Source organism: Schistocerca cancellata, chromosome 6, assembly GCF_023864275.1.
Source record: "Schistocerca cancellata isolate TAMUIC-IGC-003103 chromosome 6, iqSchCanc2.1, whole genome shotgun sequence".
Classification (NCBI taxonomy): domain Eukaryota; kingdom Metazoa; phylum Arthropoda; class Insecta; order Orthoptera; family Acrididae; genus Schistocerca; species Schistocerca cancellata.
The window spans coordinates 481473611-481545699 of NC_064631.1; the positions used below are offsets into that span (position 1 = coordinate 481473611).

A 72089-nucleotide genomic window follows, 5' to 3' on the forward strand; every position below is an offset into this window, starting at 1 on the left:
TGATTTGAAAAGTTTGTACACTTCTCTCAGGTTTCCTAAACGTAACCCACTTTGGACATACATCTGCTTGTCGTTACCATCGTTTCCCATAGAAATATAATCCTATTTGTCAGGCATTCACCTGCTAGTATTATCATTACAATAAAATTCTTTCACTAACAGAATAGGTTTACCTGTCAAGTACTGTCCAGGCTTAGGATCAGGAGTAGAGAGTTCTGGTATGTCCTTTTCTTCCACAACTTTTTTTTCTTTTCTTACCATTTAATTGCATACTCCAGACTATTTCTATATGAGTGCACAGCTGACTTCGGTTATTGAAGTCAACACTACAAATTGTTCACTTTTATTTGAAATGTGAATCTTTTCTTTACACTAGTAGTTCATTTCTGATTTTCGCCCATTTCTATTCGAAAGAAGGTTTCAGTTAATTTCAATGTAATTGCAAAAGCTTTATCTTTGAAATATTTCTTTGAGCTGATACAGTTCTTCATTACTGAGGATTTCCTTACTGATGCTAAAGAGGTATTGAATAAATGCAAACCTTCTTCAACATCCACACACACAGGGTCATCTGATATGCTACAACTCAATCGTTCTTTTCCATAAGTTTCTTTGGTTTCAGTTATCAGTAGTTCAGATTTTATTTCATTGATAATTTCTCTCTACATGAAACGCATATTTTCAATCTTTCTTCAGTACCCAGTTTCAGATCAATCATCCAAGAAGTTACATTCCCAAGATACTTACTCAACCAGCGTGAGCTACTTTTAATGAGGCTGCAACAAAATTTTGACCACTTTTTACCCACAGTGTGTGTTCTTAAGAAATAAAATAAAAGATAAATCACTAGCAGCAAAAAGATTAAATCTGTAAGAGGTATAAAAATGTAAATTTCATTAGTATAAATTACATTAATACATTAATTGTGAGTGTAAAAGAAGCAATACTTTTTATTAAATACAGTTACACAAACCTAGTAATTCATGCTATTGAAGTTTAGTCATCAGAGTACACTGAATCTAACTGCATACTGTTTAAAGTGCCACTGCTATTATTTTAGAAACGTTGCTACATTAAGCTTGACTCATGTGTCATGTGTTGCATTGCAGCAACTCCCTCCCCATTCCTTCTCCAGTCCTTCGGTAATTTTGTCTCAGGAATTGATTCGTTATTCACCTACAAAATTGAAAAGTTTTGTTTAATTACTATTTATTGGTAGTATCTATTTTCTGTTATGTTAGTTGTAATTCATTAATAGTAAGACAAACAGCTTTAGACACCAATCTGACATCCACTGAAGACACCTCATAAATAAGGTGAAATAGGTCTGGGTACACAAGTAAAATAAAAAATACTTAATGTGCAGCTATCAGAAGGCATTTTTATTTTAAACTACTGTTATTTATATATTGTTGCTACAAAAATGGCACCACATGCAACTTGTTAATATCATTTTAACTTTAGTTTTATGAACCAGTCTGCAAAAGTTGTATTATAGTTGGCAAAGCAAATTCCAGTAAAATTAAATTTATTTCAGTATGTTCCCACTGGAATACTATCATGAGATCTAGCACACACATTATTATAGTTGTTGTAGAAGTAATGTATTATTTTTCAAAACAAAAAGTTCTAATTCTGAAATTTTAAGAATTAAAAAATTGGTTTTGGAAAAGTCAACATTGTTATGAATCTAGTAAATTAGCAAACATTATTAAATCTTAGAAGAAAATGAAAAAGTAGTTAAAATTTCAGATCCATAACTCAAATAATTTTGGGGGTGTAACTTTTTTAATATTTCAAAGAACACAAAATTCTACAGTTTTTGGTCGCTTCAAAAATTAGAATTCTAAAATGAAAAGACCAAAAATATTTAATTTTGAATTTTTCATTTTTCTTATAGGTAGAATAAAACGACAAGCAATGAAAAACATCTAAATCAGAGATCTTCAAATTTAATTTTTTATTGTACGATTTCACCTGGAATGATCCTGATGCTTTTATCATCAAACATGATAATTTGTGTGTAATTAAAAATATGTTTATAGGCCTAATGAAGCCATAGGAACTGTGTAATTTTCGGATTGTCAGTATCAGAAGAGGTAAGTTTAATTGTATAAGTGTAAGAAATACTTCATATAATACTAATTTTCTTAAAATAGGGTTGTATTCCACGAGAAATATAATATTTAACCAGAAAAAAAACGTTTCTTGAAATGCCTGCCGGTAGAAACAAAAAAATGTTCAAATGTGTGTGAAATCTTATGGGCCTTAACTGATAAGGTCCCTAAGCTTACACACTACTTAACCTAAATTACCCTAAGGACAAAGGCACACACCCATGCCTGAGGGAGGACTCGAACCTCCGCCAGAATCAGCCGCACAGTCCATGACTGCAGCGCCCCAGACCGCTCGGCTAATCCCGCGCGGCCCAGTAGAAACAGTTCTTGGGTTGACAAGACTTGTAAGACTTGGTATGTGTGCTGCTCAGTGCACAGGCCTTCTGTCTAGATGGCATTGGTATAGCATGCCTTAAAAAGAAGCAGCATTGATGAAGTAGGTCCAGCTCTTGACGTTTACACTGTAGCTCCCTCTGGTGTGCTTGAGATCTTTCACCTCTTGGAAGCCAGTAATCCCACCACTAATCAAGTATATAGAGTTCAAGCTGAAATTAATTACTGGGCGAACTGCTTGCTGGATTTGAAACAAGTTAAGCAGGTCAAGGAACAGAGTTTTGGTATTAAGCAATTACTAATATAATCCATCAAATTACAAATCCGGCTTAACATGTTGGGTTGAGCCGAAAATGAGATGATAGATCAAGAGGTTAGAGCCAATGTGAGAGAGGTGAAAGAATCAGGTTGTCCTACAATCGCCGGCCGACGTGGCCGTGCGGTTAAAGGCGCTGCAGTCTGGAACCGCAAGACCGCTACGGTCGCAGGTTCGAATCCTGCCTCGGGCATGGATGTTTGTGATGTCCTTAGGTTAGTTAGGTTTAACTAGTTCTAAGTTATAGGGGACTAATGACCTCAGCAGTTGAGTCCCATAGTGCTCAGAGCCATTTTGTCCTACAATCATTCGCTAGATATCCAAACCCCATTATGCACTTGCGTAAAGGAATTGCCATCCTATTGGTGAATTATCTGACAGATGGTGGACATTTCATGGCTAACTATGGGCTTAGAGTTTCACGCTGATGCATTTGGAATTTCGCATCATGTGTTCCTTCAGCTACTTTTCCTTTTAAATCAGGAGCCATTATGTAATGGTGTGACTGAGATATTGCACAAGGAGGGAACGTTGTGGAACCTAAGAAAAAAATCATCGAAAATTGACACAAAGGATTAGCTGTGACCTTAAGAACAAGTATTTTTTGCCCGTTCAGTCCTGCAACAAGCCCCTTGAGCAACGTAATGAGGAAATTCGCATTGCTATGTGCGTCTTAAATTTCCAAATAGCTGAGGGTGAAGCAGCGGGAAATATTTTAGAAGCAATGAAGTCATATAATCGCTCATATGTGACGTTTTCCCATAAACTAATCACATTTCTGGAATTAGATAGATTGGTCTCTAATATTTAAGGTATACAGTATGTAAATAAGAAGCGCAACTTGGAAAAATGTGTTTTTGCTGCAGGAGATGGTAAAGAGCAAGATAATAAGGAAATGGGTTCTGTGCCATCCAGTGAGAGGAGTTGTTTCCAGTGTGGGAAGCCAGGACGTTTTGTGAATATCCAGTAAGGTGCGAGGGGCATCCAAACAGCTGACACCAAAGAAACGTAAAAGTCACAAGGCTCCGTTATCACAAAAGAAATGTAAACGCATTAGGACACTAATTAATAAGTCCTTTTCTTTCCTTTGTGCAGCGTTAAATGGCAAACCTTTATGTTCCCTGATTCATTCTGGAAATAGTCTCTCATTTGTTGATCACGATTGGTATTTGAGGTACTGTGCTGTATGTAAGCTGTCTTCATTACGAGCTACAGCCCACAGATTCATACTGCCAGTGGGCAGGTGCTGCCTCCAGTGGGCTGTTCGTGAAGGGCTGTTGGAGTTCAAGGTTTCTCACACACAACAGAGGCGATTGTATTTAAGGATATATATGTTAATCTGGTTTTAGGATGTGACTGTCTCCAACGAATGAAACTGGTTCTGAATTATACTACTAGGTGTTTTTCCTTTAGATTTTGTCTTGATAGGGAGTTTCATTTGTGTTCATTTCAGTGAGTGTAAAGGCTCAACAGTTCTTTGTAGCTAGATATGGGATTTAAAGTAAGTCACTTGGGTATAACTGAAGGTAAGGAATTACTAGAGGTGCTCGGTCAATCTCACTTGTCTTAACCGACATATTGGGGGTTATGAATAGATTAAATATAAAACAGGGTCGACCACGATATTTCTGTCTGAAAATCACTGTAGAGGCTGCCATATCCTAAGACAAAATCCTTGCGGCAACTTGTGGATAACATGCTCCATGATAGTGTTACAGGACCATCTACTTCCCCATGTGCCTAGCGATGTCTTTAGTCACTAAATGGTAGGGGCGCGTTATCATCTGCTAGTGGTCTATAGAGCTCTTAATCAGAAGGTGATTTTAGAGTCAATGCCACTAGCAGACCTAAGCATTTTTTTTTACTTGGTTTGCTGATGCAAGCTGGTTCACTGTCTTAGATCTAAATAGGGCATTTCATCAAATCCTGCTCACCAAATATTCCAAACATATAATCGCATTTTGCGCCGGCTGAAATCTCTACGAGCTTATAGAGTTGTTTTCGGGTTATACACAGGGGCAGCTGTTTTGTCACGACTTTTAGCCACAATACTGGTCCTTGTAAAGTTTAAATATGTACACAGATACTTAGACGATGCGACTCTCTACAGCGGGACCTTCCAAGACCACAAACAACAACTGGATCAGTCCTGATTTGCCTCCATGCCACTGATTTAACTGTTAGGCCATCCAAGATTAATCTTGCTCGCAAAGAAATTTTCTTTTTGGAGATAGTTGGCATCTGCCGACGCTACTAGAATCGATCACAAAGAAAGCACGACTTTCATAGATTCCTCCCTCCCAAGAACAGAGTCGCTTGTTTTGTGGATATGGCGAACTTTTTCAGGAAGATCGTCCCTAATTTTGCCCAGCTGGCTACCCCATTGAATAATTTGCGTAAAGAGGGTGAAATTTTTCTCTTTTCAGTGGGGAGTAATTTAGCAGTGATCTTTCGGCACCATTAAGATGGCCCTCAGTAATCCACCTGTCTTGGCCATCCCAGATTTCGAGCACCCTTTCGGTGTACAAACAGCCGTTTTGAATGCAGGGATTACTGCTGCTGCTGCTCTTGCAAGAGCAAGATTGTGATCATCAGCCGATGGCTTACGCCTCTAGGACCCTTTCCCTCTGCTGAGGTGAAGTACGCAGTCTATGAACGGGTGGCCCTGGTGGTGGCAAAGTTTAAGTTCTGTTTAGAATGGCGCCAATTCACACTTGAGGCCAACAATTAGGCCTTAAGCTGGGTCCTCGCTCATCCTTGAAAAACGGGAAGAATTGCACAGTGGACATTACACATCCTTTCATTTCGTTTCTCATCGAAGCAAATTAAGGATACAGAAAAAAATAGCTGATGCGCTTTGCTGAATGTTTGACCAGGGTGATAATTCTGGGGGAATGATGGGATTGAAGATACAAGTTTGGTTTCGGTCACATTAACAGAGGACGCCAAACTTTCTGATAATATGAAAAAGAAACAGAGCCAGCCTGTGTGACCAGGAGTAACAAGAAGTTTGAGATTTGTTTACTGCGGAATTTGTTACTGTGATCTTCCGATGTTTTCATCAGTCGTTGACTGAGGATATCTCGGCGTCCATAAAATAACCATGACGGTCAAAGAGCACGTGACATTGTCGACCTTATGTAGGGATATCCACAGATTATTGTGAGAGTACGAGAACTGCAAGACTGATGAGTCAGATCTTAACTGTTGGAAAGAGTCTCTTCAGTCTATGCTTTACAGTTGTCCGATGGGGAAGTTATTTAATGGATACATTGTGTCGTTGCCACGGACCCGAAATGGGAGTCGCTATATTTTCGTTGCTGTGAAGGCCTTTTCCAGGTGTTTGTGGCTCATTCTGAATTGCAGAGTTATTGCCGCTTTAACCACCTGTCATTTGTCTAAAATCTTTTACACCTTTGACCATCCCAGGATTTTGGTTAGTGAAAATGTTCTGTGATTTTTATTCAAAGACTTCATGAGGTTCCGTTCTGAATCCGCGTGTAGACATTTTGTGACGAGTCTATACCATTCCCAACCCTCATTTGTGGAGAGGATCTGCGATGATATTATTCCATGCATGCCCTCAGAGCAAAAGGGATAAATCCACCCCCTGGTTGAGACTGTCGTTTGGCTCAGTCCATCGTGAAGTCATCAGGGCCATGCCCGCAACCTTGGTTTTCAGCTAACTGCTCAATTCTTCCTTTATCAATTTGTGGTCTGTGAGTGATGTCCCTCCAGACGAAATCACTTCTGAAACTATCCAACAAACTAGAGATGAACCAAGACAAATAATGATCTTGCACACTAGATATGGGCACAGCGTTATAAAAGGGTCAGCGTGCATTTAAGGTAAAGGTTGATGACCAAGTCTTCATCCATAACTTCGATATATGAGGGCAAGGTGATGGTACCATTTCTGGAACGTTGTCACCTCGTTTTACGGGAGATTTCGAGGTGAGAAAAGTACCGAACGCTGTCAGTGTCTTTGTCTGCAGTTTTGTTATGGCCAAGTCGTCAAGAACGTACGTCACCCAGGTGAAAGGCGGCATCCAAATATAGCTGTTTGCAAATACTTCCCCAAGGAGATGAAATTTCTCGAGCCTACAGAGGGGTAGGATGAGACGTGCAGGCTCCTATCGATTTTGGTTGCCGTTAGTAGTCGACTGAGTGCCACACTGGGGGTCATAGTGTGTGTGTGCAGAGAGCTCTGGGAAGTGTGGTCGGGCCGTATTCGTCCACCGGGTGGCTCTTCTAGGCACCATGAAGTGAGTCGCCATATGAGTGCAAGTACAGCGAGGAAATGAGTGTTGTTCACGTCGGGCTGAGGGAGTGGATTTTGGGCGGTTAGCCGGCGTGGATCATGTACGAAGTCACTCATGTGGTTTTTGGGAATTACTGTGTGCCTCTGGTAGGTGTAACGTTTTGAGTTCCATGCACTTTGCTGTTAATTGGCTGTACCGGAAATGAGCATGTATTAACCCACCTGTTCATTTTGCCAAGAATACAATTTTTTTGTTGCTTATGTACCGTGGTGTGCAACCATGTGACTCAGTTTTTAGGCTAACTTTAAATCCTGTAGAAGGATTTTTCTACGGCGGGAGGACTGGCCAGGGTGCACTCAGCCTCGTGACGTCAGTTGAGAAGCTGCGTGATTAAGAGAACGCGGCTCCAAGGTCGAAACGTCGACATCGATCGGAAGTATCGTGTGCTGACCCCAACTCCATACAGCGTCCGATGATGTATGACTGAACATGACGTGGCGGTTGATCAGGGCCTGATCGCGGGTTTTTTCCTCCCTGTTGCTGTCGGATTTCTATCCGACAAAGCTTTAAATCGCATTCCTCTAGGAAAACCGTGGGTAACTTCGAGAACGTGAAATGGATATTATTGTTTTATGTGGTACTTTATAGCTAAAATTCAGTGCAAACAAATGCATTGAAGCGCCGAAACTGCTTGCAACGAAATAAATAAAATCATAAGGACGGATGTGGGCGTTCTATTTTCTCACAATGCAATGTAAGTCTTTTGGTGATCTAACCACGCTCGTCATACTAAATGGATAGCTGGAATTGAGCCTGCTCAGAGACAATGTAGAGCGATACACTACACCAAGGAAAGATCAAAGTAGGCTATAGGTAGGAAATAAGATATTGCTATACGTATATAATTTTATGCAGTTTGTTTGTTACCTGTTCCCTGAGATTTTTGCGGGTGATTTTTCTGTACTGTGAGTGGATGAAAAGCAAATACTTCAAAGAACCTGTGACAAGCAGTGCTCTGACATCATAGACTTAAGCCACGTAGTTGACGTCTTCAGGATCAAACATAAGTGGGTCAGGGGTGCACTACACATCACACTGTGCTGTCCAGGTAGCGGCACGTGCGTGGGGTTTACACAAGGTTTTTTGGGTTCAATAAGTATCGGCGTGTGTCAACTTCTACTTCGTCTTTTGAGACCTTGCTGTATGCTTTGAGCATTCAGTGAGGGTATTCCCATTCCTATCCTAATGTCTGTGCCTTTTGGCGCTCTGAACAAAGTTTTAGTATGTGGTAATGGTCTCCGTTTCCCATGATCTGGAGGCGGTTCTGGATGTCTATTTAATTGCTGTTTGTTGTTCTGTAACCCATCTAAGCGCTGTTACGATCCACGATAGTTGAAGACTACTGTTATCATCAGCGAGTTAAAAACGGCATTTTCTCCTGGCGGCGTCCCTTTTCTTCGTATCGAGGTGCTTGCTGTACCCCTTTGTCGCGCTAGCACTTGGGAAAACCTACGAATATACCATGCATGTGGCATCCATTGTCTGATCCCTATCAAACGTGTGTCTTGCGGTCTACTGTCACGCTACGTCATCCCAGTCACGTGACAAGTGGAACTGTTCTAATTATCGCGGCGGAAAGAGCGCTCTATGGCCTACACTGTAGCTGCCTCTAATTCTACTTCTCATGAGTATATATTGTCGAAGTGCTTCACTATCGGTTCTACACGACGGGTATCTATCCTTCAGAAATACATGACTAGTTTTGCAGTACAGTACCGTATAATTCGTTAAGTCTCGTGGAAATTTGGTGTAAATATTATATCTAACTACATATTCAGAAGGTACACAACCTGAGGAAAACAGTGAAGTATCCAGAAGGGGAGATGTAAAGAAAATGAAATTTCGCGGATTGAGAGTGTACGTGATGCCATTTCAGTGTTTATAAAAACCAGTCAAATTTACAAAGGACTTGGCGGTATGAGTCCATTAAGCATACACTGATTCGGTTGGGAAGGGTGTCTAAACCCGTTGCATGCTCTCTTGGGACTAGCTGGCCTATAACTGTTGTAGCTGGTTCTTGATATCTTTGATGCACTAGGACAACCGAGCTGGTCCCACACGTGTTATGAACGGGAGATCTAGAGAACTTGCTGGCCAAAGAAGTGACTCGACATCACGCCCGTAGTTCATAGAGAGAAATGCCACGTGTAAACGAGCACTGCCCTGTCGAAAAATGGTACCAGTGAACTGTCACATAAGAGGTAACACACGAGGACATAGTATGTCAGTGACGTTCCGCTGCGGTGACAGAATTCTCTGTCACTACCAGCCGTGATCTTAAGTGACACCCGATGGATTTTCACGCTGTGACGCCCGGAGTAAGACCGCTTTGAGTCTCCCAAACACTGTATGTATGGGAACCCTTCCCCATTTCGCCGCCATACTTGCCAACGATGGCTACTCGGAGCAGTGCGTTGCTGATCACAGAGAGACGCCATTCATTAGCAGTCCATGCTTCCTAGCCACAGCACCATCGCAATGCAGCCGTCGCTGTTGTGGTGTTAACGACAGCCTATTTATGGGATGGTAATTACCCAGTCCGGCTGCTACGAGTTCCCGACCAACAGCGTCGGATGACCCAAAAATGTGACAGACAGTCCATTAGTTGTTCTCGGATGGCAAGCGCAGATGTGAAGAGCTTATCAATGTGCTTTATGCACAGTACGATGACCGTGTTGGTGGTTAGACATGGTCGACCGGATCTTGACGATGAGTAGGCCCTCACTCTCCCACGCAGTTCCACATAGGGCTACTGTCACATCCGAAATCCCCGTAAATTTGGATACTGGGCAGTTCGACAAGCCAACCAAATAGACCCGCAATGAAGCTCCTTTCAAAGTCTGTGAGGTGCTGAAAACGCTGTCTCACGCGAATACGTGGGAACTCTCTGTGCTGCACAGTCATTATTCAACATCTGAAGCTAGTTACGTCCCTTATATACCCTACCACTCCTGGAGACAATGCTAATGGATTCTGCTGGCCGTTCTACCCATCAGAGAGAATTGCAAATCTAAACACTCGCATATCTGTCGATGTTGCGAACGTGTACAAAGTTACACTGACATTCGACAACGTCTTCTCCGTTCTTCAGCCGTTTTTTCAGGCAGTGGATGTTACAACGCTGCAACTATTAATGCACTGAGGAGAGACCATTGATCTCACATCAAGTAATGGCTACTCAATATGTCTTTTATAGGCACTGTAGTGTCACTTGTCTATAGGAAAAGGAGTCAATTCGTGAATATAAAGAACCAGTCATACTTAGAACAATTGAAGTGAGAGTCTAGTGTGTACTAATGTCCCGTCTCTCATATCAGAAATAAATAAAGCATGCCTATGTAAAATACTGTGGGCCCTACTTATTTCCACAGTATTCTGTTTTATTTTTTCTTCATGCTCGTGTTACCTTTTCTGTAATTTTGTTCTTTTAGCACTGGGTGAATTCAGTAGTTTCGAAGCTCCGGCTATCGTCTGTCTTAGAGCAACTATAGCGGCAATTGAACTACCGTCCTTTTGAATGGGTATACAATGTCTTCACATTTGAACTGGTCATGTCTCTTGAAGGTTAAGGTCTACACACAGGATCGTTAGCTTGTTCTTACTTATAACGATAAATTCTGTCTCTCCGTCACTAAAACATAGACCTGGTATCATAAGAAATTTATAAATATATCGCAATGTCTTGGTCAGCTTTGTCCGTGTACAGCTACGTGATCCCTGTAGGGAAGTCTAGTAATGTTTATACCTTGCAGTTTGTATTCCACTTCCACAAAAGAGAATAATACCAAGTGCTGCATTTTCTATTAGCACAAAGTAGGAAGAACAAAACAGAAACATTGTGACACGTTCCCAGAAACACACTTCGTTTGGACAAGCTAAACCAAGATTTATATTTTTAGCAACACTTTGCAAGTGCTATGCCCTTCGCCAACAGCTAATAATTGCATGTACAATGAGTGACAGAAGTCATGGGATAGTGAGACCCACATATACAGATGGCGGTAGTATTGCGTACACAAGGTATAAAAGGGTAGTGCTTTGGCAGAGCTGTAATTTGGACTCAGGTGATTCATGTGAAAAGGTTTGAAACTCATTATGGCCGTACTACGGGAATTAACAGATTTCGAACGCCGAATTGTAGTTGGAGCTACACGCATGGGATATTTCATTTCGGAATTCGTTAGAAAATTCAATATTCCGCGATCCACAGTATCAAGGGTGTGCTGAGAATACGAAGTTTCAGGCATTGCCTCTCACCACGGACAACGCAGAGCCCGACGCCCTTCACTTAACGACCTAAATCAGAGGCCTTTGCGTAGAGTTGTCAGTGCTAACAGACAAGCAACATTTCGCAGAAATCAATGTGGGACGTACGAGGAAAATTGACGATAGGACAGTACAACGAAATTTGGTGTTAATGGGCTATGGCAGCAGACGCAACAGCCCTTGATAACAGCACGACATCGCCTGCACTGTCTCTCTTGGGCTCGTGATCACATCGGTTGGATCCTAGACGACTGGGTAACCGTGATGTGGTCAGATGAGTCCCAGTTTCAGTTGGTCGGCTTCGAGTGTGGCGCAGACCCCACGAAGCCATGGACTTAAGTTGTCAACAAGGCACTGTGCGAGCTGGTATGGGCTACATAATGGTGTAGGCTGTGTTTACATGGAATGGGCTGTGTCCTCTACATTTTCGGCTATTTGGAGTTGCAGCCATCGAATGACAATGCGCCATGTCACCAGACCACAATTCTTCGGTATTGGTTTGAAGAACCTTCTGGACTATTCGCCCGTCAAGTATCTCATAGAACATTTACGGGACATAATCGAGAGATCAGTTCGTGCACAAAATCCGCCACCGGCAACACTTTCGCAATTGTTGTTGTTGTTGTTGTGGTCTTCAATCCAGAGACTGGTTTGATGCAGCTCTCCATGCTACTCTGTCCTGTGCTAGGTTCTTCATCTCCCAGTACCTACTGCAACCTACATCCTTCTGAATCTGTTTAGTGTATTCATCTCTTGGTCTCCCTCTACGATTTTTACCCTCCACGCTGGCTTCCAGTACTAAATTGGTGATCCCTTGATGCCTCAGAATATGTCCTACCAACCGGTCCCTTCTTCTAGTCAAGTTGTGCCACAAATTTCTCTTCTCTCCAATTCTATCAGTACCTTCTCATTAGTTATGTGATCTACCCATCTAATCTTCAGCATTCTTCTGTAGCATATTTCGAAGCTTCTATTCTCTTCTTGTCTAAACTATTTATCGTCCATGTTTCACTTCCATACATGGCTACTCCATACAAATACTTTCAGAAACGACTTCCTGACACTTGAATCTATACTCGATGTTAACAAATTTCTCTTCTTCAGAAACTCTTTCCTTGCCATTGCCAGTCTACATTGCGTATCCTCTCTACTTCGACCATCATCAGTTATTTTATTCTCCAAATAGCAAAAGTCATTTACTACTCTAAGCGTCTCATTTCCTAATCTAATTCCCGCAGCATCACCCGATTTAATTCGAGTACATTCCGTTATCCTCGTTTTGCTTTTGTTGATGTTCATCTTATATCCTCCTTTCAAGACACTGTCCATTCCGTTTAGCTGCTTTTTCAGGTCCTTTTGCTGTCTCTGACAGAATTACAATGTCATCGGTGGACCTCAAAGTTTTTATTTCTACTCCATGGATTTTAAATGCAACTGCGATTTTTTATTTTGTTTCCTCTACTGCTTGCTCAATATACAGATTGAATAACATCGGGGATAGGCTACAACCATGTCTCACTCCCTTCCCAACCAATGCTTCCCTTTCATGCCCCTCGACTCTTGTAACTGCTTTCTGGTTCCTATACAAATTGTAAATAGTCTTTCGCTCCCTGTATTTTACCCCAGCCACCTTCAGAGTTTGAAAGAGAGTATTCCAGTCAACATTGTCAAAAAAAAGGTTTCTCTAAGTCTACAAATGCTAGAGAAATTTGTTTGCCTTTTCTTAATCTATTTTCTAAGATAAGTCGTAGGGTCAATATTGCCTCACGTGTTCGCAATTATGGACTGCTATATAGGCAGCATGGGTCAGTCTTTCTGCGGGGGCTCCCAACGACTTCTGAGTCTATGCTACATCGAAATGAGCACTACGTCGGGCAAAAGTAGAGCCGATTCGATATGAGGAGGTATCATTATAACTGCCATGCGGTTGTTGATGGAAATGTGGAAACGGTGGAGTGTAAATAGAAAAAATTCAACAAATTGTTTGCAGCACTTTCTGCTCATTTATTTACTAGAAAACATATATTACCTCCAGCACCCTGCCTTTAAATACAAACACAAACTCAATCTCTCCACAGATACCTTATCTGCCCCAATCACTCGTTACAGACAGACATTAGAGAAGGGCAGGGATTTACTGCGAAGAGGTGTTTGTACTAAGTAATACATACAAATGCGAGCTATAGCGAAGTATTGCCGTAGACATTAAGCACAAACTGGACGGGACGACACTGTGTTGCCTGGCAGATAGGCGTATCGAGACTGGCCGTGGCGGGAGAGGCTGCGACGGCGCGTGTCACAGCGCTAGGCGGTGGGCGGAGCGGCGGGTCGGCCTACTTGCGACCGGGGGGCAGGTAGACGCCTCCGGGGGCCTGGGGGCCGGCGCCGCCCCCGGGCCGCTGGCCGCCCCCGAGGGAGGCGCCGCCGGGGCTGCCGCCGTCGTACTGCACGTCAGCCACGAAGCCGGTGGCGTCGCTGGCCGAGTAGCGCACGATCTGGTTGCGGCCGTCGGGCAGCAGCACCTGGAACTGGCCCGTCACCGTCTGCCCGTCGCTGCTCTCCTGCTGGCTGTAGTCGTTGCCGCTCTCCGGGTCGCGAACCTCGTACTGGAAGTTGTACGGCTGCGGCTGCAACACACCAAGCACAGCGGTTGCTGACCAATATGAGCAACTTAAGAGGTAGATATCCTCGGAGTAGTGAAGAAACTTCAATCACTAGTAAAAGTGTTTCTTCCACTACATATTGTAGACCAATTAGGTTCCGTTCAGAGTATGCTAATGCTGCTCAACAACCATACAGGGTGGTCCTTTGATAGTGGCCGGGTCAAATATCTCTCGAAATAAGCATCAAACGAAAAAACTACAAGGAACGAAACTCGTCTAGCTTGAAGGGGGAAACCAGATGGCGCTATGGTTGGCACGCTAGATGGCGCTGCCATAGGTCAAACGGATATCAACTGCGTTTTTTTTTAATAGGAACCCCCATTTTCATTAAATATTTGTGTAGTACGTAAAGAAACATGAATGTTTTAGTTGGACCACTGTAAAGTTTGGAAGGTAGGAGACGAGGTACTGGCAGAAGTAGAGCTGTGGGGACGAGGCGTGAGTCGTACTTGGGTAGCTTAGTTGGTAGAGCTCTTGCCCGCGAAAGACAAAGGTCCCAAGTTCAAGTCTCCGTCCGGCACACAGTTTTGATCTGCCAGGAACTTTCATATCAGCGCACACTCCGCTGCAGAGTGAAAATCTCATTCTGGACCTATATTGTGTTAGAACATACGAATTACCTCGAAGAGAACGGTCTATTCGCACATAGTCATCGCGGATTTACGAAACACAGCTACCTCTTTACTCACACGAAGGGTTAAGTGCTATAGACAAAGAATTTCAAATTGATTCCTTATTTCTGGATATCCAGAAGGCCTTTGACACCGTACGTCACAAGTGGCTTATAATCAGATTGCTTGCTTATGGGCAATACTGTCTCAGTTATGCGAATGGATTCGTGATTTCCTGTAAGAGAGGTCACAGTCCGTAGTAACTGACGGAAAGTGATCGAGTAAAACAGAAGTGATTTCTGGTGTTCCCCAATATAGTGTGATAGTCCCTCTGCTGTTTCTCATCTATATAAACGATTTAGGCAACAGTCTGAGCAGCCGTCTTAGGTTGTTTGCAGAAGATACTGTTGTTCATCGTCTAGCAAAGTACCAGAAAATCAAAACCAATTGCAAAACGACTTAGATAAGATATCTAGATGGTGCGAAAATACGCAATTAACCCTAAATAATGAAAAGTGTGAAGTCATCCACATGAGTGCTAAAACGAATCCGTTAAACTTCAGTTAAACGATAAAACAATCAAATCCCAAGGCTGTAAATTCAACTAAATACCTAGGAATTACAATTACGAACAACTTTAAATGGAAAGAACACACAGAAAATGTTTGTGTGTGTGGGGGGGGGGGGGGAGGAGGAAGGCGAACCGAAGACTGAGTTTTACTGGCAGAACACTTATAAAATGGAACAGATCTACTAAAGAAGCTGCCTACATACGCTTTTCCGTCCTCTTGGATTACTGATGCGCGCTGTGGGATCCTTACCAGATGGGATTAACGGAGTAAATCAAGAAAGTTCAAAGAAGGGCAGCACGTTTTGTATTATCGAGAAATAGGGGACAACGTGTCAGGTACATGATACAGGATTTGGGGTGGACATAATTATATCAAAGGCGTTCCTCTTTACGAAATTTCAGTCACCAACTTTCTCCTCCGAATGCGAAAATATTTTGTTGACTCCTCAGCTTACACAACGCTAGATCCCAGGGACAGGCGAGGACTTAATCGAAAAGTTCGCTTTTCAGATACGTATATTTGGATTAACGAGGGCAGTGAATTATACAAAAATCAGTGGTAGCTCATAACCATGCATTTCCGTTTGTGAGTCCATGTTTACTGCAACGTTTTAGCTGCTAAAATCGAGTATCTTCACCAGTGTCAGTATTCGCTGCTATTTATAATGTACCCCGTACATTCACCAAGGCCACTATCCTAGGTCGGTGTTCAGCGTGATTGACTGCTATACAGAGGATCTGGGTTCCAGTCCCGGTACTACACTTAGTTTCGTGAGAAGTAGCTGCTCCATGGTCCAGAAAGTCGAGAACGGCCAGGAGTCAGTGCACTGATCCAGTGCCCTTCCATAGCGCAGAGGAAGACACGGCGATCGATCGGCCCCAAATGGCCCGTCTGGGCCAGAACACGGAACTTTTGTATATTCAGCAACGCCATGTATAGTGCCTGGCAAGAGGTACCTCGTACCAATATCAACGAATTACTATCGTACTCGACGTACTGAGCGAGTCACAAAAATCACTTGTTTTATTATTATTCCAGTCGTGGGTCACTATGTTTTTTTATCAGGTTATTAATTTCGGTCGGTAATAACCATCTTCAGACCAAAATTAATAACCTGATTACAAACAAACATTGTGATCCAAGACAAGAAATATAATGGAACAAATATTTTACTGGATCGCTGAAAACTTTTTCGGGACTATGTCACAACTTGTGAAAATAACTCTGTATATGCCTATGTGAGTGCAGCATTTTCCTTCTCTTATTCTCATGGTCCCCACACGAGATATACGATGACAGGAGCAGAGTTGTAGTCCAGTATTGCTGGAATTCCGGTCGTCTATACATACCTATCAGAACAATCTCGCTTTTCGTCCTAAGATACCAGTGCTATATCCTGAGTTTTTGTGTTACTCTTTCGTATAACCTAGACAAACCCGTTATGGTGCTAGCTGCGCGACTCTGAATTCGTTCAATTTCCACTCTCATGCCTATGTGGTCCGTACCTTCTCCAAATACTGGGATGCTTGCCTGGAATTGGTGGCACTACCTTTTATATGGGGTATCTTTTGCAGATGTTGTGTGCTTTCCCTAAAACCCTTCCAAGAAGTCTGAGTGTTTCATTCTGATCTTCTGGTAGCGATTTACTTCTTCCACCCAAATGATATCCCTTCCCAGCGTTACCCCTAAATACTTACAGTATGTGGCGAACTTCAGGTCTTCATAACCATACTTGTAATCGAGTAGCACCGGGTTCTTTCTCTTTATTATAGACTTTAACTTGTGTATATCCAAATTTAAGGAGATTTCTCTTTCGTTACGTAGAAAAGAAACGTTGCACAAATTGTTCGTGTTTCCCTTTGGTCGTTCAACAACGATGTATTCGTGAAGAACAGGGTGGGTCTGACAGTAAATGCTTATTAGTGTAAAACTTTAAGTGACAGCACGTTTCCAGTTACGGTGCTAGCCATTAATACTCCAGTATCATGAAGGCAGAATGGAACAATGTCAAAGTGGCATGAATTGTACTTTATGCTTCAACATTCCTATGCAAAAGATTAGCACTTCAGCAGTCAGTGGTACGTATGAGTGGCACAATCTATGTTCTTTATTTAAGGAAAGACTAGGAAGCGGGTTTCTCATTCAGAAATCGCATTTGAATCTTGTCTTCACAATAACGAAACGTTGTCACCCACACATGCTGAAATTATACAGCGGCGAGATCGTGATGAAGAGACTGCGGTTTATAGCGATACTGCTGCTGGCCTTAGGCGGTACCCCGTCACTCGAATATGGAATCAATGGTTTCTGGAGGATGATTTTTTGAACGAGATACAACATTTCAACTGCCCTGAACGAATAGGGGAATAGCACCCAAGAGGACTAACATATTGTCCGGGCAGATATGCAGGACCGTTCAACCACGTCACATATCTTCAGCCAGGGAATGAGCTTGATTGCAGGAAGACAGATATCCGCATGGACAGTACGAAGATATTTACAGCGCTACTGATTGTCAGTACAGACCATTGAAGCAGCTTCCCTTGGAGCAACAGCAGACACAGATGCGCCGATAACAGTGAACCCAACAACACAGCACACAGGAGCGGCACAACGTCGTCTTTTCAGACGAGACCCAGTTCCATGTACGCCATCACGACGGACGTATTCGTGTTTGCGGGCTCCATTGATAGTGAAGCTTTCCACTTTAAATTCGTCGCCGTCTTACGGGACCAGCCTCTACTGTGATGGCGTGGTGTATTATTCGGTACACGACAGGTTCACTGATGAACTCTGGAATTTAGATGACGCAGAGTGGAATGACGTGCCCGTTTCTGTCATCGAAGCTCAGTTCGACTCGATGCCCATTCCGGTTGTAGCTGTTGTTACTACCAGATTCGTCTCTTGCATACTGTCAGGTCACCTACTAGTTAAATTCTATATTCTTCCTTCTCTGTTGTACAGATGCAGTAAGCAAATTTTCGTTACTTGTTATCGTTCCTAATGTTGCGATTTAATTAGCCGGCAGCATAAAAACATTTGACGGTCCACCAATCTGAGTATCTGAAATTCTTTTTTTAATTTATTGGCTTTCGGGACGTACCCATACAGCCATCTTGATAGCGTTATGTCAGTTACGACGATACGAACCTAAGGACAACACAACACTCAGTCCGGGAGGAGAGCAAATCTCCGACTCCGCTGGGAATCCGCCGCGCTGACCACACGGCTATCGAGACAGTGAGCAAAGAGGAGGAGTTTCCGGTGTTCCATGGGAAGTAGGCCGCCACAGAGCTGGGTCGACGGCGCATTGCTCACGGGGGGACGCGACCCGCGGCGGTGAATGTGACTGTGGACGCCTGGTGACTCAGGGTGAAAGCGATCCGACCTTTGCCACGCGTCGCATCCTCCCGCTGGCGGAACATCCCGCGCGAGTGATCGGCTGTTCAGCGCAACCCCGCCTGTCGAATCCTGAGGAACAATGTTATCTGATGAGGCCCGCTTCTCAGAGGGTCCGCGCTGGCCCAACGCGGCGGCCGCCATGACATTTCTGGTGTTTGATCAGCCGGCCAGGTGAAAGGTGCTGAATGGCCTCTGCAGACCTCGTTGCGTACGCCTTTTGCTAGCTATTCGTTGCGCCTGACAACAGTGTAAGAGTAATCTGCCCTTCAGAGTCTCACGGAACTTGGTCAGCCGCTACTGTCTAGACAAGAGGCAGAGAGTGGGTAGGAAAGTTGACGAAATCGTACTTCCTACCGTACTTCAATCAAGCTTGACACTCCGCCACTCTGGAGGCGATCGTATCATAGTAATAAGTTTGTCTTATCGTAGTGAAGTTAGTTGTGAAGTTAGTCTTGAAGACAGTGAACGAATTCTACAGGACAAATATAATCCAACAGCTGCCTAGAAACCTGACGAATTACATTAAGTTCCTTGAATAATCTTGTATGGGAATGTCGAAATGAAATCTAATGTTTATTGTAAAATCATTGCGTCCAGGACAGAGAATCAGTCTCGAAATTCGACGGGAAGCTGAATAGTAAGTTGTTTATGAGACCTTGAAATGAAACAATTAAGACACGGAAAATCAACCACCTTCAATGAACTGTCATGGCTACATAAATACCGACAGAACTTACCCTACCTTCTCCTCATTCTGGCTCTCCAAGGGAATGTATTTTGCTGGAATTATCCAAAAATGCATCAAATTCACGTACCTTGAATGCAGTTAAAGCAATTGAGACTCTTTCTTATATCAGTGAAGTAGATTATCTTTATTATAGTGTTTGCTGTAAACACGAGTTCCACGTTATCCGTATCTGGAATAGAGCGACAAATTAAAGATAAACTTTACTCAGATGGGCTCTGAAGCACACTGCACATCTCAAAATGGAGCTTAGAGTCGTCGCATATATGCTTGACACCAGTTAAAGATATTCTATCTGACTTAAATCAGTGCCGTACTGTAAGCGCTTTCATTCATAGCAAAATGGTTTCAGTATTTTTGCCAAAAGACTGATTTGCAATCTTTAGCATATTTTTAGGCTTAAGTGTTCGACGAAGACGAGAAACAACGCTTTAAAAACAAAAATTTTTGGTGTAGAAAAGTATGCCTCATTACTAGCAGGGAAATTTGTCTATCAGATAATGAAAATGTCAAGTCACACGTCAGGACTAGTAGCTGCACGCCACTGTCAGATTTGAATAAGAAAACATCATTTGCAGAATTCTGTTCGACATCGTCACCTGGAGGTCGGAGGGTGACTGCCTCGCAGAGAGGGCGGGTTGACCCCGGTTCTATCAAGCGGTTAAGTTTGGTTGGAGGCCTTGGATGCAGCCCACTGCATATTGTGAGGACAACCGGGGAATAGCTTGAAGAAAAAGTAGCGGCTCCGAATTGGGAAAGTCAAAATTAAGGTCAAGGAGAGAGACGCAGTGACCACATACTCGTCCACATACGAAGCCTGAGGATGTGTTTATTACCTATGTGCAGCATAGCGGTTTTATTCTCATGTTTTGGATACAGTTTAGATCGTCTTTTGGTGCTACATGAAGCACAAATATTGCTGCGTTGAAGTTTAGGATAAACGTCATTTTTCCATCATACTAAACAGTAATACAGTTTGCTATTCTGCGAAGACAGTGTGTTTGTCAACACTGACGTAGCAGCTGAGCGACACAATTTTGGCTCGAACCTGCACAACTGCGAAGAACAGGGGATATTGGAGGTAGTTGCAAGCGAAAAGTGAACCGGTGTAATTTCTCAAACAAAACTGAAGCAAGGTCGATATTCTGAGAGCAAGTCTGTAGCGTAAAGATGAACCTGATGATAGAAGGGTACTACTCGGCAAAGTGAACTGAAGACCCGGTCAGGATGACAGTAGCATAAAACAGTGAGAGGAGGTGGAAACGGTATATACCCCAGTATTCTTGCAAGTGGAGCGCTGATAACTTGCTCCATGTCTGTGCGGCCAATACCCTGCATACAGCAACGATTAAGCAGTGACCGGTATTTTTGTATAACAGTAGTCATCGCACTCTGTCACTCTGACATTTATTCCCGGTATATTGTGTATAAACCCATGCCTAGTCTCAAGAAACGACGACGGCTTTAGTTCTGATGCTTCATTTTATTGTAGAAATCTATTGCAGTGCGCATTTTTTATATTTTGTCGCCTCGTTCACACAGTATTCTGGCACTTTTTAAAAACAAATATCGAAGCAGGACATTTCACCGAGACAAAAATGTACAATGGTTTTTGCAAAATTGGTATTGCTTTTCGTCGTTTATAATGTAGCAGAATTAACTGTCAAATAACCGATTTAACCATATCGTCACTGGGATTCTTGTGTAGACTTTGCTTCTTCTTCTTTCGTGATAGTAGCTTGAGCTCCATTCCACTTTGAATCTTGTACTTCTTTCGGTGATTTGCATACTGTCGACTTACTCACCTGAAACATGTTGCTCACACATCACCTTTTCCGTGAGCACTGCCTCCTCCCCCCCACCTTTCCTTCTCATCGTCAATTAATTCAATGACAGTAACAGTGAGCAATCGCGGCCACGCACGAAGGCATTTTCCCCGATCACTTTCCGTGCCCTCTACTTTATACTGGAGGGTGGCTCCACCTCGTTCCGTGGTCAAGTTAGTTCTCGCTGCCACCGGTATTTGAACCTATCACCTACCTTACTGGAAAAAAGCATCGGGAATAAACGAAGAGACGCGGTGTAGGCTCCCCTGGCTTGCTCTACTACATCCAGTCTCGAAAATTTATATTGAAAACTTTACCTCTTTGTAGCTTTGTCACTAAAGCAGCGAGAGTAAATCTGTCCTATGGTTCTGTTTTTCCAAACTACGAGTACATCACTGTTGAACGCTGTATATTTTCCGAAATTCTGGCTTTTAACTCGTATCCAGACATTTTTTTTATATGTTACAATAATGGCAAAAAGGATGACTGAGTAGCTTGTGACCACTCCTTTAAGAAATAGCAAACGAAGGAAAGGATTTCATCAGGTAGCCATCATTAGCTTCCCGACTTCTGATTTGTGTGCCTCTGTGAAAAATTGCTCAAACGTCAAGAAGCCTTCCAACAAGCTCGGGGTTCAATCTCTGACAGTGCTCATACTTTTCGCATCACTTGCATCTCTGGCAATGATTTGCGTACATGGGAAATGCCTATCTGCATCGTAGTCTATCTTGCAATCTTTCTCTAACTCGTTAGGTAAATCAGGTCGTTGATCGGAGGGAGGTAGGAACAGCACCATTCCTAGTAAAGTGCTGTGGAGTTCAGTCTAACTTCTGGGTTGAGGACAGCTTTACTGTGCTTCTAATTCACAATCTACAACAGTCTTCATGAGTCACAACCACGAGTAATATGCTATCGTTGACTGTTTTTCCGCTTATTATATGTCAACACAACGAAATAAGTGCCTGTACCAATTTGTGAGGATGTGGGTAGGAATGTTCACATAGGTTCTGTTGTAGGTAATTCGGGTGACACACGATGTTGGGCAAATGAAATCACTCTACAAAGGCGATGGCTTACAAAACTGTCGTGGTACCCACCCTAAAATATTGCTTAAGGTAGTGGGCCCTACACCAAATAGCACTGACGCGGAATATTGTACGTATACAAAGAAGAACAATAATAATGGTCAGTTTTGTTTTGTCGAGTAACATATAAATGTCATTTGCTAAAGGGTTCTTACACAAACCTTCTCATTTTCCTCGACATTTCAAATGCACCTCTTTGCGCGTCCCGTATCTGAGGTCAATAACCGAAGACTATGCGGTGGCGGTTAACTCGCCCGTAGACAGTTCGAATACTGAATGTGGTGGTGGTTCTGAAAGGAATGCCCACCATCAATATTTGGTCAACAAAAGGAGCAGAGGTCACAGTGTAAACTTCTTGACCTACAGATATCATCCCAATTTCCTGGCTGAAATTGGAAACCTCTCCACAGTGTCTCATGAAATGAGGCTACACGACAAGTGCTGATACCTCTGCCGGACTTGGATGCTAAGCCTGGTGCCCACACTGCTGCCATTTCAGAGGAGGCTGCTGTGTGTCGGCACCTCTCCCTTCTCTCGTCGTCATACAACCCAAACGCGACCTCACACTATAAGCACGCCCATTAGTTACATATACTCAATAGATGCACTTGAGAGACAATTCTCGTGAAGAGGAACCATTGGAGGAAGGTAAACCTTCCCAATAAGGGGGTTGAACAACCTCTCGTAACTTCCCAGCTGACAATGCCATAGCGCTCTTCGTTCCTTTCCTTTCTCTTCCTGAGCTAGGTCGTCTGACAGTCTTCGGTTAGTGGACAAGTAGCGTTTCTGCCGAGGTACGTGTTAGCGAGTACTCACAGCGCCATTGTCACCGCCGCTGGGTCCGCCGAAGCCGCCGGCTGGGGGCGCGGCGCCGCCGTAGCCGTTGCCGCCTCCGGTGGTGCTGCCTCGGCTGAAGCCCGTGTTGCCAGAGGGCAGCAGCGCCGCGCGGACCGAAGTAGCCGCCAACAGACAGCACACAGCCAGCGCCACCTGCCGCCCAAACAAACAGCTGCTGACTCAGACGCCGTTGAGCCTCTTGTTTACAGTACGGTAGGCGACGACTTGCAGTGAATCAGAATTTTACTGCCTAATTTCCTGATGTGGAAGAACACACACATAGACAGACACTCGCTCATAAACATACCGGGTGTTTCAAAGTCTTTTTGTATCAAATGGTATTAGGAACAAATTCCTCCGTTACAGACAAAATATTCGCTTGTGTTACCCGGCGACGCTAGGGGTCTTGTCGTTGAATTCAAAAATGGTTCAAATGGCTCTGAGCACTGTGGGACTTAACATCTGAGGTCATCAGTCCCCTAGAACTTAGAACTACTTAAACCTAACTAACCTGAGAACATCACACACATCCATGCCCGAGGTAGGATTCGAACCTGCGACCGTAGCAGTCACGCGGTTCCGGACTGAAGCGTCTAGAGCCGCTCGGCCACAGCGGCCATCTGTCGTTGAATTCAACGGCCCTTTGTTGATGATATTTCACTGAACTAGCAGGGTATACTAAACAGGTGTGCTGAATCTGTATACTACCTACCCAGCAAATTGGTAGAGTAATCTCCAACAAAAAAACCTTAACAATGAGTGTCTCTAATCGGAGTATTATAGGCAACACAAACTGCACATTAACACTGCAGCCTGCTTACATCCTGCCACCTCTCAGGAGCATAACCAATTCTAAAAGACATCTCAGGTCGCTGCAAAGCATCAGCAAACATTTTGTCTCTGATAAAAGTTGTTCCCCATGACACGATCTGTCACCTCTAGACGTTTGATTCAATGCCTTGTCCTTGAGTAACAATTGATGATTCAGTGCTCTGCAACCCTAGAAATATATAAAACTGAAACACCATTTATAAAGATTCAGTAACAAGGTAGTTTCCGATCAGGCAAGAGGCAGGAATGGAGTACTTAATCCTTAGGGCAGGTGACTGAAACAACAACATCTAGGGAACTATTATACAGTAATAGAAATCAATGTAAAAATGAAAATGATACTTAACTATCATGTATTTCACACATCTTTGTGTGTGTGTGTGTCTTTTTTTCTGTATCTGCATGAGCCTAAGAGGCACAGAGAGAGATATATGTAAACAGTGATTGAATCCTTTGTTTTTATTTTTGGATAGATGTGATAGGGTTGATAACGGAGATATGTATCGAAGCAAATGTATGTTGAGGCTATATGCAACAATGTCCCATCTTCTCTCCGTAGCGCACTGCACGGAGGTATTGCACCTATCTCTTAAAATATGCCTAAAGCGTAGTATCCAGGAATGGTTCTTTCAATTGTCGATAAAATTCCACAGAAAATACATCTTCCAATACCGGGAATCGAACTACTTACGTCTATATGAAGCACCAATGCTTTGGAGACCAGAACTACGTGTATGTATCGTTGTTCCCTTGCCTAAAACCGCATAACGTAAGAAGGAAACAAAGTTGCTGGTTAAGAATCAGGGACCACGAACTCAACAATAGAGAGCAATGACTATGTAAACTATAATTTTGTAACAGTAGAGTCGGAAATTAAGATCTTATGAATGATGTGACCACTTCGAGCATTAAACTCCGCAGAGAAGTGGTTATTATACTAAGATGACAAGGTCATGGGATAGCGATATGAGCGTTCACAGATGGCGGTAGTATCGCGTACACGAGGTATAAAAGGGCAGTGCATTGGCGGAGCCGTCACTTGTACTCAGATGACAAATGTGAAACGGTTTCCGACGCGATTATGGCCGCACGACGGGGGTTAACAGACTTTGAATGTTAGTTGGCGCTAGACGCATGGGACATTCCATTTCAGAAATCGTTAGGGAATTCAATATTCCGGGAGTGTCCAAAGAATACCAAATCTCAGGCATTACTTCTTACAATGGACGAAGCAGTGACCGACGGCCTTCACTCAACGAACGAGAGTAACGGTTTTCGCGTAGAGTTGTCAGTGCTAACAGACAAGCAACAAGGCATGAAATAACCGCAGAAATAAACGTAGTTCTTGCGACCAATGTATCCGTATTTGACGTTAATGGGGTATGGTAGCAGACGAGCTACTCGAGTGTCTCTGTTAACAGCCTGACATCACATGCAGCGCCTTTCCAGGGCTCGTGACCAAATAGGTTAGAACCTAGACGGTGGTCAGATGAGTACCGATTTCAGTTGATAAGAGCTGATGGTAGGATTTGAGTGTAGCGCAGAACCCACGAAGCCATGAAAGTTGTCAATAAGGCACTGTGCAATCTGGTTGTGACTCCATAATGGTGTGGGCTGTGTAACCGATACTTGACTGGAAATTCTTGTGTTCGGGTACTTGGAGACCATCTGCAGCCATTCATAGAAGGAATTATTATGGACGACAATGCGCCATGCCATCGGGACAAATTTCTTCGCAATTGTTGGACAATTGTGGACAATGCGAACGAACGATACGGCCACCCACATCGCCCGACATGAATCCCACAAAATCGTGCACCGGCTACACTTTCGCAGTTGCGGACAACAGCAGAGGCAGCATGGCTAAATATTTCTGCAGGGGACTTCCAACGACTTGTTGAGTCCCTGCCACGCCGAGTTGACGCACTACGCCGAGCTAAAGGAGGTTCAAAATGTTCAAATGTGTGTGTAGTCTTATGGGACTTAACTGCTGAGGTCATCAGTCCCTAAGTTTACACACTACTTAACCTAAATTATCCTAAGGACAAACACACACACCCATGCCCGAGGTTGGACTCGAACCTCCGTCGGGACCAGCCGCTCAGTCCATGACTGCAGCGCCTTAGACCGCTCGGCTAATCCCGCACGGCAGCTAAAGGAGGTCCGACACTTTATTAGGTGGTATCCCATGACTTTCGTCACCTCAGCGTATTTACGTCAGCTGAGTGAAATACTTGTTGTAATGAAATAACATTTAAAAGAAGTCAAAAATTGTTTGAGGTACCTTTAACTCACCAAGCGGAAAGTGAGAAGTAAACTGTTTTTACTGCCTCGGTTTCAGCTACCGATATCAAACACGTAATCCGAAAAGGAAATTGTTGCTAAAGGGAATTCTTCTCCTGTAAAATTTATCGTGAGTCCTTTATGTACGTAAGGTAAATGTTCAGCTGTTCATCATAATGTATGAATGTGCAGTATGTTATATTTGTGTCTTTTGGGAGGTCAATGCCAATACCTACAGCATGCGTGAACCCTTTGCGAGTCTTTCTGCATTTCGCTACAATTTTTTAGCTCTATGACTTCGCCACAGATAAAAGCCTCATCCGCTTATAGTAACACTGAGAATTGTTGTTGTCCTTAGTCCGAAGACTGGTTTGAAAATTGTCCGTCATAACCTGTCTTCTGTGAGCCTCTTCATCTCTGGATAACTGCCGCAATCTACATTCATCTGAACCCGCCTACTGAGTTCATCTCCTGATCTCCCTCTACAGTTTTTGCTCCCCACACTTCCTTCCCTTTTCACAATGCCAATTCCGTGATACCTCAGGATGTGTTTTTATCAACTTATCCCTTCATTTAGTCAAGTTGTGCTATAAATTACTTTTTTCCGTATCTGCTCGGTACTTTCTCATTTGTTATTCGATCTCCCCATCCAATCTTAAGCATTCTTCTGTCGCGCCACATTCCACAAGCTTCTGTTCTTTTCTATTCTGAACTGCTTATCGTCCACGATTCACTTCCGTACAAGGCTATACTGCAGACAAATACTTTCAGAAAATATTTCCTAAGGCTTGAATTTATCTGAAACACTAACAAATTCCTCTTTTTCAGTAATAATTACCTTGCTATTGTTCATTAGTTATTTTACTCCCCACATACCAGAACTCACATAAAACTTCTAGTTTCTCAGATCGTAATCTAATTCCCTCTGCGTCGCTTGAAGTAATTTGATTACACTTAGTTACCCTTATTTAATTTTGTTAATATTCATTTTATAATCGCATTTCAAGACTCTATCCATTTTGTTCAACTGCTCTTCCAGCTTCTTTGCCGTCTCTGACAGAATTACAATGACAAAGGAAACCTCTAAATTCTTATTTCTTCTCCTAGAACTTTACTTTCCTTTACAGTTTACTCTTCGGTTTCCTTTACTGCTTGCTCAATGTACAGATTGATTAACATCGCGTATAGGCCACAACCCTGTCTAATTTGTTCTCAACAACGCCTCCCCAATCCTGTCTTTCGACTCTTATAACTGCTGTCTCGTTTCTGTAAATTTTTTTAAATAATCATTCGCTCCTGTATTTTATTCCTGTTAGCTTCAGAATATCAAAGAAATTTGTCGTAGGATTGTATCAACTTCCCAACACCCCTGTCACACAGTGCAGCCTTCTGTGCTTTCGGCCAATTCTCTGCGCCGATCGGCACCTTGTTGTCCGCGTCAAAATATTGTCTTAATAGACAGTGGTTCATGTGAGCAGAGATGAAAATCAGAGGGAGCCAAGTTCGGGCCGGCTGCAGTGGACGAGCGGCTCAGTCCGAAACCGCGCTGCTGCTACGGTCGCAGGCTCGAATCCTCCCTCGGGCATGGATTTGTGTGATGTCCATAGGTTAACTAGGTTTAAGTAATTCTAAGTCTAGGGGACTGATGACCTCAGATGTTAAGTCCCATAGTGCTTAGAGCCATTTGAACCATTTTTGAACCAAGTTCGGCCTTATGGTCGGTGATCAAACACATCCCATCGAAAACGCTGCAGGAGCGTCTTCATTGCCCCTGCAGTGTACGGCCGAGAATTGTCATGAAGCAGAAGCACGAGAGCTACGTTTTGTGGGCTGCAAATGAAATGAAGCGAAATCTCTCACCCATACTTGGCGGGAGATACTATTCTTCTAGGCATCTTTACGTGCTCACTGTGCGCTCAGAACTGAAAAGAGCAACGTGACGCGATGGACGGGCGTACTAGTAACACCGTCCAACACATCTATGGAAAGCTTCATTGGTTTCCATTTCGCGATCGATGGGATCTTACTTTCCGAACAGCCGTCTTATAAATCTCTTGGCGTACCTTGAAGCTGTTTGTCTGGCTATTCTATCAGTTAAGGAACGCGTGCCGGCCGGTTTGGCCGTGCGGTTCTAAGCGCTTCAGTTTGGAACCGCGTGTCCGCTACGGTCGCAGGTTCGAATCCTGCCTCGGGCATGGATGTGTGTGATGTCCTTAGGTTAGTTAGGTTTAAGTAGTTCTAAGTTCTAGGGGACTGATGACCTCAGAAGTTAAGTCCCATAGTGCTCAGAAAAAAAAAAGGAACGCGTGCTGTTTTTCTGTTTGCTCGTCACGATTTTAGCTTCAAGCTAAATGACTCCGATAAGCAGCAGCTCTGTTTTTTTCCCCTGTGGATTCCTTCCGCCACGCGTTTTAAGTCGCACAATCAAAGAAAACACGCGCTGTTTTCTGAGGCCGGTTTATTTCGAAATGGCCCCTTGCCTTTGTTTACTTCTCCCGCGGCTGGCTCTATCTGCTGGGAGCATTAAGAGAGAGATGTGTCGCTGCTCTTAGCGGGCCTGCGTCGTGAGCAGCTCCCATGAACACGAGACTGGAGGCGACCTTGGGCGCGCCTTCCGCTCTTGTGCCAGAGAAAGCCGGTATCCGCGCCCCACACCCCGCGCCTATCAGCGCATTGCATTACACGCCGGCCCAGTGGAGTCGTCGCCCGTGTCGAATTATCCGTCACTGTCGCCGCAGAGGAGGGCTCGGCACTCGGCAAGCGGCCACTTTACAGCACACGATCGATCGTGATCTACACCCACACGTACATTTATTTGTTAAAGAAGTCACCGTATAGTGAGTGACGAATTCACTTCTGAATGTAAAGTCTACGTTTCGAAATTCTTCAGCTGTACCCGTAGTGGTTGAAGCGGAATGTGAACGCCAATAAAATTTTCCGGGCGAACGCGCCTCTATAGAGAGTAGACGGTAACTATGTGGATCATATCACACTGGCGATGTGGAATATTTGCGGCAATCAAGTCGAGAAAGAATCTCAAATTGGCCTACAAAGCCGTCTAAGCGGCGGCGCATGCGCGGCCTGAGAGATTTTGACTGTTCTCTCTCTACCTTACGCTACCGGCTTAGTCGGCTATTTCGTTAACATTATTAAATGGAACTTTCCCGTTAGTGTAAATACATTTTTAAGCGTTATGCAAAAACCAATTACATTTACAATTACATCCAAGCTTAACCCTTACAAGCATAGTAGCTCGTAGTAAGAAGAACAGAAATGTTTTTTTAATCTTATATTGTTAAAATTCGCAATTTCTTGAGGTAAAAATAACAGAAAAGTCAAGTATCATTTTGTTCGTCACGACTTCAAATACACCACAGCGATACTTTCTAAACAGTTGCCGTTTACACCCTGTATAGATGACCGGAGAATAATCGAATTTTTTGAGCCCTAAAATAAAATAAAACAAACAGACAAAATAATCCAATTGACATCCTTTTGCGTGTTCAGTTGAAGGAATCGAAGAGTGGGCACGTGCCACCTGCACAGATTTGAGGTCTAGAGCTCGCAAATCTCCCTATTTCGTCGCAGCAATATGTGACAAATTCAAAACAGCGTATTAATGGAAATGCCGTGTGGCTAGGGCCTCCCGTCCGTATACCGTTCGCCTGGTCTTTCGAATTGACGCCACGTCAGGGACTTGCGTGTCGATTGGGATGAAATGATGATGATAAGGACAACACAACACCTATTCCCTGAGCGGAAAATCACCGACCCAGCCGGGAATCGAACCCGGGCCGTAAGGTATGACATTTCGTCGCGTTGACCACTCAGCTACCAGGGGCGGACAGCGGACTAATGTTGCTAGTTGTAATGGAGTTTATTTCTGAAACAGTGTGTTCGTTCACCAACATGTAGAGTCGTAAAAGGAACGCTGCTGACGAATTCTTTGAACTGTGTAAATCGGAACCTGCTTTGTGAATGTAAGAAGTTGTATCACAGTGGAGGAAAGCAAGGAGCTGCTCATACAAAATTGGTGGAAAAACTAAAAGTCGAGGCAGACGGCGAAGAGGAAGCTGTCGTTACAGTATAAACGATTTAGGAAGGTTCACTGAAAATTGAAATATCTCCAGACTACGTTCGCGAGCCGTCGATCTGGTACTACTGTACTGTTGATCTGATTTTCTGCAGGATCAAAGCAGTTCTCCCGGGCGAGGAACTATTTACACTCGTAGCAAGTAGTGAGTTGGGAAGAGCCTGAGCTTTGCTCTCATTTTCTCCTGAGCGGATATGGTTTTTTTCATCTTCATATCTTTGAAACTTCCTGGCAGATTAAAACTGTGCGCCGGGTCGAGATTCGATATTGGGACCTTTGCCTTTCGCGGGCAAGTGCTCTAGCATCTCAGTTACCCCAACACGACTCAAGACCCGTCCTCACAGCTTCATTTCTGCCAGTAGCTCGTCTCATACCTTTCAAACTTTACAGAAGCTCTCTTGCGAATCTAGCAGAACTAGCACTCCTGAAAGAAAGGATATATTTTTTCTTTTCTTTCGATAATTGGTGGTAACTGGGCGTAGCTTCAGACACAGTATCACTTGAAAGGAAAAAATTATTACAAATATTTGGTTCAATTCTCAGCTTATTTAACGGATGGCTGTCGCCTTTCTACCTCCTTTCTGGTGCCATTCCCCACGCCACTACTCATGTTTCTTCTTACTAGTTTTCTCCGGATTTTTAAAGCAAGCAACAACCTGTCAATATAATTCTTTGTCACAGCTGAAAATGGGAACCTCTACGGTTTAACACAGCGTGTGGGTTTGCAGTGAAAACCTATACAGCCATACCTGACAGATAAACCGGGCTTTTATGGGACACTAACATATGAAATACGTGGTTGGAAATCTCTAACAAGGTTTGCAGCTCGATGTAAAGATGTGTCACGAACTGACAGCTTGCAAGACCTCATCGTGCTACAATTACATCGTTTATTCTCAATAACTGGAAGCAGGATTTCTCCTCATTCCCCTCTACCATCATGTGCAGTATTTGACAAGTCTATGAATGAATTAATTGGCGCCCGCATCTCGTGGTCGTGCGGTAGCGTTCTCGCTTCCCACGCCCGGGTTCCCGGGTTCGATTCCCGGCGGGGTCAGGGATTTTCTCTGCCTCGTGATGGCTGGGTGTTGTGTGCTGTCCTTAGGTTAGTTAGGTTTAAGTAGTTCTAAGTTCTAGGGGACTGATAACCGTAGTAGTTAAGTCCCATAGTGCTCAGAGCCATTTGAACCAATTAATTGGCCATTTAACTGACGTTCCAGTTCAAAATTTGGTTGCTTACTATTCAGGTCGACACTTTCAGCAGATCACTCTCGCAAGCACAGTTAACTTACATCCAACCGCTATACAATGGCCATTCTAGAAAGAGCAGACATATCATGACAACAGAGAAAGCGGATGGATGTCTCCAAACATTGTGGTATTAAAATGTGTTCGTAAACATTTGGTTCAGCCATCGTCCAAAACACAAAAAACAAATAAACCTCGACGTCACTTCCATAGAATTTTCACAAAACAATTGGGTAAATACCGGTCACTAAACATCCATCTTTCATTAAGTTTACTTTCACCCGTCTGAGTGCCATATTAACCGCTGCGATTCCTCACTCAATCTATAGCTCCATATCCCAACTAATGAGTCGTTGGCGGCACTTTCAATGTCACGCATTCGTCTCTCTGGGCTGAATTAGGGGCATGGACGTAATCACGAATGCAAGTTTCGTTGCCCCGTAAAGGATCGTTCTGTCACTAACTTTCGTAACTGAGTTGTAATACAAATCTTTCTGAGTAAATAAGAAAGATAGTTTCATTTTGAAACAATAGCCATAACTGAACAATTGATTCCTTACATCTACCTTACATCTTCTTGCGGTTGGATTCGGTGCCTCCCTGACATTTTATTCTTTCGTCACTGACAGCAGGCAAGACTGCTGAGAAGTACCTCTGGCGGAATGGCCGAACACGGATCACTTAGAATCACACGCAATTCGAGACATTTCTTCCCGTTCACTGTTTCTAACAGACGACACATGTCTCGTTATGAAATTAAATTCACGGTTAGCTGTAATCAGTCAGTCTAATTAATCTTGCTACTGCGAATCTTGGAAGATCATACCTCTGTAATCCGTTAGATTTACTTTAACTAATGAAACATAGACGATCTGTACATATAACTTCTCAGGGTGACATGGGACACTATCTGTCAATGGTGGTGCCATGTTGCTTTGTCTTAATCTACGCCTCTCATTTATACTACAAATGTGCCCTTAAAATACAACGCCATATTTTCCCAGTTTAGAACATCTTTGGCCGACTCCCAGCCTCCCGAAAGATGTTATGAAAATAATTAAAATAAAGAGAGATAAACTGCATAAAATGACGAGCAAGTCATCGGCGTTACCTTCTTCTATACAGGAAAAGCAAACACAGAACAATGCGCCATATTTTTGTCTGGGATAAACTATCCCAAATATAGATTAGAAATAGCTCTAATCTCCCGGGTTCCACCGAAGTTTTCAGAAGTTTCTCGTATTTTCGAGTCAAATGCCTGACCTTGAAACTGCCTGCTAAATACTGTATAGGGAACCCTTTCTCCCTCTCCTACTTCGCTGGGATTTGCTGATCGAAGCAATGTCCGAACCTCAATCTGCCTTCTCTGCACATCGGACTGGAGAATGAAACACATTAAAACTAAATCAAGAGGTAAGGTGTTCATGTGTCTGAGGAAAGAAATCATTTACAACCAGGCAAATTATTATCAAACATATGGGGTCTCCTAAATGCAATGCACGAGCCTGTGTGTCGTGTACAGCCAGAGTATACGAGTGTTCAGTCAGAAACCTGTGGTGTTCACAGCTTCCCCAGTAGTAACGGAAATGATAAGCGTCACAGCAACCAGTAACATGGAAGAGAAGTTGCGGTGGGTCTGATTTTAAAGTGTCACTAGAGCTGAATTTCAGATTATTTTCCACGGAAGGAGTAAGACTAATCACTACAGATAAGGTTCAAATGGCTCTGAGCACTATGGGACTTAACATCTGCGGTCATCAGTCCCCTAGAACTTAGAACTACTTAAACCTAACCAACCTAAGGACATCGCACACATCCATGCCCAAGGCAGGATTCGAACCTGCGACCGTAGCACTACAGATAAGGTCTCATTGTTGAGTCTGTGCTTTTCGAAGGTGGGACTGAGCGTACTTCTTGCAGTGTCCACCTCGTTTACCTCGGAAGACCTAGAAAAAGCTAACATATGGACTTTCTCCTTTAATTAACATATATATGTTTGGATTGTACGTTATCTACATCAAAACAGATAAATAGTGGAATGCATTTATCAGGTGAGGAACATTTGCGGAGGCGGCAGACAAAAGACTCTATAAAAAGACGAGCAGTAATGACGTTCTCAGCAGGTGAAAGTGTACAATGCTTGAAGAAAGTGACAATGGTAATTATAATGATGATGACGCTGATTCGAAATAATGTTGTATTATCAATTGTTGGAGAAATGGCAGGGCATAAAGTATAAATATTCTAGCACATCTTCACCCATAATTGCAAAAGCTGGAGAACAAAGGACTGAAACTATTAAAAAAGTGTTTGCTACAGAAAACTGACGTATCAGTAAGATTCGATGGAGAACGTAAAGGTGCATTGTTCTTCAACAAAAGTTGAAATAAGAATAACAGGTATTCCAACGAAAATGTAAGTGTTGGAGTGCGGCTAAAATCGTGGGCGTAGGTGATCTCAGATGGATCAGTACTTATACAGCATGATTGAAGGATATTATATTCTGGCGCTTACCTTGATAGAAGCCATGTCGTTTCCTTTCCAGTGAGTTGTCCTGCTCCAAGTCCACTGCACCTGCTACCCTGTGTGCTGAGGCTGAGTGAACTGGTGACCGACTCTTCGATAGGGACCCCTTTTATACCGAATCGCTTCCTGTGTCGGAGCGTCTTCACCGCTGGCCTGGGGGGTTGGGGAGGGGGGACCGGAGTGTGGAGAGATGTGGGCGAGGATGCGCCCGCCGCAAGTGGATTACGTCGCCCTGTAGGTTACGCATTTTTTGTGCCGGCCCTTCACGACTGCGGCGGCGATGTGATCTGCTCACACGCCGGCGGAAAGGTGGGGGCGATAGGTCACGAATAGGGCGACGGCGGGGGCGGCGGCGGGGGCGGCAGGCGCGTTGCGACACTGCCCGCGGCTCAGCTTACGCACCCCCTCCTGCACCCCTTCCTACCGGAATGTCCGGAATGGAGCCTCGGACTCACCTTGGCCCTTCCTCGGAACACGTGCGCGACACGAATTCACTCTTCCAGACGAGCCTATCAGTCGACATTTTACACGATCCTTTGTTTCACAGCGAATGGTGCAACAAAATAATAAATTTAACGAAAATATATTTAATCAAAATGGTTCGATATATATATATATATATATATATATATATATATATATATATATATATATATATATAATGTTTTACTTACGGTATGCAGTTCAAGGCATGAAGAATCCAACGAAAATAGTAATGTCGTACAAATAACCAATCAATGGTATCGAGAAAAATGGTTTAGCCTGAAATATGGCTTAATGTACGTCTGCACGCATTCTCCTCAAAATAATTCACAGTTAGCGGAGGAGGTGATTCATACCATCATTAGGTATTCCCTGTTCCATTTACCCGTGTATGGAACAACAGAACTACGACTGTCTGTACGTGACTTAATCACTGTTATCTTACTTCCATTCTTCCTAGGCAAAGTACCGGATGTATCACTATTAATAGCGCAAAATGTGAGGGTGAAAACCAGCAGTTATAGAAGCTGAAACCTTCCAGTAAACTGATCGCGACTGTGTGGTTACGATCAGCCACTAACATCAGCATCAGATGTTAGTGCAAATGTATTTTAAATGTTAACTTTTCTATTAAGCCTCTATGTAATTGGGCTCGAATTTCGTCCCTGACCCACCTTAACAAGAAATGCACATTGTGTATTGTAACATACTGTACGCTGCCACCTGTTAAAGGGCGTGTTTATGTGTCGTCTCCACAGTGAGTTATGAATTCTTTCAAACACTCCAGTATAATCTCGTAAACATCACGAGAGTGCACGGCACGCTGCTCCAGTTCTTCTTTTGTATTAACGTGGGTGTTGTGCATTTCAGTTTTGAGATGACCCCAGACAGTTAGTTCTCGAGAACTTATATCAGATGATCTTGAAGGTTAAGGTATATACTCTGTTCGACATTTCCACCTCGGGTAATATTGGCGGGTTGGATGCTATATTACACTGTAAGCAGTCTGTACCGGTTCTCCGTCATACGTGCGCCATATTCCCTAACCATGATCCATATGCCGAATCTGATCCGAAACGGATAGTGATTTCATCCAAGAGTTTACATTTCAAATACATTTGTACTAACTAGAGCAAAACTGTGTCGCGAAGTCACCAATAGCTCGTAAGCGCACATTCGCAATTATGTCGGAGACGGCTTCTTTGTGAACATATTTTTATTAAAATTATTTTGTCTGTATTACCATATTACTATTAATCACGATATGCCATGCATGCTATCGAAGCTGGAATATTAATACGTATTGTGCCGCCGTAGCCTATTGTCAAAAATTTATTCGACATTGCTGCATGAAAGCAAAGACTTTTTTACTCTCAGGTATAGGTTCGTAATGTCTGTATTTAGTCTCTGTGTAGCTTTCGGATATGCTTGCAGGCACTGCCATCGTTCTACAGCCGTATTAAACTGACGAAATGGGTTCTTGAAGGGTAAAAATTGTAAGACAAAGATTGGAATATATCCAGCAAATACCTGAGGACGTAGGTTGCAATTGCTGCTCTGAGATGAAAAGTACGGCACAGGAGAGGATTTCATGGTGGGCCGCATTAAACGAATCATAAGACTGGGACTCGAAGCTGGATTTCCCACTTAACGCGAACGTCGCCTTCACAACTTTGGCTATTCGTGCACGTCTACCCCACCGACTGGTCCAAACTTCCATGATGTCACAGTGTCTGCGTCCCATGTTCGTACATATACCTGTGATTCCCACACAAGCAGGAACATTGTTATTCTCGTCGTTTTGGGTTGCTGAAGCATGAAATATAGGTTCACACAGTCTGTGTTTTCCAATGTCTGTAGAGTCTAATGCTTCGTGATCCGATACAAATTTTCAGCTGTCACTAACAATTTTTAAAGTTGATGTACAATCGTTTTCGTAATTTGTGAATAGATTTCGTTCGTTCATACGGCTGCTGATCATCGGTAGTGACTACCGATACTGCATTATACTGTACAGACAGTGAAAAATTCAGAATTTTGCCAACATGTATTTCATACCACAGCAAGGCATAATGACAAGAAAATAATGTTCTCACTGTGCGGGAATCACAGAATATGTGAGAGTATAGGACGTTGACACTGTGACATATGGAGGTTTGGATCGGTTTGCGAGGCGTGTGCAGATCACCAAAGAGGTTAAGTTGGGAAATCCGGGTTTGTGTCCCGATATAGCACAAATTCTCATTGTAACTAATCATTTGTACAGGCGTTGTATAACCGTATTCGCAGATTACGAAAACATTTCGTTAACTCTCATTTAAGTTTCCTACGGACCTTATCTATATGACGTGCTGCACTCTCTGCAAGTGTCTTTAATTATCTCGACACCTCACTTTCGGCCGTAGGTCTCTAAGGTAGGCTGAACTATTCCATTGCTCGCTGTTTCCTCAAAAGCTGCACCGTACTTAGCAAGAATTCTCCCATTAAATCTAACTGTTCCACTCCACCTTTCCTGCTGCTGGTTTCGTCATTTTTCTCCACTCATTATCCCATATAGCATTACCACGAAGTATTTAAACAATGTGACTCACTGCAGAAACTTATCAGTAATGACCTATTTGTTATTGTCAGGTTCTTTCGTTTGTTTATGTAGCTCTCTTATCAATTTTTATTGAAAGATTCATTTTTAACTTTCAGCTTCTTAGTTCAAGAATCACTTTTGCGGAATCTTATAATGACACTCGATCAATCCACTGAGCCGAGATTCAATCTAATATTGGAAATACTCCATACCAAAATGCAGTAAATGTCAGCGTTCAATACTCGTGCGTACCATAGGCTTCTGCTAAGGACTCGTTAGATCCTTCTTCACTATACTTCAGTAAGAATGAATTACCTTGGAAACTACACTCCTGGAAATGGAAAAAAGAACACATTGACACCGGTGTGTCAGACCCACCATACTTGCTCCGGACACTGCGAGAGGGCTGTACAAGCAATGATCACACGCACGGCACAGCCGACACACCAGGAACCGCGGTGTTGGCCGTCGAATGGCGCTAGCTGCGCAGCATTTGTGCACCGCCGCCGTCAGTGTCAGCCAGTTTGCCGTGGCATACGGAGCTCCATCGCAGTCTTTAACACTGGTAGCATGCCGCGACAGCGTGGACGTGAACCGTATGTGCAGTTGACGGACTTTGAGCGAGGGCGTATAGTGGGCATGCGGGAGGCCGGGTGGACGTACCGCCGAATTGCTCAACACGTGGGGCGTGAGGTCTCCACAGTACATCGATGTTGTCGCCAGTGGTCGGCGGAAGGTGCACGTGCCCGTCGACCTGGGACCGGACCGCAGCGACGCACGGATGCACGCCAAGACCGTAGGATCCTACGCAGTGCCGTAGGGGACCGCACCGCCACTTCCCAGAAAATTAGGGACACTGTTGCTCCTGGGGTATCGGCGAGGATCATTCGCAACCGTCTCCATGAAGCTGGGCTACGGTCCCGCACACCGTTAGGCCGTCTTCCGCTCACGCCCCAACATCGTGCAGCCCGCCTCCAGTGGTGTCGCGACAGGCGTGAATGGAGGGACGAATGGAGACGTGTCGTCTTCAGCGATGAGAGTCGCTTCTGCCTTGGTGCCAATGATGGTCGTATGCGTGTTTGGCGCCGTGCAGGTGAGCGCCACAATCAGGACTGCATACGACCGAGGCACACAGGGCCAACACCCGGCATCATGGTGTGGGGAGCGATCTCCTACACTGGCCGTACACCACTGGTGATCGTCGAGGGGACACTGAATAGTGCACGGTACATCCAAACCGTCATCGAACCCATCGTTCTACCATTCCTAGACCGGCAAGGGAACTTGCTGTTCCAACAGGACAATGCACGTCCGCATGTATCCCGTGCCACCCAACGTGCTCTAGAAGGTGTAAGTCAACTACCCTGGCCAGCAAGATCTCCGGATCTGTCCCCCATTGAGCATGTTTGGGACTGGATGAAGCGTCGTCTCACGCGGTCTGCACGTCCAGCACGAACGCTGGTCCAACTGAGGCGCCAGGTGGAAATGACATGGCAAGCCGTTCCACAGGACTACATCCAGCATCTCTACGATCGTCTCCATGGGAGAATAGCAGCCTGCATTGCTGCGAAAGGTGGATATACACTGTACTAGTGCCGACATTGTGCATGCTCTGTTGCCTGTGTCTATGTGCCTGTGGTTCTGTCAGTGTGATCATGTGATGTATCTGACCCCAGAAATGTGTCAATAAAGTTTCCCCTTCCTGGGACAATGAATTCACGGTGTTCTTATTTCAATTTCCAGGAGTGTATATAAACCAATACGGAATACGATAAACTGTAATGAAATGGTTAAATTTGTGACCACAGGAACCTATTCTACGTTATGACACCAGCAGTCAATAAAAAAGAGAAATTGTATGTGAATGTATTGATATCATAGCTACAATTTACTGATGTGTTGTTGGCGATACATCACGCAATCGCTGCTCATTACACAGTGTCTTGACTCTACGCAGAACTTATCAAATGAAACAACAAAATTTAGTGAACTACATACAGCACATCCTTAAACGCAGCTACGAATATCATAATCGAGAGTGAGAAGTTATAGTTGCTACAATTATCATTTCTTCAAGAGCTGTTGAAATATTAAGTGGAGATACGGGAAGAGGCAGTCAGATCCAAACACATCGATTGGAATTTGTGGAGTTTTTTTTTAAAAAAGAAGTAGAGTAACACAGAAAACGTAAGTACCTGAGCTGAGCTGTGCTCGTCATTTTAAAGTTGCAGCGCCTTCAGTATTCATCCCGTAAACGTGCCTGGCAAGCGTGCTGGTACGCCACATAGAATGAATTCGTCGTTTCGAAGCTATAATTTATCTTAAATTTCTAATACATTATTTTATCCCAAAATTTTTATTTTGTTAAATTTTATTATTACGAGCCCTATGAGACTAGCTAACCATGTAAATTAACTATCACGATACCTGATTCTTGTTTCTTATTTGGTGACAGACCTTTGTTCGCAGGAGAGAGTTACCGTGACAACAAGACCAGGCAGTTTACCACGTACACTGTGATAGTTTGCTGACTCGATCTTTTACTTCTATCGACTCATCTACAGTCTCCGTCTTTTACGATTTCATGGTCATCAGAACGTGTAATGTATAAGATCAAACTAATACGGTGTAAGATGGTCGTGGCCTGTAAGGATTTGGTGACGTAATAATGCGATCTTAACGACTTTAGTTTCTGAAGTACATAGAAACTGAAACATTGCATTAAACATTCCGTGACCATCAGTCATCAGATATCGTGTGGTCTGGGTGAGGCTGACGTCATATCTGCGGATGGTGTAGGTAGTTCTGTACTGTATTTCATTAGCTTGCCGTGGGTGCACACACACACACACACACACACACACACACACACACACACACACACAAGGCGCGGCGTGACGTTTCACAACACAGGTCACGAACCTCGCTCCTCCGTGCTTCGCCCTCCGACCGGAGACCGCGCTGTGGCGCGCACTGGAGCAGGTGGAGTATCGGCGTGCCGCTTGGGTCCGTAACTCTGCCAGCTGCTTACACCGTCCCACCGGAATCTTTGTGAGTACACCGACATGGAGGAAATTAACACGACTGCGTCACGCGTAACAACTACTTTAATTCGTTCTTGGCTCAGTGATAAACAGATGTGGGTTGTTCACCTCAGTACGACCCTTTGGTGAGTTTGTGCGGTGGTCACACGGTGATACTACTGACAGATCCTCAAGGGCAACTCCATACATAAATCTGGGATATGGCATAAAACAATATTAAAACAATATGTAAACAGTGTGCCATTTTACGGTACCATCGTCATCAGTCATTTGACACTACCAGCCATTATGCTCTTCAATTGTGTGTGTTATTATTGTCCCCGCATGTTTTCTAAGGTCGTTTACCCGTTTTCCATTAGGGTGTCGTTCCAGTCTCGCGATCCGGCTAAGAAAATCTCCGGTTCGTCTACCATCCATTCACCTCATTACACGTCCTACCCGCTTTCTGTATATTTTCATCACAGTCATTATTAGGTCTTTCACTCCAGTCTTTTCGTTGATCTGCTTTTTCGCCTTTCTTCTAGTACACTGCTACCACTAAAATTGAAACTCCAAGGACAGCAAATAGTAAATTTTACTTATTGTAGGAGGAATACGTGATTAGTGTTGTAGTTAGAGCTATAAAACTACCATAGACTACCATAATTAAGCGTAGACTACAGTAGTTTTCCTAGTAGCTTTGGTCACTTAAGGTCGTACCCAGATTACCTGTACGTTTTAGCGCTAGAAAATGGAATTTCATCCACAAAAAAGTAAAATAAAAAAGACGAAAAAGAACAATACATCAAACATCACATCAATATGTCGTCACTCAGAAACAAATTCCACATTAATCAATAATAAGGCAGGAAATTCTTTCCTTTGATCCTGACGAAAAGCGTTATATTGTGTACAAAATAACAATAATAGTTGTATATAATTTTTTATGTTTGTGCATGTAAACTGTACTTGCATCAAAAGTAATTGCTTTGGTTACATAAAAGAGCAGAGGTTACGCAATCAACAAATTCGTGTTACGTATAAAACACTATGTATATTCTGTGAGGACACAAAATATACAATGGACTAACACTGAATGATGTGAAGTTCCAATTGTGTGCAAAACAAACAACCAGACCAAGAAAAAAATCAAACCGGAGCCGTCGACTCTCTTACACATTCAAATGGTTCAAATGGCTCTTAGCACTATGGGACTTAAATGCTTTGTTCATCAGTCCCCTAGAACTTAGAACTACTTAAACCTAACTAACCTAAGGGCATCACACACATGCCCGAGGCAGGATTCGAACCTGCGACCGTAGTGGTCGAGCGGTTCCAGACTGTAGCGCCTAGAACCGCTCGGCCACTCCGGCCGGCTCTTACACATTCATTTATGTTCCTTTCTCTACCACTTCTACCAATACACCACTAATCCTATCATTTACTACATCATTTTTGCAGTGCCCCAAAACAGCTTAACTGTAGTTTCGGCAGCGCAACTCTAGTTGTTCGTGATTCGGGGTTAAGCAGGTTGTTTGACCATTGTAGGTACAAATGGAAAGGGCGAGTACAGCACAATGAAACAAGCAAATAATCCTAATAAGCACAGGTCCAGAAACCAATGATTTTCCCAAAACAACGTATTAGGACTGAGTACATGAACACCTTACAACAAAGGCCCCGAGGATTCTGACTCTAGATATGTGCTTGAGGATCAATGTGTTAAAACAACTGCTGCACATGGCAGCAGTTCTTATGAAAGCTGGCTTCATTACGTTTCCTCGTCGATGCTCGTACACATTCAAAGATCCCAAGTATGTTCCAAATTCACTGACAATCACCCACAACGCATTCCCGGGATTCATCGACACTATCAGCAAGGCTGGAATACGCCGAAGCTTTTAAATATAATAAATATATAACGTTTTCAAGTCGGCGGGCCTACGAGGCCACAGCCCTTGTCGTCGAAACGCTGTTTACCAGTGTTTAGGCACACACTTTCCGTGTGTCCAAACAAATGTAGCCTGTTGTAACATCGGTGTGATTGCACTAGTGTACATATCGTAAGGTGGAAACCGTTGATTTATGGACCTGTGCTTTTCAGGATTTTTTGCCTGTTGCAAAGTCCTACACTCACCCCTTTCGTTTGTACTTACAAAAGTCAAACACCCAGTATACGAAGCGAAATGTAGTGCATATAAACTTACAATTCTGGCAGTACCAATGTCTGTAACACGGAAGGTAGGACGGAAGGAAGGTAAATTAGAGTTTAACGTACCATCAACATCAGGTTCGTTGGAGTACAAGCTCAGAGCGTTCCGAGGATGGGGAAGAAAATCGGCCATGCCCTTTCCAAGGAATCATCTTGGAATTTACATTGACTTCGGGAAATCACAGAAGATTTAAATCTTGATGGCCGGACGCACATATGAACCCTCGTCCTCTCGAATGTGACTACAGTGTGTTGACCACTGCGCCACCTCGCTCTGTGGTGTGACCTGGCTATACATAAGAGTCGAACTGGATTTTCATGGCAGATACGGGTACTTCGTTTCACAGGGTTCAGCAATCCTAGTCGCTTACGAGCAGTGCCATGACAGCCTCCCGGTAAACTATCGCTAGAGGAATACAACGAGTGAGGGATCCCGGGAACGCGCTATCAAGACGACAGTGGAACACCTTCTGAATCAAGGTATGCCGGCAGAGCACGGGAAACATGCGGTCTTGGGTTATCTTGTTGAAACAAAATGTCACAGAGCTGGGGTACAGTCCCAGTATTGTCATTCGGCGCATCACTGTCTGTGCACCTCTCTCTGCTGCCGCATCAACGGAAGCTTCAACAATGATCGCCGTAATGACAGCCCATGGTGCTCCAGACACATCCGTGAAGTTACCAGTATCTCTGCAAACAAGCCCATTTCCCGACTAATGGTTCATGACGTGGCTGTACGGTCATGTACGGACGAGAAATCAATATCTAATGTGCTCTCAAGCCTTACTCGCCTTGGGCCGTAGAGATCATGCCGCCGCTGACGAATTCCAACACGCGCTGGCAAACGCACTCCGTTCTTACACGATGCATAAAATGGTATTCTCATAAGCAAAACAACATTCAAAAGCGGTTTCTGAATGACAAACCAACTGTGTAATCCTTCCCTATACATATAATATAGATGGTGTTACAGCTACCTACATAGTGCAGTAACGATCAGATGGTAATCATTTTCATTCTCACACAAATGGTACACTTGATGCTTATTTGACATCTGTTTCATATCACCATTTTGGTGTTGAAACTATAGTGACCAGCTGTGTAAACCCCAACAGGCAACCATCTCGCCATTGACCACCGATTAACACTCAGTTTTTCAACACTTTGAAAGTATCGTTTAAAAGGTTTTAATACTCGTATTGTCCGCAGCTCGTGGTCGTGCGGTAGCGTTCTCGCTTCCCGCGCCCGGGTTCCCGGGTTCGATTCCCGGCGGGGTCAGGGATTTTCTCTGCCTCGTGATGACTGGGTGTTGTGTGATGTCCTTAGGTTAGTTAGGTTTAAGTGGTTCTAAGTTCTAGTGGACTGATGACCATAGATGTTAAGTCCCATAGTGCTCAGAGCCATTTGAACCATTTGAACCAATACTCGTATAATTGTGAAGCCAGGCGGAGAATATACAAAGCTGAGTAACGATAAAGGATGACAGCCAAAAACAGTTGCAGGATAAAAATTTATTAAAATTCTTGACCAAGGTTTAGGTACATATAAATATACCTTCATCAGAAGTAACAAATCTAAAATTACATCATGCAATGGAGATTAATAAAACAATTGTGCCAAAGGCGTCGTCAATAATTAAGACATCTTCTCCATTTGTACAACATGACTATAGGCACAGGATCAAAGCGAACAGTTTAGCACTATTACTTCGCCTACAAGTGCCCTCTCTTGGCGAAACCATCTGCCGTAGTGCTTTCACACTCTTGTCTCGCTATTTCATAGGCAAAGTAATGGTGCTAAACTGTTCGCTTTGATCCTGTGCCTATAGTCATGTTGTACAAATGGAGAAGATGTCTTAATTATTGACGACGCCTTTGGCACAATTGTTTTATTAATCTCCATTGCATGATGTAATTTTAGATTTGTTACTTCTGATGAAGGTATATTTATATGTACCGAAACCTTGGTCATGAATTTTAATAAATTTTTATCCTGCAACTGTTTTTGGCTGTCATCCTTTATCGTGAAGAATTTCAACAGTTGCTGTTGCAGCCATGTTTAAAATCTTGAAAAAAGCTGAGTAACTGTAAAATGTTGACTGTAAATATCAGAAGCTTATTTGAGACGGAAAATATGTGAAGCTCACGCTACACTATATCAAATCGAGTTACCGATCGATCAAACAATACGACTGCGAGAAGGATATCTGTTCTGAATAAAATTTACGTACGCTTTCTGGCACTGTGACAATATGACTTTCTATTTATGTTGGCCCTGAATGTTGTGTATCTTTGTTAGCTTAGAAAACAATTGCTTTACCAGAATTATCATTGTCATTGCACAACAATAAAACGCATTTGACTTTATCCGTTAAATCTATTTGAAAACACAATGTAGCACTTTCATAACATATTTGACTCGCATTAAAATTCTGAATTTATACTGATATTATTATCGTCAATGCTCTCTGGCAATCACTGTGCCTAACTCTGAATATGAAGTACAACGATAAAGAAATTTATTGCTTACGTGTGCCTGCTCTGCAATTTTGTTTTTTATAAGATAATGATCTGACCGTCAAAATTAAGTTGCATTCAGCGTACTCGCGATGTGTAATGCGAGACTTGATTTCATTAGCCCTCAAAACTGTTACTCAGCACACAATTCGCGATTGACAATGAGACTGGAAATCAAATAAAGCCATGAATGCAAATGAAAAATCGGGTACTAATTTTACCGACAAAGAAATAACTGGAACGCAACTTTAAGTTTTAACTGAGCTTCATTAATTCATAGTAACAATACAACTTTCCACATATATCACATGTGAACTAATTGGCAAAATGTCCCTTTAGCATTTATCACTGCGGTGAAAGACTGGCGCATACACATTTAACACTGCGGTGAAACACTAGCGCATACAACTTCGTTAAAAAAAATCTTAAGGAAAATCTAAATCATAATCACTCTTATAACAATCAGCATACTAAGTAATTACAACTATAACAAACCAAGTTAACTTTAAGTGTAATGTTCCTCAATCATATAATGTTATAATTCTTCTGTTTATCATCTCACTTTAAACATCAGATTACAAAATATGCTCCAAATAATGCTGCCTGCACTCCAGGGAAAGCTAGGCAAGCACCCGTCCACTTCAAATCAAGTTACCACACATTTGCTAACAGCACAATCTGCCTTTGCTCTAACAAAGTAAAGCTTACCTCTCCGCGCAACATCTCTAATCCCAAACATGGTTCCAAAGTGTGTAATTATAAAGGCATCGTTAAAGCGATATTACAAGGCTTGAGAGCATTCAAATTTACAAATTAACTCATATTTGTAGCCCATAACATAATCAGAATTATCATACCAAATGGGACAGTCACATTTCAACTTCTCGTATTAAGACTCCACGTCTATAGACGAAGAAGAAATCTCATTTCCATAACTCAGAATTGGAAATATACACTGTTTGTGGACGTTTCTGTCCAGACATGAGGGAAGTTTAGTTCTGAAAATCTTATTTGGTTAGTGAAACCATTCTAAGCTGCTTTTACTCTTCTATTTCTTTCTTGTGATTCCTCTCGAGTTAATATTTCCAGCAGCCGTAGTTTCAAACATTTATCGACTTATTCTGTAACTGTAATGCTAATTTATTTCTTTTCTCTATGTTGGTTACAATTTATTTAGTCTTACTGCAATACATTTAATCCCAATTTTCAAACTTATTCTTTTAATACAAAGTGGATTTTCATGGCCGTTGTTTGCTTCACTCAGAACATCAATGCTGCGACAACGTGGTCGATGCATAAAACTACTCAGTAATGTTTCGTCCCCATCCCGTCGGAACCTCTTCAGATATAATCTCCATGTGCTGTGTTCTTCAAGCACACTGGCAGATGTCAGTGTTGTTCCTGTCTGCCTTCTGCTGACTTAATGGTTACCTTTTTTCCTACCCGCCCCCTCCTCTCGCCATCACCATTACGTTGTTTCACAATATTTTCGGAACTTTTGTAATTCAGAAAAGTACCTCCTTGAACAACCCACCACCTATTTCTGTGGCTACATGTTGTTTCAAATTTCATTTTCATTTCGGTCATAGTCATTTTGAGTACTCCACTTTGTTCCTTAAACCATTTGTTCCTTTTTCTGATTCTCCTAGTAATTCCCAACACAAACAGGAAGAGAAAAATGAAACTGGTTCAAATGGTTCAAATGGCTCTAAGGACCATGGACTTAACATCTGAGGTCATCAGTCCCCTAGGCTTAGAGCTACTTAAACCTAACTAACCTAAGGACATCACATACATCCATGCCCGAGGCAGGATTTGAACCTGCGACTGTAGCAGCCGCGTGGTCCCGGACAATGAAACAGGCTTGGAGAAAATATTTCCCACCTCTTCAGACAGGCAACCCAACTTACATCATCTGCCTCAGTCATGGAGACACCTTAGGATAGGCAATCCAGCTTAAACAATCTGCCCCAGTTATGGTTACACATCAAGCTAGGAAACCCATTTTAAATCATGTGCCCCAGCTGTGGTTCACCTTAAGATATGCAACCCAACTTACATCACCCGCCCAGTTGTGGATACATGTTGAGACAGGAAACTCATCTTGCATAATCTGTCACACTGCTGGATATACCTTTAGATAGGCAATCCAACGTACATCATCTGCCCCAGTCCACTTTAAGACAGGAAATCCTACTTAAAGGATCTGTCCCAGTTGTGGATACATCTTAAGATAGGTAATTCAGCTTACATCATCTGACCCAGTTGTGGAAACACTTTACATTAGACAACCCAAGTTAAATCATTTGCTCCTGTTCTGGATACACCTTAACATATCAACCGAACTTAAATCATATGCCCAGTTGCGGATGATGTAACTTGGGTTGCCTGTCTTAACTCGCATGTTATATTGTATGGGCCAGGTTTATTTGCACACACGGTGCCTTTCCACTGCTCACTAAACAGCCCTCAGTTTTGGTCAGGTGTTCGATATCAGCAACATTACGTGGATGAAATCGAATGGATTCAGAAAGGTGCAGCTAGATTTCTGGACAGTGCAGTCAGTATGAGAACGTATGATGCGCAAGGACCTTACGTGGGAAGTCTTAGAACAATAATAACGTTTTCCTGATATACTCTTTTTTAGGTTTAGAGAACGAATGTTCGTGACATACCATAGCACTATTTTGTCACTTCTTTCAGATTCCTCGCCAAAGAACCATAGGAACAAAATAGAACAGAGTGGTGTTCTAATACAGAAATACATCCTGCTGAATCATTTATTAAATTACATATCTGAAAGATCTTTTAAGGTTAATGCTTCTAGGTAACCAGACATGAATTATAAACTGAGATAAATTTCACATGACAGACCACTTTTATTTACGGGTTTCTCATATCAAGTTACTCAGTTTAATATCCTCTAGGGTGTTTATAAATTGATATGCAGCTTTGAGACATGAAAATGTCATTTCCAGCAGTAACAATATTGAGCATCAATGGACAAAGTTAATGATTACTGTGCACTGCGCTTTAGGCAGGTATGTGCCGAGCAAAGCCGTAAGATGTGGAAAAGACCCGACGTCGCTTGACAGGCGTGTTAGAAAGCTATTCCAAAAGTAAAGAACCTCACTGCAAATTTAAATGTAGCCAAAGCCTGACAGACAAACAAAAGCCGAACGAAGGCAAAATTAGTGCAAGAAAAGTCATGTGTGCAGTGTTCAACAAATTCGAAAGTCTGTTTCTATCTAGCGACTTGTCAGAAAATCCTAAGACGTTTTGGACTTAAAACTCTGTGTCCCTCCGTGAGAGCCAGAAGGTAGGCGGCACTGGGGCCCAGGTTGATGTCGTGTCCCTTCAGTTACGACAGGCATTTGACGCACTTCCACACAGTTGCCTAACGGACAAAATAAGAGAGTGCGGAATATCACACCATCTGTCTGATTGGACTGAAGAGTTTGTAGCAGACAGAACACATAATGTCATTCTCAACACAGATAAACCAAAGTGAAAGTAACTTCTGCCGTATTCCAAGTGAGTGTTATGGGACCACTGGTTTTCAATATATGTAAATGACCTAGTAGATAAGGTCGAAATTTCTGTGACGCTTTTCGTGGATGTTGCTGTTGTACAGGGAGAGATCGCAAAGCTAGAAAATAGTAGCGAAACGCAGGTAGACATGCAGATCATCAATGCATGGTGCTGGGAGTGGCTGCTGATCCTCAACATAAACAGATGTAACGTATATACAAGGTGTACAACTTTGCTTCCGCCGTTTGCCTATAGGTGGCGACAACGGTAAGTAGCGGTCGAAAGAAACAGATCGGTGACGTCAGACAATTAGCTTGGACTTCGGTCAACATAACCTCATTCAAACATTAGTCGATTTATGTCTGCATCATAAAGTTGTTCTTGATTGAAAATGTCAGTTTACGTCCCAAATTCTCATCATTTGCGGGAGGTGTTACTGTTTTGTTTCAATATGAAGGAAAACAGCGGCTGAGTCTCACCGAACGCTTTCAAGTACGTATGGTAAGGACGCCATTAGTGAAAGAATGTGTCGTGAGTGGTTTCAACTCTTCAAGAACGGTGATTTTAACGTCCTAGACCGGCATGGTGGTGAAAGAGAGAATGTTTTCGAAGATGCAGAATTGGAGACATTGCTCAGTGAAGACTCGCGTCAAACTGAAGAAGAATTGGAACGATTAGTGGTAGTGACACAGCAAGCCATTTCAAACGTCTCAAGGCTATGGGCATGATTCAACAAGAAGGAACTTGGGTCCCCGTGTGAGCAGAAACCAAGAGACGTTGAATGGCGTTTGTGTGTTTGTGAACAGTTGTTTCAGAGGCAAAAACGGAAGGGATTTCTGCATCGCATTGTGACCGGGGACGAAAAATGTGTTCATTAGGGTAACCTTAAACCCAAAGAATCATGGGGATATCCTGGCCATGCTTACACGCCGACGGCCAAACCAAATATTCACGGCTCGAAGATCATGCTCTGCATTTGGTGGTAACAGCTCGGCGTCGTGTACTATGGGGTATTAGAACCAAATGAAACAATCACAGGTGGTCGTTATCGAACGCGATTAATGCGTTTGAGCAGAGCATTAATCCACTAATTACTCGCGCCAACTAAGGTGACGATTCCCGTAAAAGTTCGGGCAACAGACGAAGGTCAATGGCCGGGTAACCTTTAACTATATATGAAGATAGTAACTCCTCTCGGAAGAACAGATACCATTGATGACCGTGCAGCTTCTCTAGAATAAATGGTAATTAATTGAAACCCTCAGTTGCCAACAGGTGTTGTTGATATACTCGATGGATCATCAATAGTATCTGTTCTTTCGAGAACAGTTACTATCTTCATGTATAGATAAAGGCTACCCGACCATTGGCCTTCGTCTGTGCGAATGCGCACAGGTTGCCCGAACTCTTACGGGAATCGTCACCTTAGTTGGCGTGAGTAATGAGTAGATGGGCAAATATCTATTAGAAACATTACGTATGTAGATCATGGACAGTTGAAAATGTGGGAAGCGTGCAAGGAATAAGTCCCAGCAGTCGCGCTATTGATTTGTCTATCAGATGGATAGAGCGTCTGCCATGTAAGCAGGAGATCCCGGGTTCGAGTCCCGGTCGGGTTACACATTTTCAGCTGTCCCCATCGAGGAATATCAACAACACCTGTCGGCAGCTGAGGCTTTCAATTACTTATCATTTATTATTATAGTGCAGTAGCTATTAGTTTGGCTTCCAGTTGTACCTTACGAACGCGCATTTCGGTGTGGCGATCTAGTTTGACCATGTCTTTTAGTGGCATAAATACAGTTCCTGAACATTTTCCTCGAACTTCAGATAATCTTCATCGGTATTAAAATTAGAGATTTTTAACTCAATTAAATTTTCTTTAAATCTTATGTCCATTGTGCTACGTTGTAAATTTTACAGCAACCACCAGTTTTTAATAGTTTTCGACACGCTCTTTCCTTAGTAAATGGTGGGTCTATTACTTAAAATACAAATTAAATAAACTGGTTAATGGAAGTCGAATAATTTGTAGATTATAGGCTAAATAAGAGTAAACCTCAGTTCCATGTTGAAACGTAAAACAATCCCTCTGGTAACTACTGCACTGCCTTGAGGTACGATCGTTACCGTGTCTTTTACTCAATAATTCTTCCATTTTCTCTAAGGCTAGGAGTTGGGTGTATAATGGGCAAATGCAGTGAGTATGATCCAGGTAGCATTCAAAGTGAAGTGATGTGCCGAGACGTCACTAGACTTGAATTTAAGGTTCATTTACACATCCCCATCTTTATTTCGACCTCAAAGAACATATCAATTCGTCATCAGTGCTGTGTAATAAGAACAATGAGAGTTCGTCATTAAAAATGAAATTACTATGATACAAATGATGAAAATTCCTATCTATAACTAAACGCAACGATTTAGAATTATTTTGCACAACGTTATAAAAGCAATCTAAAAAGTGACGCTACCGTTCGTAGTTTTCAATTTGTCAGAATGTTTTATTACTTCTCAACATTGCAGCACCGTAGAGTAAGTGTTGGAATAAAATCTAGCGCGTACATACGAGTAGTAAAGGCAAACTCATAGCATTTTGTGGACCCAACTACAAGTCGCAGCCTACGGTAAACAAGACGAGACAAGAGAAGAAATCAAGTGGAAGTAGATTCTAAATACACTCACGTCCATAAATTACAGAATATTCCAGAACCACGAAGAAACTCTGAATTGCGCGTTGGGCGGTGCTGTGGTAGGGCAGTACAGAAATAAGTGAGATACATGTCACACATGAATGAGATGGCCTGGATCGGACTGTGTCGGCAGAATTTGTGGTAAGTGTCGTTCTGGCTAAATTACGTTATGTTCAAGGGAACTTCAACTGTGAAGAAATGTGATGTGCAACCCAAGTTTACGAAATCTGTGTAAATCGTTGTACTGGTAGTACCTGAAATATTTAGTACAAGGAAAGATTGTATAGGCATTGCATTTTGCTCTTTGGCTTAGTCTATAAAAGAATAGTTTTCTTCAGAATTTGTAGTTGTGATTGGTGGCTGAAGCATCACATTTTCTAAGTGCTGTCTTAACCACTCTGTATGTGAGAAAAATATAAAAGCCAAACACTTATTTTTTCCTTCGTAATCGAAGTGAATATTTATCGAAGAATCCAAATTCATTGAATCTTGCAGAATTTCTACTCTATGTAGTTTGTGGCAAACGAATATATATATTTCCATCTGTCGTCTAAATACTTTTGAACCTTTTCCTGTGCGAGTTCATAGATATTAGACGTAAGTTTCTTGTATTCCTGTTTTGTGGCAAAAATTTACCTATTTTTTATGCTTAGTCGCGTTTTATTATTTAAAAAAAAAAAATTCGTATTTTCTTTTGTCCTCAATGTAACTGCCATTGTATATAAATGAATTCCAGTGGTCTTCGACAAGAAATTCAAAGCCGATTATTCGATGATGAAACGACCGATCATTATTGGCTTTCTATCGTTAATTCGTTTTTAATTTGAAGGCAGAACCCCCCCTCCAAAATTAATTTGCCGGCCTTTAGATCCTTTTCTTTATCTTAGGTATTTTTCTGCGTAAGAACTGTCCGCAGCTGCTCTTGCACTTGCGCTTCACTTTGCTTCCATAAAAATAATATTTACCATCATTCTCGTCACGATAGTTAACTTATGCAATGTTTTATATCATTCGCAATATTTTGCATAGTCATTTACTGAAAAAGTTTTCATTTAAATATTTCAATACCCGAGAACGGAACATTTCATCTGGCATCCAACGTGTGGTACAAAAAATAAAATTTTATCGTCTGTAATTACAAGCTGTGATTTTCTGTTGCATATTCGTTGGCCAACCTTGGAGGGAAATTAAAAGATATTGTCTGGATGAACTACTTTAATGGTAGCAGTAAATCGAAATGTTTTACTGGAGATAATACAAAGATTTTTAATGGTGAATGAAGCAGCAATACGTCAGCAATAACGGTAAGGAAGCCATCATTCAATCGCTTGCATTTGTATGTCACGATTTTTCAAACGTTGCATTCAATGGTCCATGACTCATATTCAGTCATTACAAATTTTCAGTTAGTAAATTTCACTGTTATGAAAAATCGTGCATGTAATTTTCTTACATTATTTCAAGTGTTGAAAAATAACTATTTTAATAACATTTGTAGCTAAGTTTGAAAAATTAGTAAAGATGGATAAGATGAATGTTGTACAAACTGAATTTAATGTCGATGGCGACAGTGCTGCCGATCCGACCAATTTGGACATAAACCCAGCCACTTCTGAACGTGAATCGGATGCGAAACCCCAATCTAGTGAGAGAGTTCTGCAAACTAGTAAAACTACTGATTCCTTTACGGACCTATTTAATATATTAGCCACCATGATGAACGATAATTTTGATCGATTAGTGCAGGAGCAGGCCGTTAAAATAGAGACTACACTTAACTGTGTAGCAAAGGAACAAGCGGCGCAGACCAATTTTAGCTTCGAAAGCATTAGAACAGGGACCTTTGATTTTAAAAAAAAACCTATAAAGAAATACCGGAACCAGTTAAAAAGCTAACAGCTGACGCCAGTGTATTATAAATGGCTCGCGTCAAGCTGGAGAACAAAGTCAAACTGTTGACTGAGCAGTTTAATGATGTGACCATTAAACAGGAATCTAAAATCAATGAAAACCTTGTCCCACAAGGAACAAAACTGTCGGAAGAGTTTAACAGATGAAAAAACGAAAAAGATTCTGTTATTACCAGAAAACTTGAGACAGAGTTACATGCAGCTGTACAGTCTGTTAGTACAGAATTTTCTCTAGAACCGGATACTTCTGGTGAAACCATCCGAGACGAATCAGGCCACATAAAGCGTGTATTAAATAAAGCAAGACATGTCCAAGCGGTGCCACAGCGTATTCTGCCATGGCATTGGGACACTGGGAATATCGATCCAGCGCTTCAAGACTTCATCCTATATTAATGGTCACAAAAGATTATTCATCGATCATGTGACAGGTATGTCAATATTGGTTAGTGAATCAATACATTCTACATTCTACATCTATACTCCGCGAGCCACCTTACGGTGTGTGGCGGAGGGTACTTATTGTACCACTATCTGGTCCCCCCTTCCCTGTTCCATTCACGAATTGTGCGTGGGAAGAACGACTGCTTGTAAGTCTCCGTATTTGCTCTAATTTCTCGGATCTTTTCGTTGTGATCATTACGCGAGATATATGTGGGCGGTAGTAATATGTTGCCCATCTCTTCCCGGAATGTGCTCTCTCGTAATTTCGATAATAAACCTCTCCGTATTGCGTAACGCCTTTCTTGAAGTGTCCGCCACTGGAGCTTGTTCAGCATCTCCGTAACGCTCTCGCGCTGACTAAATGTCCCCATGACGAATCGCGCAGCTTTTCGCTGGATCATGTCTATCTCTTCTATTAATCCAACCTGGTAAGGGTCCCATACTGATGAGCAATACTCAAGAATCGGACGAACAAGCGTTTTGTAAGCTACTTCTTTCGTCGATGAGTCACATTTTCTTAGAATTCTTCCTATGAATCTCAACCTGGCGCCTGCTTTTCCCACTATTTGTTTTATGTGATCATTCCACTTCAGATCGCTCCGGATAGTAACTCCTAAGTATTTTACGGTCGTTACCGCTTCCAATGATTTACCACCTATGGCATAATCGTACTGGAATGGATTTCTGCCCCTATGTATGCGCATTATATTACATTTATCTACGTTTAGGGAAAGCTGCCAGCTGTCGCACCATGCATTAATCCTCTGCAGGTCTTCCTGGAGTACGTACGAGTCTTCTGATGTTGCTACTTTCTTGTAGACAACCGTGTCATCTGCAAATAGCCTCACGGAGCTACCGATGTTGTCAACTAAGTCATTTATGTATATTGTAAACAATAAAGGTCCTATCACGCTTCCTTGCGGTACTCCCGAAATTACCTCTACATCTGCAGATTTTGAACCGTTAAGAATGACATGTTGTGTTCTTTCTTCTAGGAAATCCTGAATCCAATCACAAACCTGGTCCGATATTCCGTAAGCTCGTATTTTTTTCACTAAACGTAAGTGCGGAACCGTATCAAATGCCTTCCTGAAGTCCAGGAATACGGCATCAATCTGCTCGCCAGTGTCTACGGCACTGTGAATAGGCTGGGAAAATGTTCGACAAACTACAAAACGCCATAGAGATGGGAGAATCACACACAAAACTGATTCATCTCATTCATTTTGTCGTTTCCAATTGGTCAAGATAGCCACTAATGTTTATTCAGTAGCACGTTTTCCTAAAATATGTTAATTCGAACAATGATGCGTTACAAATATGTGATCTCGGGAATTACAACCACACAGAGAAACATAAGGGGAAATTTACTTGCATCGACGGTTCCAGAGCTTAAGGTCTGTCTTAAATAAGTTATTTGGTTCGTTCCAAAGTAATATAGGCGTTTCATATGATTTTTTTTAACTTACCTTTTGGTTGGTTCTTAACTCTTTAGGCCGAAAGAACATGTGGCCTGACTCTAGGTTTTGCACCACGTTTAGGCCAACCTCTTTTTTCTAATTGATTTATTGCACTACTTATGGTGGATCCTTAACACAAAAATTCTGCAAATCTATGGGTTCAAGATTTTACTTGAGTCAAGTCTTTCTATTTTAAGTTGTAGTTCTTACTGGTGCATCTCTGCGACCACACTTGTCACAGGCTTAACTTGCAGCTCCTAAACGTACATCTAGAGAACAGGGTATTCTGACTTCTGTCACTTATCAGTGCGTCCCGTAGTCACCTTATGAATTTATACCATCATCCAGTCTCCCAGTTCACCCACGTGGATTAAGACCATAGCAGCTGCAACAAACTCATAGCTGAAGTATTCATCCCCAAGGTTCCATAACATGCAGTGTCTTAAATACGAAGGCCGTTCAATAAGTAATACAACACATTTTTTTTCAGAAAACAGGTTTGTTTTATTCAGGGTTTCAATAATCCTATTATTCCCCACTCCTTTGGCTGCAAAACTTAATTTTTCAGCATAATCTGCGTGCAATGCGACGGCCTTACGCCAGCTTCCTGAGAGAATCAGTATGCCCGCAATGGTTCCGCTCTACTGGTCGACGTCGGAGCCAACATCAGGCTGCATCAATAACCTCCACATCATCCAAATACTGTTTCCCGTGGGGTGCATCTTTCATTGGGCCAACAGACGGACAGATGGAAGTTGGAAAATGCGAGGGGCGGGCTGTACACCTCTGAGTATCCCAACTGGTGGAGCAGTGTGTCAGCGCTCTCAAGAGAGACGCCCAGTTGTGCAGCGAGAAGTGTGGTTATGATCCGTAGGTCATCTCGAATGAGAGTGTTCGCTCGATCCAGCACGGCAAGAGTCACAGCTATGCGCTGCCGGTCGGCACACTGGAGATTGAACGCACCTCCGTTACAGATGCCATGTTGAAGACCGTGTACACCTCTGGCACTCACAGGAACTTCATGTACCACAACAAAATCAGCAGTTTTTCAACCGAAAATCTGCTACATTACCTATTGAACACTCCCCGTAAATTAAGAAACAAGCGTAGTATTACTTTTATGTGTACGTGAGACCGACTACCAGATGTGTTACAAGTCTCACAGTATATACGGAAGTGATGTTGAGTATTATTGATTGTTGTTGTTGTGGTCTTCAGTCCTGAGACTGGTTTGATGCAGATCTCTATGCTACTATATCCTGTGAAAGTTTCTTCATCTCCCACTATCTACTGCAGCCTACATCCTTATGAATCTGCTTAGTGTATTCATCTCTTGGTCTCCCTCTACGATTTTTACCCTCCACGCTGCCCCCCCCCCCCCCAATGCTAAATTGGTGATCCCTTGATGCCTCAGAACATGTCCTACCAACCGATCCCTTCTTCTAGTCAAGTTGTGCCACAAACTCCTCTTCTCCCCAATCCTGTTCAGTACCTGCTCATTAGTTATGTGATCTACCCATCTAATCTTCAGCATTCTTCTGTAGCACCACATTTCGAAAGTTTCTATTCTCTTCTTGTCTAAACTATTTGTCGTCCACGTTTCACTTTCATACATGGCTATACTCCATACAAATACTTTCAGAAACGACTTCCTAACACTTAAATCAATACTCAATGTTAACAAATTTCTCTTCTTCAGAAACGCTTTCCTTGCCATTGCCAGTCTACATTTTATATCCTCTCTACTTCGTCCATCATCAGTTATTTTGCTCCCCAAATAGCAAAACTCCTTCACTACTTTAAGTGTACTGGAGCAAATTGAAACTAATTGCTGCCCCCCAGATCTGATAAGGTTTTTCTTGGCTGCCCGGCGATTGTCGGAACTGAAATCCCTTTCAAATATTCCACACTGGAAATCAACTTGCTCCACTTCTATGTTTCTGGAAGTTTTACAACAGTTCACTCTGCTTTCCGACTAGGGAAGGAGAAAAGTATGAAGTTTTAATTAAGAGAGAAGTGGTACTAGCACTCGCAGGGGCGGGGGGGGGGGGGGGTCGAAATAGTAGAGGGAGACCAAGGCTTGAAAACAGTGGTTAGGAACAAAAGTGTAGGGGTTCCAGCAACTATGCAGAGATGAAGAGGCTTCCATAAAATAGACTAGCATCGCGAGCTGCATCAAAGCAGTCTTTAGAATGAAGACCACAACAGTATCAGCTGAGATACTGGTGGTCTGTGGTCTTGCAATATCGTGCATGAAATACCTGAAGGTCTTTCCATTAGCTGTTAACCGTATGAACAAGGGTTGCAGTATTCTTTTCACATACCTATCAGAAGTTATGCTTTGGGAAAAATAGATTAGACCAGTGAACAGTGTTGTATAAATAACAGGCCACATTCCTGTTTTCGAACGATACGCTTTCCCCGAACAAATAATGAGGATTTTCGGAACTCCAGGGTCGACTGTTCTACGAAGTCATGTACAGCAATAAATGCAGTCATGCTTCACAAAAAATTAAAAAAAAACAGGATCAGCCTTCGCATACACTGCAATAGCCTGTTGCAGTACTGCCGTCGAACACCATACCTGAACTGGTCAGCCAATAAGCTACTGGAACTTTCTAACATTTCAATCTGAACTTGTTCATGGTTTGCTGAGCCGATGCTTGTGACACATCGGTTTGAGGTTCTAAATGGCGCTACGATTTTCTCGGAGTCCTTTGTAAGGAAGTCTCTAACTCGTCCAGTTCGTCTAAAGCCGAAACGTCATTTGCAAGAGTCCGAGGAACGGGCCGATAAGTCACCGACGAGAGGAATCTGCCTCTCCAGCATTGCTTCAATCGCCACGGTGAACGTAACACCTGCATCCTTCATTTAACCAACCTGTACTTCATGTCAAACGTGTAACATACATCAGTGGTGTTGTACTACTGTGCATGAATGGAACTGCAGATCCCGGATTCTGGAATAGCGCGGCGCTGCGTCGCGGCGTGGGATACTCGCGGGCAGCCGAGCGATCGTAAATAACGCTGAGCAGCCGAGCCCGTGCCCGCTGCGGATCTTGATCCCGGCCGTTCACTTACCTTGCGGGTCGCTCCCAGAGCATCCGCGAGCATCAATTAACCTTTTCACGGCGCGGCCTAACGTATGCGGTCGTGCGCGACTCCGCACAAAACCTACATTCTGCGTCTGTTATCTGTGTGTGTGTGTTCTGGTAGCGCCGGCGGTGCATTCCGCGCAGTTCACCCTCTCAGTCCGCTCCTGCCACACATTACGACCGGCCGCGGCGCCTGTCCTTACGCCTGCCATCGAGATAAGTGTGGCTCCTCATTTAGTTCACAGTCGGTTGTGATGCATCTCCCCCTGCGGCTCTGCTTTTCATCCTTGCAGTACGAATCAGACAGCGTCGATTGCCTCCTTATCTGCACGCAATTACGTTCCACGCGTACGTACGGCCTTTCAGTGAGAAGTCAAGGTCTCTACACACGTGAGAAAATTTACCAGGAAGCCTCACCTTAGTCTGGCAGTCTGTTGGGAACGTATTCGTCCTACTCGCAGGTCAGTCGCCGAAATGTAGCGTCTGACAAGGTAACCCACTGGCCAGCCAATCGTCAGACATCTGTACTGCTTCATCAGTCAATGGACAGTCAGTTTCACTTTCTAGAAAATTAGATAAACCCATGTGAAAACATAGGGAATATTGAGGAGTCGCTTGCTAACCAAACTAAGCAAGCTGAGTGAATTCCAGTATCAACTAAATAGGTATTGGAGAATTCGTGTCCTGTCATTTAAAACTCATATCATATGTTTATTAATCTGATCTTTTTCCAGTAGTTTCATGTTTATGCTTTTCTTAATAGTGTGACACGCCACAATCTACGTCATATAGGTGATTTTCTGTTGAAGGACTTTCCGCAAAGATTGAATCTGGGTTTCGTGACCTCCAGATTCTCTCACGTTCCCGTAACAAAACTGCCGTAGCTCTGACTGACCAACAGATACTTCCCCACAGTGCTTGCAGATTATTTTATACACACCACACTCGCTAAGGTTTCATTTTGTTTCTACTATTGACAAATAATTTAATTATGTTGTTGTTATCGAAAAATGAAGGCATCTAGTTACAAGACTTTAATTTTTGTAAGAGCCTTTCGAAACTACGACATCGTATGAGGATAGAGCATCAGTTAATGCAGTTGTTGACTGGTACTTGTTGGCCAGCATGTAAGTTACATGTACGAAATAAGGCCCGGTCCCTAATAATGCCCACTCTCATTTTCTAGCATAGAAAGTTGGAAAACAGACGCTACGGTCGCAGGTTCGAATCCTGCCTCGGGCATGGATGTGTGTGTTGTTCTTGGGGTAATTAGGTTTAAGTAGTTCTAAGTTCTAGGGGACTGATGACCTCAGAAGTTAAGTCCCATAGTGCTCAGAGCCATTTGAACCTTTTTTTTTTTTTAACAGAGTTAAATATTTTTGGTAGTGACAGCTTGTGACATCTAGTGGCCAAAGTAACAACTATTTCCGTACCCGCTCTCGTGCCCGCCATTTGACTTTCAGTTGTGCTACGGCGCTCAACGAAGGAGGACTGCTTCTTATTTTCAGGGAACGTTTCATCTAATGTAATCGTTCGCGTTATGAAGCATTTTTACTAGTAAATATGAATTTATGAACAGAAAATTGTGCTGTTTTAAGATACTGGCATTATCTTCCTAAAAATAAGTTTCTTTTTAAACAATAAACGCTCAGGTGCTTTAAACTGCATATTCCCAATAAGGCCCATCCGTGGGCTCCAAACAAACCCTGGACGGGTCTTATTAGGCATCCTGTTCTATAGAACTGTGCATGAGGGCAATGCATATTTAATTTTAGCGTATCCTGAGAAACCTCGTGCAAAACGTATTTACTATCTCTAAATTAAATCTAAATTATTTTATACATTTTTACTGAGCTATTAGTTGGTTATTGCAAGAAAGGTTAAATCAAAACATTTTAAATTCTTTCTTGGTAATCTTTGTGACAGGGCGTTCTGCATTTAGATCAATAATTGTTAGTAGATACAATTGAAGTACGGTACTTTAAAAAAATATATAATCGTAGTTTTACAGAATTAATTCAGGAACGTCAGGCTTACTGGAAATGTTTGTTTTTGGATGGAGCCACACAAGAAAAAAGTAACTTGGGATGCAGATAATTTAAAACGAGCTATGCAAGCTGTTTCTGAACGGATGCCTGTCAGAGCCACTTCGAAAACATACAGGATTCCTTGACGTACGTTACGCAACCACGTAAGTTCTGGACAAAGAACCAGAAGTTTGGGACGAAAAACTTGTTTGGACGAAGCTCAGGAAAGAGAACTATGTTAAAGAATTTTTCGACTCGCTTAAGTCGCATATCCAATTACAGCAAAAGTGCTCAGAAAATGTGTATATGTAGATTGTGTAAAGAATAGTGTGCAATATCGTTTTAATGAGACAAAGAGATTGGCTGGATGCAAGTGGCTCAAGCCCTTGCTACAAAGACACCCAGAAATTGTAAGAAGGAAAGCACAAGGCGTGAATCAAAAAGTGCTGAAAAGCTAAAGAAGATTGTTGTGCATGATCATTTTTCAGAATTTAAAAATGGTCTTGTCCGAATTGGAGTTATTTGACAAACCCCACCTTATCCACAATATGGACGAAAAGGGATGTCGCGTCTCACTCCACAAGTCTCCTGAAGTTTTAGAAAGTTAGAAATGACAGATAAGGGCTCAATGAATACTGCGACATTCGTCAAATGGATACATCATTTTGCCAGATACAAGGCTGCAAAACATGTTATTTTGGTATTTGATGGAGCATCGTCACATTTGGACCCTGAAGTTTGCGACGTTCCTGAAGACCACAATATCACACTTTATTGTTTGCCCACCAACACAACACATGAGCTGCAACCCATGGATAAATCAATTTTCAAGCCGTTTGTGTCTTACTGGGATGACAAAGTTCAGCTGCACTGGTCTACACATGAAAGGGAAGAGAACAGAGCAATTGTTGGCCACCAATAAATCCTTTAGGCTTCTCTTAAACTGAATTTCATTGGTTGTTAAGCTTTTTATGGCTGCTGGCAAGTTATAGAAAATGTTTCTTCCTGAATAATGCACACCTTTTTGTACAAGACTAAGTGACTTTAAATCCTTGTGAAGATTATTCTTATTTCTAATGTCGATTTCATGAATTGAGCTGTTGGTTTGAAAAAGTGATATATTTTTAATGACAAATTTCATTAAGGAATAAATATGTTGGGAAGCAGTAGTTAATATCCATAGTTCCCTAAACTGCCTTCTGCAGGATGTTCTTGAGTTCACACCACATATAACTCTTACTGCACTTTTTATGCCTGGAAAACTTTAGCTTGGCTTGATGAATTACACCAAAAAAGAATCCCATATGACATTATGGAATGAAAGTAAGCATACTATGCCAGGTTTTACATTTTTATATCCCCTATGTCTGACACAATTCGCATTGCACATAGAGATTTGTTAAGATGCTTCAGCAGTTCTGTGTTGTGCTCCTCCCAGTTGAATTTATTATCAAGCTGTAATCCCAAGAATTTAACACTGTCCACTTCTTCTATCTTCTTGTCATCGTATGTTAGACATATACTCGTGGGACACCCCTTACAAGTTATGAACTGCATGTAGTGTGTTTTTTTTTTTTTTTTTCAAAGTTTAGTGACAAATAATTGGCTAGGAACCAGTGATTAATGTCCAAAAATATTTTATTAGCTGATCTTTCTAAGACTACACTTGATTTGCTATGTATTGCAATGTTTGTATCATTGGCAAACAAAACGAACTTGGCATCTGATAATGTTACTGATGAAAGATCATTGATATACACAAGAAAAAGCAAGGGCCCCAAAATGGAAGCTTGTGGGACCCCACATGTAATTAGTTCCCAGTTGGATGATGCCTGATAGCTTGATACATGTCTCTTTCCTAATAACACCCTTTGTTTCCTGCCAGAGATATAAGATTTGAACCATTTTGCAGCATTTCCTGTTACACTATAATATTCTAATTTACTTAAAAGGATATTGTGATTTGTACAGTCAGATACTTTTGACAGATCACAAAATATACCAGTTGCCTGCAATTATTGTCTAATGAATTAAGCACATTTTCACTGTAAGTGTAGTCTTCTCAATATCAGAACCCTATAGAAATCGAAACTGTGACTTTGACAGTATGTTATTTGAGATAAGATGGTTATAAAGACGACTGTACATTACTTTTTCTAAAATTTTTGACAATGCTGGCAACAGTGAAATTGGACGGAAATTCGATGCTGTTTCTTTATCTCCCTTCTTAAACAGTGGATTAATTTCAGCATATTTCAACCAATCAGGAAATATTCCACTGATAAACGACTGGTTACACAGATAGCTTAATATGTTACTTAGCTCAGAATCACATTCTTTAATTAACTTTGTTGATATTTTATCATACCCACTAGATGTTTTTGATTTTAAAGATTTTATGATGGACATTATTTCTGCAGGGGTAGTGAGGGTCAAATTCATATTATGGAAGTTACTTAAAATGTCTGGTCTGAGGTATTCCATAGCAGCATCTACCGAACCTGACAACCCCATCTTTTCAGTAATAGTTATAAAATGTTTGTTAAAAAGTTCTGCAACACTATACACATCTGTCACCAATGTATCATTTACTCTTAATGCTATTTGTTCCTCTTTGTGTCTGGTTCTACCGGTCTCCTCCTTCACTATATCCCATATTGTTTTTATTTTGTTATCTGATATGACTATCTTTTCCTCGTAAGATATTTGCTTTGACGTCCGTACTACAGTCTTTAATATCTTGCAGTATTTCTTGTAATGTGCTATAGAATCAACGGAACAGTTTCGGATTGACAGATGCAGTTTTCTTTTTCTTTTACAAGATACCCTTATTCCTTGAGTAATCCATGGCTTTTTTGTAGACTTTGCTCTAACCTTGGTAAGTTTTGGGGGAAAACAATGTTCGAATAAGGTAATCACTTGATTAGTAAAAGTGTTATTTTTTTATTCATGCCATGAGCACTGTAAACATCAGTCCAATGAATGTCTCTGAGGAGTGTCCCAAAGTAATCAATTTTTGGCTTATTGATTACACTCTTGAGCTCAGATTTAACAGATTTTATACCCTGTTCAGTATTAACATTTAGCAGAAGGAACTGCATGTCATGGTCTGAGAGACCATTAACTATTGGTTTCGTAATATAATTTTGTTCATTGGACTTTTCTATAAAAATATTATCAATGGCTGTTTGTGAGCAATTGGCTACCCTAGTGGGGAACTTTACTTTCACGCAACCGTTTCTGATAGTTTTGTAAACTAAAAAGTAAGATTGGGTCAACTAAATCCGTGATGGACGTCACCATATAAAGAAAACCTAGACGGGCATTTGACCTTGTCAGAAGACTTGACCGTGCATGTTCCTTCTCCGATCTCCAATAGTTAGCATGAATAAATGTGTCACCTCTCATGCCAAGACGTGCTCTCCTAGTTTCCTTCATACTTATCTTTCTCATGCATCACTAAACAAAATTCGTGTTGAAAATGTGTTGATGTCATTCGCCGGTGTTGTACAGAGCTATATTCGTTTCTAAGACTTTCTAAAAGTTTCTACTCAGTCCTCTTTGTTAAATTCTACCGAACTTTGGCACGTACAATAATTGAGATTATCTCGAATTTGCCTAATGCTCCAGCGAACCGTCGATTCGAGACTGATAAAGTCTCTTTTCTGTTAATTTTTTTTTCACCACCCCACCTCAAACGGTGCTTGACGCTTCTTAACTTAGCGGTATATTCTTCCAGAAGGTAAGTCACATACGCACTTTTCTATCATTAACAATTATCTTGATCGCATTGAATGAATTTACAACTGTTTACCGCTTTAAAATCATACTTGAATCTTGATGAGGATTAAAAATCACATTCGTACCAAAAAATGGTTCAAATGGTTCTGACCACTACTGGACTGAATATCTAAGGACATCAGTCCCCTAGAACTTAGAACTACTTAAACCTAACTATCCTAAGGACATCACACACATCCATGCCCGAGACAGGATTCGAACCTGTGACCGTAGCGGTCGCGCGGTTCCAGACTGAAGCGCCTAGAACCACTCGGCCACACCGGCCGGCCATTTGTACCAAATACTATTGAAACTGCTACTGGCGTTCCAGACTTATATGCCACTCTTTTCCCAACATGACTCGTGCAATCAGGGATACAAGGGTTGTCTAACTTGCACAATCACACACTCAGACACACACACACACACACGCACACACACTCACACACACAAAACTTTTATATTGAGGGTGTGACGCCCAGTGCTTTCCCCTCAATAACTTTTGATACGTTAAAGATATCTGTTGCCATTTTTCACCTTCTGACGCCACGTTCTACTCTCTGTCGAGCGATGTTTAAACATCACGTATCGCTGGCCTCGGTGGTGCTAGTTCCTTTGATCGGTGGTGTAAATGTACACTTATAACGCTGTTCAGGCGGACGTAAGAAAAGCAGAACATTACCCATATTCCTAGTAGTTTTTATTCCGTAATTTCTTGACAGGCGTAAAAGCTGGTAAAAAATTGAAATGTTTTACGCAGTTATGCTATTTCGGTGTACAAATGTCTCGATATAAAAAAATGACTTACTGCTTTCATCCTTGTTATTAGTTCGCAAAAATGTGTGGGTGCCTCTATAATAAAGTATTGCATCACGATCGCTTAAAAATGTGTCAAATATTCACAATATTGTTATACGCTGCTCTGTCAATCTTAAGCGTGAGATTATTCGGTGGAAATGAGTGTAAGTGCACGAGCATGTCGTCAGAGATCTCTCAGTAGTGCACAGAAGGTTTAACAGCACATGGCTTGAGGTCAGCATGTCCATCCCGCCAAATGGAGCTGGCTCCGCAGCACGAGGCAATTGAAGCAACAGGGGAAGACGGCACGTGTGATTCAGTCAGCGAACACTCACGGTGAACTGTCGTGCTGTTCTTCATCAAAGCATAGCCCTGAGACAACTGCAAGATTACTTCAAGCAGGGAAGAATCATCGCCGGCCGCTGTGGCCGAGCGGTTCTAGGCGCTTCAGCCCGGAACCGCGCTGCTGCCACGGTCGCAGGTTCAAATCCTGCCTCGGGCATGGATGTGTGTGATGTCCTTAGGTTAGTTAGGTTTAAGTAGCTCTAAGTCTAGGGGACTGATGGCCTGAGATGTTAAGTCCCATAGTGCTAAGAGCCATTTGAACCATTTGAAGAATCATCGGGAAACTGGAAGACGTTGACGACTGTAGCCGAGGAGTGTGGTATTGTTTCAAAATGGCTCCAAGCACTATGGGACTTAACATCTGAGGACATCAGTCCCCTAGAACTCAGAGCTATTTAAACCTAACTAACCTATGGACATGACACACATCCAAGGCCGAGGCAGGATTGGAACGGCCGGCGAGTGTGGTATTACTCGCAGCATTATTTCACGTGCGTGGGGAGCGTTACGAACGACAGGTATCACTGTCCGAGTAAGAGGAGTTGGTCGACCACGGTCAACTACAGCCGCAGACAACCGCTAGGTTGTGCAGCAGACAAGGGACCCACGTCAAACAGAGGGTGCAATTGGAACAACCTGTAACAAGACTGCAACGCACACAATCCTACCCTCCCACAATGGCACAGAGACTGCGACTGCCCGGGGGTACTCTCTTTGACCGACAACCACCGCGTTGTGTTCCGTTGACAACCGCACATGCGATAGTACCAAGAGTGTAGTGACTGGACAAAAGAAGTCGGATAGCGTGCTCTTCTGGGATGAGAGCAGATTCAGTCTGAGCAGTGATTCTGGAGGTGCCCTCATATGGCGAGCGGTGTGAACACTTTATGCACCCAGGATCATTGTCGAATATGATCCTTTTCGTGATCCAGATGTTATCGTGTGTGGAGGCATAGTGTTCGGTGGATGTACTGATCTACAAATTTTTGAACATGGCACGCTTGTCGGTCAACGTTATTGTGAGACTGTACACCTCCACCATGCGCATCTTTTGAAGAGTACATTCGGATCCGACTTGAGTTTGATGGATGACAAAGAGCGATGGTATCGACACTTCTGGTGTAGGAGCTCTTGGAACGAGAGGTTATTCGCCAAATAGACTGTCGTGCTTATTCCCCCGACTTGGGGCCAGCTTGATAGGACGTTGCAGAGCACGCACAGCTGTACAGGTGATTACACACTCTATCAAGAACCACTGCCCGCCTTTGTCCATGGCAGGGGACATCACAGGTAGCTGAGACTTCGGTGTAATTATTGACTTTGAAAAAAAAAGTACTTTCTTTTACTCTCATGGCATATTTATTTCAACGGACTTCTGTGTTATACTGTAGCAGTTCTTTCTATGTACAGGGTGACAACTCTTGAACTATATAAAAAACGTAAATTAGTTACAAACAACGGGGTGCACACATTTTATTTAACATCTACTGATATTCTGATTTAGGTTATGACATGTTAGATATACCTGTTATCGTTGGCGATGATGTGAAATAGACGAACAGCGAAATTCTGCAAGACCCTGAAGCGTCGGAACTTCGATACTGTCGATGATTTCCTAAATGGCTGTTTTCAGCTCAGCAATGAACCATGGACCTTGCCGATGGTGGGGAGGGTTGCGTGCCTCAGCGATAGAGATGGCTGTACCGTAGGTGCAACCACAACGGAGGGGTATCTGTTGACAGGCCAGACAAATGTGTGGTTCCTGAAGAGGGGCAGCAGCCTTTTCAGTAGTTGCAGGGGCAACAGTCTGGATTGTATGTAGGCTGTTTATGTTTTCTTTATGTAAGTAGGCTGTTTATGTTTTCTTATTGGCAACGTTACGTAGCGCTCTATATGAAAATCACTGGCTGTGCTGTGTGCAGTCTGTGGCTAGTTTGCATTGTTGTCTGCCATTGTAGTGTTGGGCAGCGGCAGCTGGATGTGAACAGCGCGTAGCGTTGCGCAGTTGGATGTGAGCCGCCAGCAGTGGTGGATGTGGGGAGAGAGATGGCGGAGTTTTGAAATTTTTAAGACTGGATGTCATGAACTGCTATGTATATTATGATTTTACAACACTATTAAGGTAAATACATTGTTTGTTCTCTATTAAAATCTCTCATTGGCTAACTATGCCTATCAGTAGTTAGTGCCTTCAGTAGTTTGAATCTTTTATTTAGCTGGCAGTAGTGGCGCTCGCCGTATTGCAGTAGTTCGAGTAACGGAGATTTTTGTGAGGTAAGTGATTTGTGAAAGGTATAGGTTAATGTTAGTCAGGGCCATTCTTTTGTAGGGATTTTTGAAAGTCAGATTGCGTTGCGCTAAAAAATATTGTGTGTCAGTTTAAGCACAGTCGTGTATAAATTTTCTAAGGGGATGTTTCATATGTCGACCCTTAGCCGAGGATACCTCACTGGAATCTTCTGATTTTTTCTTGTAGTTTGTGTATTTAGTGTAGCTTTTGTTTATTGCTAGCGCGTAATTATAGAGAGAATTTCCTTGGTGGTTGTGGTTTTTCATTGTTGCACAGTAAAACAGTTGTGGCATGCATGTAGATTTGCACCAAGTATTTCGCAGCTGTGTTTGCAATTAACTAGATATTATTTTCAGTTCTATGTTAACGTGTTCTCTTATTTTTGCTCTTCAAATTGTGTTTTTCTGTGTTGTCGTGTGAAATATTGTGACAATAATGGCGTGTGAAAAACGTAATACTAGGCTCCAAAGTAAAGTGAGAAATGACAGTGAAGACGAATGCAGTGTGTTAACGCCACCATGTAATGAATTAACAAATATTCAAAGTAGTAATTTGGTAACTGTGCATAGGGAAATGGAGTGGGCGTCAAATAATGGAGTAGACAGTGAAACAGGTAGTGAACAGGGAAGCATTATCCATCGATCGGTCGGCAACAGCTTGCCCCAGGAATCCGAAATGACAGGACACAATCTTGCAAATACTGTAGATTCAGGTTTTTGGTCCTCACAATTGTCTCAAATAAGTCAAGACACATTTTCTGCTTTTCAAAATGCGAATATTGCCGGTTCAAATGCACTGCCGAATAGCACTGAGGAACATGTTTCAGACACCAGTGCACTGTTATTACAGTTAATGCAGTTGAACAAAATCAGAAACAAATGGGACAAAATCTTCAAAAGTTAGACACAATGGAACAAAATCAGAGACAAACACAGCAAAAGCTTCAGAAGTCAGACAACAATGCAAACTAGCCACAGACTGCACACAGCACATCCAGTGATTTTCATATAGAGCGCTACGTAACGTTGCCAATAAGAAAACATAAACAGCCTACTTACATAAAGAAAACATAAACAGCCTACTTACAGGATGATTGACTGATCTAGCCTTGTAACACTAACCAAAACGGCCTTGCTGTGCTGGTACTGCGATCGGCTGAAAGCAAACGGAAACTGCAGCCGTAATTTTTCCCGAGGGCATGCAGTTTTACTGTATGGTTAAATGATGATGGCGTCCTCTTCGGTAAGATATTCCGGGGGTAAAATAGTCCCCCATTCGGATCTCAGAGCGGGGACTACTCAAGAGGACGTCGTTATCAGGAGAAAGAAAAGTGGCGTTCTACGGATCGGAGCATGGAATATCAGTTCCCTTAATTGGGCAGATAGATTAGAAAATTTAAAAAGGGAAATGGATAGGTTAAAGTTAGATATAGTGGGAATTAGTGAAGTTCGTTGGCAGGAGGAACAAGACCTTTGGTCAGGTGAATACAGTGTTATAAGTACAAAATCAAATAAGGGTAATGCAGGAGTAGGTTTAATAATGAATAAAAAAAATAGGAGTGCAGGTAAGCTACTGCAAACAGCATAGTGAACGCATTATTGTGGCCAAGATAGGCACGAGCCCCTTACCTACTACAGTAGTACAAGTTTATATGCCAACTAGCTCTGCAGATGATGAAGAAATTACTTAAATGTATGATGAGATAAAAGAAATTATTAAGGTAGTGAAGGGAGACGAAAATTTAATAGTCATGGGTGACTCGAATTCGAGAGTAGGTAAAGGGAGAGAAGGAAACATAGTAGGTGAATATGGATTGGGGTTAAGAAATGAAAGAGGAAGCTGTCTGATAGAATTTTGCACAGAGCATAACTTAATCATAGCTAACACTTGGTTCAAGAATCACGAAAGAAGGTTGTATACAGGTACATGGAAGAACCCTGGAGATACTAGAAGGTATCAGATAGATTATATAATGGTAAGACAGAGATTTAGGAACCAGGTTTTAAATTGTAATACATTTCCATGGGCAGATGTGAACTCTGACCACAATCTATTGGTTATGAACTGTAGATTAAAACTGAAGAAACTGCAAAAAGGTGGGAATTTAAGGAGATGAGACCTGGATAAACTGACTAAACCAGAGGTTGTACAAAGTTTCAGGGAGATCATAAGGCAACAATTGACAGGAATGGAGGAAAGAAATACAGGAGAAGAAGAATGGGTAGCTCTGAGGGATGAAGTAGTGAAGGCAGCAGAGGATCAAGTAAGTAAAAAGACGAAGACTAGTAGAAATGCTTGGGTAACAGAAGAAATATTGAATTTAATTGATGAAAGGAGAAAATATAAAAACGCAGTAAATGAAGCAGGCAAAAAGGAATACAAACGTCTCAAAAATGAGATCTACAGGAAGTGCAAAATGGCTAAGCAGGCATGGCTAGAGGACAAATGTAAGGATGTAGAGGCTTATCTCACTAGGGGTAAGATACATACTGCCTATGGGAAAATTAAAGAGACCTTTGGAGAAAAGAGAGCCACTCGTATGAATATCAAGAGCTCAGATGGAAACCCAGTTCTAAGCAAAAAAGGGAAAGCAGAAAGGTGGAAGGAGTGAAGAAGTATATAGAGGGTCTATACAAGGGCGATGTACTTGAGGACAATATTATGGAAATGGAAGAGAATGTAGATGAAGATGAAAAGGGAGATACGATACAGCGTGAAGAGTTTGACAGAGCACTGAAAGACCTAAGTCAAAACAAGGCCCCAGGAGTAGACAATATTCCATTAGAACTACGGATAGCCTAGGTAGAGCCAGCCCTGACAAAACTATACCATCTGGTGAGCAAGATGTATGAGATAGGGGAAATACCTTCAGATTTCAAGAAGAATATAGTAATTCCAATCCCAAAGAAAGCAGGTGTTTACAGATGTGAAAATTACCGAACTATCAGTTTAATAAGGCACAGCTGCAAAATACTAACACGAATTCTTTACAGACGAATGGAAAAACTGGTAGAAGCCAACCTCGGGGAAGATCAGTTTGGATTCCGTAGAAATGTTGGAACACGTGAGGCAATACTGACCCTACAACTTATCTTACAAAATAGATTAAGGAAAGACAAACCTACGTTTCTAGCATTTGCAGACTTAGAGAAAGCTTTTGACAATGTTGACTGGAATACACTCTTTCTAATTCTAAAGGAGGCAGGGGTAAAATACAGGGAGCGAAAGTCTATTTACAATTTGTACAGAAACCAGATGGCAGCTATATGAGTCGAAGGGCGTGAAAGTTAAGCAGTGGTTGGGAAGGGAGTGAGGCAGGGTTGTAGCCTATCCCCGATATTATTCAATCTGTATATTGAGCAAGCAGTAAAGGAAACAAAAGAAAAATTCAGAGTAGGTATTAAAATCCATGGAGAAGAAAAAAAACTTCGAGGTTCACCGATGACATTGTAATTCTGTCAGAGACAGCAAAGGACTTGGAAGAGCAGTTGAACGGAATGGACAGTGTCTTGAAAGGAGGATATAAGATGAACATCAACAAAAGCAAAATGAGGATAATGGAATGTAGTCGAATTAAGTCGGATGATGCTGAGGGAATTAGATTAGGAAATGAGACACTAAAAGTAGTAAAGGAGTTTTGCTATTTGGGGGGCAAAATAACTGATGATGGTCGAAGTAGGGAGGATATAAAATGTAGACTGGCAATGGAAAGGTAAGCGTTTCTGGAGAAGAGAAATTTGTTAACATCGAGTATTGATTTAAGTGTCAGGAAGTCGTTTCTGAATGTATTTGTATGGAGTGTAGCCATGTATGGAAGTGAAACATGGACGATAAATAGTTGGACAAGAAGAGAATAGAAGCTTTCGAAATGTGGTGCTACAGAAGAATGCTGAAGATTAGATGAGTAAATCACATAACTAATGAGGAGGTATTGAATAGAATTGTGGAGGAGTTTGTGGCACAACTTGACAAGAAGAAGGGACCGGTTGGTAGGACATGTTCTGAGGCATCAAAGAATCACAAATTTAGCATTGGAGGTCGGCGTGGAGGGTAAAAATCGTAGAGGGAGAGCAAGAAATGAATATACTAAGCAGATTCGGAAGGATGTAGGTTGCAGTAAGTACTGGGAGATCAAGAAGCTTGCACAGGATAGAGTAGCATGGAGAGCTGCATAAAACCAGTCTCAGGGCTGAAGACTGCAACAACAGCAACATTGATTTTGGGGTTATTGCTGCACACCTTGTAAATTAATATAGCCCCACTAAAAGGAGTCACTTGTGTTCAGATCCGGAGAACATGGCGGCCAATAGAGGACCAACCCAGAGGCCCATAACCAAAATGCCGTCCCAAGAGTGCTCCTCCAGGACATCAGACACTCTCCTGCTTCGACGGGGTCGAGCTCCTTCTTGCGTGAACTACATCTTATTGAAATCAGTGTCACTTTGGATAATGGGGATGAAATCATCTTCCAAAACCTTCACGACCATTCCGTATACAACGTACCATCCAGGAATATTGCACCGGTTGTTCCTTGACTGTAAACTGCACACACTTTGAGGGTGAAGCGATTTCTCGATCGCGAAATGCCGATTCTCAGTCCCTCAGATGTGCCAATTTTGCTAATTGACGAACCCGTCCGAATGCAATAGGGCTTCGTCGCTAAACCAAACCATACAACGCATACTAATTCTCACAACGTCCCGCGGCCAACCGTGCGGTTTGAACGTATTAAGGCCAACCGTTCAGAAGTTATGACGATTTTATTTCATATACTCTCGTGCTCATAAATTAAGCATAATAGTGATACATGGCGAAATAACGCTCTC

The 72089-nt window shown here is 42.4% G+C and overlaps 1 protein-coding gene across 1 annotated transcript; it reads right to left on the minus strand.

Moving 5' to 3' along the window:
• Window positions 1-13687: 13687 nt before the first annotated feature.
• LOC126088394 (pro-resilin-like) lies at window positions 13688-34150 on the minus strand. Its single transcript, XM_049906534.1, has 4 exons — window positions 34065-34150; window positions 23075-23248; window positions 13775-13981; window positions 13688-13726 (listed from the first exon to the last, which is right to left on the minus strand). The coding sequence occupies exons 1-4, from the start codon at window positions 34077-34079 to the stop codon at window positions 13688-13690; spliced, it is 435 nt and encodes a 144-aa protein (XP_049762491.1). The 5' UTR covers window positions 34080-34150.
• Between the last annotated feature and the right edge of the window lie 37939 nt (window positions 34151-72089).

Excerpts from the sequence above, each read along its gene's own strand:
- LOC126088394 (XM_049906534.1), bottom strand. Across the intron at positions 13,982-23,074 it reads GCGGCGGTGACAATGGCGCT|CCGCAGCCGTACAACTTCCA; the intron begins GTGAGTACTCGC and ends GGTGTGTTGCAG. Across the intron at positions 13,727-13,774 it reads ACGGCGGCAGCCCCGGCGGC|GCCCCCGGAGGCGTCTACCT; the intron begins GCCTCCCTCGGG and ends GCCGGCCCCCAG.